The sequence below is a fragment of the Coffea arabica genome, chromosome 1c (assembly GCF_036785885.1).
Source record: "Coffea arabica cultivar ET-39 chromosome 1c, Coffea Arabica ET-39 HiFi, whole genome shotgun sequence".
NCBI classification, from domain to species: domain Eukaryota; kingdom Viridiplantae; phylum Streptophyta; class Magnoliopsida; order Gentianales; family Rubiaceae; genus Coffea; species Coffea arabica.
The window spans coordinates 25,264,983-25,337,071 of NC_092310.1; the positions used below are offsets into that span (position 1 = coordinate 25,264,983).

Genomic DNA, 72,089 nt, shown 5'->3' on the forward strand with positions numbered 1-72,089 from the left:
GGAGGGCTGAAGAAAGAAATCTGGAAGAGAAAAGGGAGAACGGCTGGACAAAAAGAATGGGTGACGGCTGAAACAGAGGGCAAAGGGGGAGCGAGTGTATGACGGCTGAGGGTGAAAAGAAAAAGAAACTAGAGAGCTGGGTTTTAACAAAGGAAAGGGAAAGAGCTTGTGATGACTGAAAATCTGGAGAGAAGTAAAAGCTAGAGGGAAAAAGGGATGACGGAGATAGAGTGAGGAAGAGAGGGTGACGGCTGAACAAACCAGAGGAGAGGAAGAGCTTCAGGTGAAGGAAACGAGAGAGGAATCTAGTGTCATCTGGGACTGTTGTCGCTTACCGGATTCAACCACCGTTGTTGCTGCCGAATCTTCACCAGAAATAGCACTACCTTTGGACTAAAAGTTTGGCTGCAATCAGATTGAACCTTTCGGCCCGTTGCAATCTTTTGTAGTTTCTTTCCCTTCGGTTGCTGAGGATAAATAAGTGAATTCACTTCATTAGGGTATCAATTCAAGGGAGGTACACTCTATCCTTTGTTTTTGTTTTTGTTTTATTTGACTCTATGTGCATTATGTGTCTTATGTGTGTAATTGCATGATTTCGAATGTTTTATTTTCATTTATTTATTTATTTATTTCTTTGGTTATTGCATTTATTTTAATTTTTGTGGGATTATTCTAATGTAATTTTTTGAAAGGCAATGAAATTCCACAATTGTAATAGTTAGGTATTTATTTTAATTATTTTCATTTCCCCCTCTTAGGTTGTAGTAGGGCTCCCCGAATGTAATAGTTAGGGCTCTATTTGTTTTATTTGCCTTGTGTGTTTTTGCATGCCTATGTGTTATGTGTTACTCGCTTTCCTAGGATCTTGCATCTAGATACCATACTTATGTGTTATGTGCTATATGTGATTTACGTGTTTACATGCTTTTATTAGGTCTTACATGATTTATTTGATTGTAACCAATGTGTGACGTCACCACACTAGTCCAATGTTAGTTGTGGTCAATTTCTCGAATCCACACTAGTCCAACGCTAGTTGTGGCCCTTTGTTCCGACTTTTCTCACTGGTCCAATGCTAGTGGGAAATTGTAGACATGGGTTAGTCCAACGCTAGACCCTTAGGAACCATCCGCACGTTAGATCATGATTGTGTGATAAAATAACTTCATCTCATGCATATTTTCACTTTTAAGGGTCTTTTATCATGTTTTGCATGACATCCCTCCTTATACGTATATCCCTTCCCCTATATTTTCCCTTATATGTATATTACTTACCCCTTTGTATGAAACATGACATTAGACTTGCATTTCATTTAAGCATTAGAATTAGGTTAGATCATTTGCTTGATTAGATTAGGGGAAACCCCTTGAGTATGGGATATGGACGAGTTTGGCTTCTCTAGCCTTAGCACGCTCGTATTCCCTCTATTAAAGGGAACATTGAAAGTCACGAGTATAAGTCCCCCGCACCCATTATGATGCATTCCGTTAGGTCATACACATTTGTATATTTTTAGTTTCTTTACTTTTTCTTTCTTTCGAGTCTCATGACTTGCATTATTCGTGACTTCTTCGAAGAGTCTTTATTGGGCATCACAATTAATGTGATTGGTACCAAGTAAGTTTTGAAGATACATTTCGACCCCCCGACACCCTCCTAGGTCTAGGGTATGCATTCATATAGTACATCCAAATGTGATAAATATTAAGGTTAAAATAAGAAAATTTTTGACTAAATCGCGCAACTAGCCTTGGCTAGGTTGAAAGGATACCTTGGATTCTTATCCTAGCCTTCCCTTTCTTCAAATGTGACTCCCGAATCTTTTTCTCTGATTTTCGTAGATTTGGAGTCGTTTAAAAAGGGTTTTCTACTTTTTTTTCTTTAAAAAATTCATTTTTAGGTGACTTGGTACACCTTAACTCTATACCAAGTGGCGACTCCATTTTTCATTCAAAACTGTTATTCTTGGTTTTGATGATCACAAAGTACTTTGAAATGTTTATCTAACTTTCTTCAAATATAAGTGTTGTTTGCCTATCAAAGAATCAGGTACTAATATGTCATAAATTGCAAATCAACCAAAAGAAGAAGCAAAAACAGGTCACTCATGTCGGACGTCCGAAAGGAGAAAGAACATCAAGAAGGGAGCTCTGTCGGACGCTCATAAGGAAGCATCGGACGTCCGGAAGGATCGGACGCACACCTCGGACGCACATCAACCGCATCGGACGTCCGAAAAATTCCAAGATGACTTGCCAACTCTTTGCCTACGATCGGACGCTGTGCTGTAGGACGATATAAACGCATCGGACGTCCGAACTTCAACTTGGCTGTTTTCGGACGATTGGTTCGGACGATGATTTGGTCGTCGAATGTCCGACAGCTCCAACGGCTAGCTGACTCTTCATCTACCTTCTATCCGTTGGAAGCATTGATGAAGCCCAGTTTTGGTCCCCTTTAAAAACAAACTGTTCAGAACCAAAAAGGGACTTTTGCACACTTAGTTTACAAGATCTCAAGAGATATTTTAGTTAGAAAATAGTCTCCAAAGCTAGATTTGTTCTCTAAGTGGTGTGAATTTCTTGTGAGCATTTCTCTTGTGGTTGAAAGTTTCATTAGTGTAGCTTTGTTGAGGGTTATCTGAGTGATTGTAAAACTTTTTGGCTTGACTAAGTGAGGCTTAGGGCAAGGAGGAAGTGCTCCCTCCATTGTACATCTAGTTGATTGTCTTTCATCAAAAAGAAGTTGCTCAACCTAGTGATTGGACTTCAAGTTTGAGGAAAGCTTGGTAGACAATCGGTTTGATATTCTATCTTACTTTTTGTTTAATAAAATTCTCATTGCTTATCTATACTTGTTTTTTTTCTGATCAATATTGCTCTATTCTTCTAATCTACTTGATTGATCTTTTACTAGAAAAGAAGGTAAATTTATATTAAAGAAAAAGTGCACAAATTTGATTAAGATTTTAATCAACCTAATTCACCCCCCTCTTAGGTTGTCTTTGGGCCTTACAATTGGTATCGGAGCTTGGTCTCCTAGAGATTAAGCTCAAGCGGCTTGGAGTTAAGATGACAACCTGTCATGCTATGTTTGTTGAGGGGCAATCTGTTACTAGACCTCCCATGTTTAGTGGCTCTAATTATGTTAGCTGGAAAGAAAGGATGATTATCTTTTTGCAATCTATTGATATTGAGCTATGGTTTATTGTGAGTGAAGGACCGCATGAACCTAACTTTCTTGATGCAGATACAGGTTTGCTTCGGCCAAAAACGAGAGCTGAAATGAATGCTCAAGATAGGACTAACCTCACATTGAATGCCAAGGCCATGAATGTTCTTTATAGTGCCTTAGATTCAAATGAATCAATTAGAGTAAAAGGCTGTAAAACGGCCAAAGAATTGTGGGATAAGCTAAGAGAAATCCATGAGGGTGGTGACAATGTGAGAGAACAGAAAAAGGCTATCTTGGTCACAAAGTATGAATCATTTAAAATTGAACCTCTTGAGGACATTGACAAAATGTATTGCAGGTTCAACGACTTGATCAAAGATCTCGAGGTGTTGGGCAAAGAGTACACCTTGGGAGAGAAGAACAGGAAAATTCTCAATGCCTTGGGGAAAGAATGGGAAAATAAAGTGACTGCAATAGAGAAGGCGAAGGATTTAAATTCTGTGCCTATTGAATCTCTCATTAACTCACTAACCTCTTATGAGCTGAAATTGAAATCTAAAGTGCAGGAGGAAGAGGATGCTAGAGCAAAGAGAAATATTGTTCTAAAGACTACTCAAGGTGAAGATGATCCAGCTCACTTGGATGATGAAGACTCGGATGGTGATGATAATGATCTTGCTCTCATCACAAGAGGTTTCAAGAGAATCTTGAATAAAAGGAAGTTTAGAAAGGGAGGACCTAGCAATCAATTTCAAAATTATTCATCAAATGCAAGGAACAAAGGAAAACAGGAATTCAACAAGAAGCAAGTGGACGAATGCTATGAATGTGGACAGCCTGGACACTATGCAAACGAATGCCCCATGAAGAAGATGAAAGATGGGAAAGCCGATCGAAAGCCAAGATTCAACAACTTCCGGATTACTTGGAATAAATGCAACTCCGAAGGGGAAGTTGAAGAAGAGGAAGAATCAGCTCAAATGGCCTTCATGGCTATTGGAAATAATGAGGTAACTTCCACACACTCTCAATCTGAAAGTGATGATGATGAAGATGATGATCTTGAATCCTTTGTTGAAAAACTGCATAATGGCTTGAAGGAATCTTATGATAAAACAAGCAGTTAAAACTGAAAATTGCTTTTCTCATTCAAGAAAATACAAGTCTTTTTCAACAAAATAAACAACTAAAGACTGACAATGAATGTCTTGTAAGAGCCGGATGTGATGTTCAAAATGAGTTGGATAGAAAAACAAATATTTGTGAAATGCTGAAGGAAAGACATGGTGATTTGAAGAAAAGAATGGACAATTTGGATGAAACTTTAAGATCAAGAAAGCAGGTTTTTCTCAAGAGGAACATGTCATCTACCCATCTTACTGCTCATCAAAGAACATTTACACACTACAAAAATGCACATGGTTTCACAACATATAGAAGAGGTGGATTGAGATATGTCAAACTAGTACATGTTAAGGACTCTTCCATTATATGTGGTTTTTGTTGTCAAAAAGGGCATTTGAAAGGAGATTGCTATGTGAAAAGAAATCTGAACAAAGGGATGAAATGCATGTGGTTAGTTAGATACAATGCTAACTATTGTGGACCCAAAAATTAAAAAGGGTACCAAACACTTTCTCTTTTCAGGAAAAAGGCTCAAACAAGTCCAAATGGTTTATTGATAGCGGCTGCTCAAGGCATATGACCGGTGATCCCTCTTTGTTCATAAAGCTGAAATCAAAATCAAGTGGAAAGGTGACATTTGGTGATGATGTAAAAGCTAAGACAATTGGAATAGGTGATGTTGGTAAGGATGGTGAAACGTTTGTTCATAATGTGCTCTTAGTTGATAACTTAGGTTATAACTTGCTTAGTGTTAGTCAATTGTGTGATAAAGACTTGAATGTGTTGTTTAAAAAGCATGAATGCATTGTGCTTGATTCCCAATATAATGTTGTGTTCAAAGGTAAGAGCTTCAACGACATATATATTGTGGTTCTTGATAAAATTGATTCTTCTAGCTTCAAATGTCTTAAAGCTTCAAATGAAGACCCTTGGTTGTGGCATAGGAGACTTTGTCATTTTAACATGGAATTGCTAAAGGAAATTTCGAAAAAGGAGCTGGTTAGAGGCTTGCCAAAAATCAGTTTTGAAAAGGATAAAATTTGTGATGCATGTCAATTTGGAAAGCAAACAAAAGTTTCTTTTAAACCAAAGAAGTGTGTATCTACTTCCAAACCTTTAGAACTCTTGCATCTTGACTTATTTGGTCCTACTCAAATCACTAGCTTGGGAGGTAAGAAATACTGCTTTGTGATTGTGGATGATTACTCTAGATATACTTGGGTAATATTTCTTGCTCATAAGGATGATGCGTTCAAGAATTTCACTTCATTGTTTGCTAAAGTGCAAAATCTGCTTGGTTTAAAAATTGTTAGAATTAGAAGTGATAATGGAACGGAATTCAAGTATTGTGGTTTTCCAGAATTTTGTGATCATAATGGTATAACACGTGAGTTTTCTATTGCAAGAACTCCACAGCAAAATGGTGTTGTAGAAAGAAAAAATAGGACTCTACAAGAGACTGCTAGAACCATGTTAAGTGAATGTAGTTTGCCAAAATACCTTTGGGCTGAAGCGGTAAACACTGCATGTTATGTGATGAATCGAATCCTTTTGAGACCCATTTTGAATAAAACATCTTATGAACTGATTTTTGATAAGAAACCCACAGTTGGATATTTCAAGGTCTTTGGTTGTAAATGTTATATTTTAAATTTAAAGGAACATCTTGGTAAGTTTGAGAAAAAATCTGATGAAGGAATATTTTTAGGATATTGCGAGAACAAAAGAGGATATAGAGTCTTTAATAGAAGGACTCTTGTGATAGAAGAAGCCATACACAACATTTGATGAAACCAATGATGATAATTCCAAACGTTCGTGTGAGGATGATGATGTAGGTGTTCGCGAAGGAATGGAAAAGATAAAAATTGGAGATGGAGGAAACTCTGAACCGAAAGCAAAGGAAATGGAGAATGAAGCTCATGAAGATCAAGAAAGGGAAGATGAGGACAGAAATGATGATCCATTCAAAGATCTTCCCAAGGTTTGGAGATTTAGCCAAAATCATCCGAAAGAACTTATAATTGGTGATCCATCCGAGAAGGTAAAGACTCGTTCCTCTTCTAGAAAATTGATAGACAATTTTGCTTTAGTTTCTCTTTTTGAACCCAAAAATATCAATGATGCTTTAAAGGATGAAAACTGGATTTTGACAATGCAAGAGGAACTTAATCAATTTGAGAGAAATAAGGTTTGGACACTTGTTGATAGACCTCAAAATCAACCTATCATTGGCACAAAGTGGATATTTAGAAATAAGTTGGATGATAAAGGTGTTGTTGTAAGAAATAAAGCCAGATTAGTTGCTAAAGGATATGCACAAGAAGAAGGAATTGATTTTGATGAAACATTTGCTCCCGTAGCTAGATTAGAATCTATTAGAATGCTTCTTGCTTTTGCTTGCTTCAAAGGGTTCAAATTGTTTCAAATGGATGTTAAAAGTGCCTTTTTAAATGGTTTTATTGATCAAGAAATATATGTGGATCAACCCCCCGGTTTTGAAAATACAAAATTTCCATGTCATGTGTTTAAACTATCTAAAGCATTATATGGTTTAAAACAGGCTCCAAGAGCTTGGTATGAAAGACTAAGTGGTTTCTTGATTGAAAATGGTTTCAAAAGAGGTATTGTGGACACCACACTTTTTACTAAGCAAGTGTTAAATGATCTTCTTATTGTGCAAAATATATGTAGATGATATTATTTTTGGTGCTACTAATGAGTATCTATGCAAGGATTTTTCCACCACTATGCAGAGTGAATTTGAAATGAGTATGATGGGAGAATTAAATTTCTTCCTTGGACTTCAAATACATCAAACTCTTGAGGGAATTTTTGTAAATCAAGCAAAATATACCAAGGAATTGCTGAAAAGGTTTGGCATGGAGGACTCAAAGCAAGTTGGAACTCCAATGTGCACTTCTACAAAACTTGACAAAGATGAAAAAGGTAATAATGTGGATGAAAAACACTATAGAGATATGATCGGAAGTGTGACGACCCCACCTCCCCCTAAGGCGTACCAAAGGGTTCGGCGGATCGCCTGCCCAGCTCTCGCCAGGACTCACTCACTATGGAACTCGAATCATGTATATACATCCATAGACAATAGATGCTCAAGTAAAAGATAAGAAACTTCTACACACCAGAAGTCTTCAAAGTTTTTACCATTCAAGTACAACCCTGTAACGACCCCACCTCCTCCTAGGGCGTACCCCAGGGTTCAGCGGGTCGCCTGCCCAGCTCTCGCCAGGACTCACTCACTATGGAACTCGAATCATGTATATACATCCATAGACAATAGATGCTCAAGTAAAAGATAAGAAACTTCTACACACCAGAAGTCTTCAAAGTTTTTACCATTCAAGTACAAACATCGAATATACAAGGGTTCTCATTCCTCATACAACCAGCCCGTGCCAAGCACTAGGGCGAGAACCATTACAAGGCCAAAGAACTAGATCAACTAGACTATACAGAACGCTCGTCCTTGCTCGCCTCCCCTGCTAAGGAAAACAATTGACGTGGTATGAGCTAAAAAGCCCAGTGAGGTTCTATATATATAAACAAGTAATTAAACAAGGAACTTTAGTCATGTAGTAACATTTAATCCAGAAAACATGTCCAATATAAAGCAATGATAATACATTCATTAAAAGGATACAGGCTCACGAGGAGCTATTTGTTTGTTCGTTCGTTCCCTTGACATTTCCCCTTATTCCTCCAATGATTTAAAAATTTCCTTTTTGAGAAGTAAAACCCTCGTGCCTGCGTTTGTTCATTCATCCCTTTCCGGACGTTGGCCGGACTCCACCCATCCGGACGTTGGCCGGACTCCACCCATCCGGACGTTGCCGGACTACAAGGTAATACTCGAGTATACCAAATTCACCCAGGTCACCATATCGCCCGACCAAGTCCGCTTCTGGCTCGAGTCGATCGGTAACAAGGGCAAGGGCCCAGTTCAGCCAAAGAGGCTTACATTCATGCGCAACTAGTATTTCAACATTTAATCACCGAAAATTTCATATTTATTTAGGTCGAGTGCGATAAAGTACACTGAATGTTATAGGTTGTAAAACCTTTATCTTGATAATTGGAGGAAATTAGATATGTATGTTGGGGAGGAATCTCGAATGTGGTGATTTACTCTTGGGACCGGCCGGCTCGAGTTGTGAATTATCCTACTTTGGATTCTCGTGCCCGAGTACTTCAGAGTTGAGGCGATGCTAGCTACTAGGTACTTGAGACTTGTATTTTGGAACATGAACAGGCTTTGTCCGACTAAAATGAATATAAGAAATCTACGGACATCTAGTGACTAGGAAGTGACGTGAGAGACCGGACGGGGTCATCTTAGTTGAGTCTGGAAAATATTGTAACCCAAAAGATCTTTGTGGTGAGATTGAAATGATTCTTAGTACGTGATCAACTTTTGAGAACTACTTTTGATCTGATTAATGCAAGTTGGAATTTCGAGGTCGAAATTCTTTTAAGGGGGAGAGAGTGTGAGGACTCGCAAATTCCTTGCATATTTCTCAAAAATTCCCTTTTATTTAAAAATTATTTGGAAATTATTATTTCATGTTATCCATGGTTCAATCACCCTAGAAAAGTGCCAATGACCATAGGAAATTAGGGTTTTCCTATTCGTTTTCAATTCAAGGTGAAATCGGATTTTTCGTGTAACCGCAGTATAATTATCCGGTACCGAGTAAGGATCAAATTTGGTGCTTAAGAGTGACTTTTAAGTGAGAAATAATATGTGGTTAGAAGCAATGATAAAAAGTTAGTGAATTGGAAATAAAAACCCTAGTACGTGCGATTTAAGAGAAAACGCGTCACACCGACGTGTACCGCGCACTACCGATTGAACCACCACTTGATCACCACTTTCTTGCCATACAAGTTTATCATTAATGGAGCAAAATATCTTCCCCCTCTTAGCCCTCCTATTGGCCGAAAATTAGAGGTTAGAAATGCAACAAGAGAGAGAAAAATTTGTGGTCAAGATTAGTCCAAGTGTTAGCCAAACTTGTGGCTAGAATTAATCCTTAGCTTTCCAACCTTCTTATAACACAAGCTTAGCTTAATTTCCTTCATTAATTCTGCATCTTGGCCGAAATAAGAGAGAGAGAGAGACAAAGAGAGTTCATCTCATTCTCCTTCATTTCTTCTCCAAATCTTGAAAAGTTTCTTCTATTCGCGCAAATCTACTCCGATTAAGTTGTTATCTAGCACAAAGGCTACCTACCGGTGTAATTTTCTTGAGGAACAAAGGCCTTGAACACTTGTTTCTAGTCTCCTTGGAAAGGTATACATGCTGGAACCTTGACTCTCCGATTAAATTCACGATTAGTTGCTAAATATGTCACATATGGTTGAATTATTGATGTATGTGGTGAAATAGAGGCTTGGATCATGATTTTTCCATCTTAAAAACATGATCCTTCTTCAATTGGAAACTCCAAATGTTTACTTACTCTTACCAAATAAAGAGGAGTAGTTTAGGATTTTCTTGAGTATTTTGTCTACGGGTCTAAATGTCCTCGTTTCGCTTTAAAGTCTTTTATACATTCTACTCTATAATTGTCAAGTTTCTTGGATTGCACCTAATTGTTTGTGCTAGGTGAGCTGTAATATTCTTTTCGTTTAATCTTAGGTTTTCTCGGTGATTAAAGATAATATCCGGAAAGATATTTTGCCGTTATTTTTCATACATAGGTGAGTGTTCTATATACGTTTTGTTTCTATGACTATGAGGATTGTTGTGACTATGGGATTATTTGTGAATATTTGATTAAATGTTAATTGTTTTCTATGATTTCTAAAATGAACTTTTTCTAGGTGAGTGTGTACTTTATCGCACTCGACCTAAATAAATATGAAATTTTCGGTGATTAAATGTTGAAATACTAGTTGCGCATGAATGTAAGCCTCTTTGGCTGAACTGGGCCCTTGCCCTTGTTACCGATCGACTCGAGCCAGAAGCGGACTCGGTCGGGCGATATGGTGACCTGGGTGAATTTGGTATACTCGAGTATTACCTTGTAGTCCGGCAACGTCCGGATGGGTGGAGTCCGGCCAACGTCCTGATGGGTGGAGTCCGGCCAACGTCCGGAAAGGGATGAATGAACAAACGCAGGCACGAGGGTTTTACTTCTCAAAAAGGAAATTTTTAAATCATTGGAGGAATAAGGGGAAATGTCAAGGGAACGAACGAACAAACAAATAGCTCCTCGTGAGCCTGTATCCTTTTAATGAATGTATTATCATTGCTTTATATTGGACATGTTTTCTGGATTAAATGTTACTACATGACTAAAGTTCCTTGTTTAATTACTTGTTTATATATATAGAACCTCACTGGGCTTTTTAGCTCATACCACGTCAATTGTTTTCCTTAGCAGGGGAGGCGAGCAAGGACGAGCGTTCTGTATAGTCTAGTTGATCTAGTTCTTTGGCCTTGTAATGGTTCTCGCCCTAGTGCTTGGCACGGGCTGGTTGTATGAGAAATGAGAACCCTTGTATATTCGATGTTTGTACTTGAATGGTAAAAACTTTGAAGACTTCTGGTGTGTAGAAGTTTCTTATCTTTTACTTGAGCATCTATTGTCTATGGATGTATATACATGATTCGAGTTCCATAGTGAGTGAGTCCTGGCGAGAGCTGGGCAGGCGACCCGCTGAACCCTGGGGTACGCCCTAGGAGGAGGTGGGGTCGTTACAGGAAGTCTACTCTATTTAACCGCAAGTAGACCTGATATTATGTTTGCTGTTTGCTTGTGTGCTAGATTTCAATCTTGTCCAAAAGAATCACATTTGAATGCTGTAAAAAGGATCTTTAGGTATTTGAAAGGTACATTAGACTATGGTCTTTGGTATGCTAGATCTAGTGAGTTTGCACTATACGGGTATTCGGATGCTGATTTTGGAGGTTGTCGTGTGGATAGAAAGAGTACTAGTGGAACTTGTCACTTTCTTGGAAACTGTTTAGTCTCTTGGTTTAGCAAGAAACAAAATGCAATCTTTTTGTCTACAACCGAAGCGGAATATATTGCCGCCAGTGCATGTTGTGCTCAACTTTTATGGATGAAGCATACCTTGAATGATTTTGGATTGTTGTATGACTGCATGCCTGTATTCTGTGATAATACTAGTGCTATAAATTTGATCAAAAATCCTATTCAGCATTCTAGGACAAAGCATATAGATATAAAGCATCACTTTATTCGTGATCTTGTTCAAAAAGGTGAAATTTGTGTAAATTATGTTTGTTCTAAAGATCAATTTGCTGATATCTTTACAAAAGCTCTGCCATTGGATCAATTCATTCATCTAAGATCAAAATTAGGGATAATCGAAAAATCATCTTAAATTTTTCATAGCCTTCGGACGTCCGAAAGAGAATGAACGGACGTCCGATGATGTTCTTCAGCTATTTTCCAGAATGCACCTGTTTGGATGCAACTGTCGGACGTACAACTTCCTTCGGCCGTCCGACAGTGCAACGGCTCATTTTTTAAAACAACTTTCTTCCTCATTTGCTTCAGACTCTTCCTATTCTATTTCCTCTCGGACGAAAACTCTCTTGTCTCTCACTCTCAAATTCATATCATTCTGAAGCCCCCATTCCCAAATTGACTCAACCAAAACTTTTCCTGATCAATTGCGATTCATTTCTCCTGATCATTTCACAGAATCGCCTATCATTTCGCACATTCCCAAATTTTCCTCAAAACCCTACTTTCTCATAACCGCTCTGTCAAATCTTGTACAAGGCCTTTTTGTCCCAAAATTTCTGTGCGATTCACTTCCCTACTACTGTGTGCATCATTTGCATCCTTCATTCCACACATTTCGCACAATGGTGAATCTAAGAGGAGGAAAGGTTACTGCCGGACGCAAGCATCCACTCAGGGATGAGGATGAGGATCTTCCTACGGTCAAACGTTCATCCAAACGCTTCAAGAGAGGAGCCATAAAGGGTCAAATGTCACGGCCTACTCCACAACCCACCTCTCAGCCTGAATCTGGATAGGGAACCTCTTCTCAACCGCCTCCAAAATCAGCCACTCTCCCTACTTTCTTTGATGATGCTGCAAAAGACAAACACTCCTGGATATCCCAGAAAGGTGTCATCCCTCAACGAACTGTAAACTCTTCTGAATTTCGCCACATAGGTTTAGAATCCATTCTGAGTCTATTTACTTTCCAGAAATGGTAACATCTCATTTCTATGCCCAATGTCTATTATCCTGAAATGCTGCATCAATTTTTTGCCAATCTTAGGAAAGGCACTGACTAAACTGAGATCATGTCCAGGGTTAATGGGGTAGACTTAGTCTTTGATTCTGAAACTGTGAATTCCATTTTAAATACTACCATTGAACGTGGATGCAAGGATAAAATTGCAAATTTCTTTTCCTATGAAGAGCACCCTACTGCTGATAATCATTTTGATAGGGCTAAAATGTTGACTTATTTTAAAAGAAGTTTTTCCTCCCCTGCTGATGCTAAACTGAATGATCTTGCTCCTATGAATCTAATTGCCTTTTCAATCATTTCAAACCTGCTTGCACCCACTGATGGCCATAGAACTGATGCAAACAAAATGGAGTTGTATCTCTTTTACTGTTTTCGAGAAAAAATTCGTATTGATTTTGGTTTTGTCATGTACAAGTTTTTACTTCGCTATGCCACTGATTCTCGCAGAAAATTATCTTATGGAAAGTTTCTTCAAAAGATATTTGAATTTTACAAAGTTCCAATTCTAGGTGTTTGTCCCAAAGAAGCATCTTCTTATGCCTTTACCAAAGGATATTTTGAAAGGAAAAATCTTGTTTTTAAAGATAATCTGTGGGCTTATAAGGGGGCATCATCTAGTGAACAGAGGTTTAAGACTGCACATGATCCTTCATCTATTTCACTCACTCCCATTCATCCCAGGAAGTCTGCCACTAAAGCATCTTCCTCCTCCAATGATGAAGTGATTGAGCTCCTTCGTGAACTCAAACAGCATGTTCTTCTTCTAGAACATGGTCTAATGCTCACCATGTCCTCTGAGCAACAAACAGCCTTCCTAGACAAAAAGAACCTTCTTTTTCCCCCACCTGTGGTTGAGGAAGTTTCCCATGACAAAGAGCCACACCCCATTGATCCAAGTTCATCAATTCCAGACCCTGGTTCATCAACTCCTGTGACTCCTCATGGCACTTCCACATCAGATAAAAGCAAGGCACCAGTTGAAGAGGCTGCTGAAGATGATAAAGAAACTGACGAGGAGGACCTCTCCCAATATCAGCTCTCTCGAAGAACACCTGGATCCACATAGTTCACCATTTAGGACATTTGCATTTTGTTTGTCTATTTTATGTGTTTGTGGTATTCAACAATGGATATGTAATGTAATGGATATTTTATGTTTCTTTTGGTACTTTTTGATAGATGTTTAAGTATTTTGAATGATGATTGTGTGGATGGAATGAATTTCTTTTTGGTTTGCATTGATGAATGTGTTTGTGGATGAGATGGATGTGATTGATTGCCCTTTTGTGATGACAAAAAGGGGGAGAGGACTGGATTGATTTGATTGATGATTGATGATGTTGGATTGATTGATTGATTGATGATTTGATTAAATTTGTATTGGCTGATTGATTGAGTTGGTAAAATGTTGGATGTTGGCTGCTTAATTATCATATTTTGGATAATTGTTTGATTCGGTTGGGCAGCCAAGTGAGGGGGAGTTTTTCAAGTGTTTTATGATTCACTAAGTAAAGGGGAGTTCTTGTCTATTGAGAAAGGGGGAGTTTTTATTGTAATCATCAAATCTCATTTCAAACCTTTGTTTTGTCATCATCAAAAAGGGGGAGAATGTTATTCTTGGTTTTGATGATCACAAAGTACTTTGAAATGTTTATCTAACTTTCTTCAAATATAAGTGTTGTTTGCCTATCAAAGAATCAGGTACTAATATGTCATGAATTGCAAATCAACCAAAAGAAGAAGCAAAAACAGGTCACTCATGTCGGACGTCCGAAAGGAATCTGTCGGACGTCCGAAAGGAGAAAGAACATCAAGAAGGGAGCTCTGTCGGACGCTCATAAGGAAGCATCGGACGTCCGGAAGGATCGGACGCACACCTCGGACGCACATCAACCGCATCGGACGTCCGAAAAATTCCAAGATGACTTGCCAACTCTCTGCCTACGATCGGACGCTGTGCTGTCGGATGATATAAACGCATCGGGCGTTCGAACTTCAACTTGGCTGTTTTCGGACGATTGGTTCGGACGATGATTTGGTCGTCGGACGTCCGACAGCTCCAACGGCTAACTGACTCTTCATCTACCTTCTATCCGTTGGAAGCATTGATGAAGCCCATTTTTGGTCCCCTTTAAAAACAAACTGTTCAGAACCAAAAAGGGACTTTTGCACACTTAGTTTACAAGATCTCAAGAGATATTTTAGCTAGAAAATAGTCTCCAAAGCTAGATTTGTTCTCTAAGTGGTGTGAATTTCTTGTGAGCATTTCTCTTGTGGTTGAAAGTTTCATTAGTGTAGCTTTGTTGAGGGTTATCTGAGTGATTGTAAAACTTCTTGGCTTGACTAAGTGAGGCTTAGGGCAAGGAGGAAGTGCTCCCTCCATTGTACATCTAGTTGATTGTCTTTCATCAAAAAGAAGTTGCTCAACCTAGTGATTGGTCTTCAAGTTTGAGGAAAGCTTGGTAGACAATCGGTTTGATATTCTATCTTACTTTTTGTTTAATAAAATTCTCATTGCTTATCTATACTTGTTTTTTTTCTGATCAATATTGCTCTATTCTTCTAATCTACTTGATTGATCTTTACTAGAAAAGAAGGTAAATTTATATTAAAGAAAAAGTGCACAAATTTGATTAAGATTTTAATCAACCTAATTCACCCCCCTCTTAGGTTGTCTTTGGGCCTTACAAAAACCCCTTTTTAAACTATATTTTGGGTCAAATCGTCGCATTTTCAAGTCCCATTTAGACCCATGTTTTTCATTTTCTTTTTATGTCAAAAATTCATTTTGCAATAAAAAATTGAATCAAAAGCCATTTTTCTAAACTTGTCTTTTATTTTTCTTTATAAAAAAATGGGGCGCGACAGACTTTATATGAGAGATTAAAGGTGTTAAATAGGTAGTGGTACATTTGAAAGGGTGGTAACATCATTAGTCAAAGAATTAAGAGAAGTTGTGGACAAGAAGTGGGTTATGTGGCAAAACCCTAGGCAAGTATTTTGTTTGACCAAAGGTTAGAAGAAAATTTAAACTAGTTTTGGCCTTTTCTTTTCTTTTTGTGGCCGAAACCCTTAAGGCTTGTCAAGGAAGAGAGAACTCCATTTTCTTGCATTCTAACCCTAGTTGATCAAGAGCAAAAAACCAAAAGAGAAAGATCTTGAGTTAGTTGAGAAACTTTCCTCCAACCCTAGAGTTTGCTTCTAGCTTGAAGCTTTCATTTTGGTGGATTGTTTTGGTGGTTCAAGCTTCTTACAAGATAGGTAAATGATCTTTAAATTATAGTTTTATGGTGTTATATCATGTACTTTAAGTTTTAAAGGCAAACTACAAGTTGTTTTGGATGAGATTTGGGGTTAAACTCTTGAATTAAACAAGTAGTGGTTGAGTTAGTTAGTATGCCTACTGTGTGTTTGATGAAATGTTTAAATTTTGTTCATGGTTGTTTATGAAGTATTAACATGTTTTAGACCCCTTTTGAGTTAGATTTAACACTTGACATGTTGTTTAAGTGAAAATCATGAGAGGATGAAGGTTACATAAATATGTGAACTTGTGGACTGTTTTCTTTTTCCTTGGCTGACCGGTATTAGAAGGAAGGGTTTCTCCTTGATTTTTGTGGTTCAAATGTATCCTAATCAAGCCTAATAAACTTGGCTATACATTGGTTAAGCTCATGTGTGAGTTGGAATGAAATTTGAGCAAGTAAAGTGGTGGTTTGGACCATTAGTGGTCTGTTTTGGTTTTTCTTGATGGCTAGACTGCTATGGTCATTCTTAATCATGTTTATGTGTTACATTTTGAAATCCAATGGTCCTAGTGCCTTGACCCCCTGTATATGAACATTTGAGGACTGATTTGGGTGAATTTGAGCCCTAACAAATGAAGATAGCACCAAGAACTAATGTAGTTTTGCTTGAGGTTAGGGCTGATCCAGAGTTGGAAAATTAGCCAATTTGTATGAGCTACTGGTACTGATAGGAGACGATCCAGATTGATATTGTTGGTCCTTCGAGTCTAGTTTCCAACGCTGCTGACAGCACCTGATTCTGATTTTCCTACAGTGAGATATAGCCGTTTTCCCAAAACTGTGCGGGCACAACTGTTTTACCCGTGAAGAACATTTCAAGCTTGAATGAAACTTTTCTTGTGCCAAACTTTCATGCACTTATCAAACTTGTTTTCTCATGAACTTTTACTGCATTTTGTGTGATACACCGAATGTTAGGAGATTATTGGCTCCGTTTGGATTAGCTGTTTTTTGGGTTGTTTTTCAAAAACAGCACTGTAGCATTTCGTTTTTGAAATACAAGTCCGTTTGGATTAGTTGTTTTTGGGGTTGTTTTTCGAAAACTATATGAAAAACTTTTACTGTAAATGTTTTTTGGATTATTTTCAGAGGTATTTTTAAAACATATTTTTGGGTATTTTTATAATTTATAATTTTTATATTTTTATTTTTATATACATTTATGCATTTATAAATATTAATAAATAAATATATTTATATATTCGCTAAAAAATATATTATGTATTATATTTTTATGCATTTATAAATATTAATAAATAAATATATTTATATATTCGCTAAAAATTATATTATGTATTATATTATATATAATACATAATATAAATGTATACTATAAATATACATTAATATATATATTATGCATAAATGCACATTTATATAAATATATAATATATAAAATATATATTACATATTATATTATATATACTTTATATAAATATAATATTCATATAAATATATAAAAATATTTTTTAAATAAAATAAAATATTTATAATATGTATAAATAAATATATAAATATTTAATATATAATATACATTAATATTAATTATAAATATTATAATATTATAAATATGGTGTTTATATAGTATTTCATTTTGTAATATTTATTGTAGATTTCATTATATAAATATTTATATAATATATAATATATAATTTTCAATTTGTATAATATACATAATATAATATATTATACATAATATGTGAGAACCCGTAAATTCCCTAATAATTTTCCTGGGATTTTTTCCTTTAATGGCATGTTTTCTGCATTTTCTGGCTTAGGAAAATTTTCCTGGTTAATTTTAGGAGTAAATATAATTTTTAGATGATTTTTCTAGTATTAGATAGTTTTTGAAAAATTACGGATATATAACGGACGTGGGACCTACTAGTGCGAAAAGTTCGGAAAAATTCGGCCAATTAGGTTAAGTTTTGGATACTGGTTGAAATTTATCGGGTGTTAAGAGATAAGTAGAGGTTGAGATGTGATTGATGTGAGAGGGACTTAAAGGATAGAGATGCTTTAAATGAAGTGACAAGTGTCACCTTAAGAGTGGTTGTAACTTATGACAACTATTCACCTTTTTGACTTATTTGACCAATTGATTAAATATTTCAAAAATTACCACAAAAATCACCATTTCTTACCTCCATTGTGGCCGGCCACCTTGAGCAAGGAAGAAAGAAAAACTCTTCAAAGTTTGGCATCCATCTAGTGCAAATCATCCAAAGGAATCACTTAGACTTGTTTCTACTCCCTAAAATCTCTTCTTTAGGTGTTAGTAAGTGGTTTGGTGAAGTGTTTTGGGAAGCTAAGAGGACAAGCAACTCTTCCTCTCTTGTTTACTAGGTGAGTGATGATTGAACTTTCTCCTTCACTTAATGAAGCTTATTTAGTGCCTAGTGGTAGTTAAAGTGATGAATTTTGTGGTTTACTTCTTGGCTTTGGATGAATTGATGAAGTTTTCAATTTATTGATGAATTTTCTGGTTTAATATGAATGTGATGTTGTGGCTATCCTTGATGATGGGAACTGATGTTTAATGACTCTAGTAGGTGTATATGATAGATAATTGTAACCAATTTCTGGTTTGGAAGGAATTTGAGAAAGTTAGGGTTTTATATCCTCAATTCTGTCTGGTTTTGTATCTCATGGTTAGAGGCAGAATTGGCCTTGGCTTAAAACATGAAAGTTGTAGATATTGATGTTTTAAAGGTGCCTGTAAAATTTCAGGTCAATTGGAGTAGTGTGGAATGAGAAAAGTCGAAATTACTATTGCTGTTCTGGTTTGATCCGAATGTGAGAACTGCGCCTGTAATTGGCTGTTTTGGCTGGAATTGTTTTGGAATTTGTTGTTGAGGTCTTCTGATGAAATGTAGCTTGATGTCCTAGCTACCATATGCCTTTGGAATTTCTGAATTTGGACATGTATAGACTGAATTGTACTGATTACAGCATAATGTAGTTTGTGAACCTGTTATTAAGGTTCTGGTTTAGTAATTCACATATTTGACCTAGTTATGCTAGGAATTGGACTGAGTGACCTTCTATATTGTTGTAGCCCTGTTTCTTAGCTTCGAAACGGTGGGTCTTACACCCTAATCCGATAATCGTAGTGACTTTAGTGCCATTCCTGCAAAATGTGGTCAAAGACTGTTTTATTCAGGGCTCAAGTTAGTTCCATTTCCGGATTTTCTGGTTTCTTATAATGCTTATATATGCTTATGAAACCCTATTGGGGTGGTGATTGACATTGCTTTATGACTCGTTATCGAGTCTCATTGTACTAATTTACGTGTTCTAGGGCGTGACGGTGGTTCACGACGTACTTTTGACGACGGTGCATGAAACATCATTTACTTGATTAGTGAGTATACTACTCACTTGAATGTTTATAATGTGGCTTTGCTATATGTGATTGTGATGCCTTGAAGGCTTATTTGGCTATTGGAAATGATTAAGGTGAGGGTGTACTTGACCGCCCTCATCCCTTTTTATCCTGTTAATGACTGTTTACCGTTTCACTGTAATACTGCACTTGCTATATGAGATATTGAATTCCATTCATGGGAAACTGTTTGGGTGTCGGTTGGACGAGTATCCAACGGCCCTACTGTATTACTGAGCTCGACCCCGTTAGTAATCAATTGAATCGAACCAGCGCGGGCTTGGTCGTGAAAATTGACTAGCCACGGGGACTGAAATGGGAATCTTGTGGTAATGAGACCCTTGGTTCCGGTGTACTCGAGTATCACCAAAAGCTACTGTTTGGAGTGCGGGCCCGGTTGGGGGTATGTTGGGTGGAAGGAATGGAAGTGAAGTGAGGTCTACGGTCGGGTATTCTTAAACATTGACGGAGGGTCAATGAGGTTGGATCAAGAATGTAAGCGTGGAAATGGGCTCTTGAGAGCCGCCCGTATCCTTTTACCGATTTGTTTTATTCCTTAATTGTGTACTTGAAATGAAAGGTTATGCTATATGCTTTTCGTTGCTTATGTGGTAGTAACTCATTGAGCTTTAGCTCACTCCGTTCCATTTGTTTTCCTTACAGGAAAATGACTAATTTGGGGAAAGGTTGTGCTAGTTGGTTGTCAAGTTGAGCTCATGTAAATGTATATTTTGAATAGCTCCTTGAGGGTGAAAACCCTAAGTGTTTTGTTTCAACCAATGGTTGGTTTGTAATTGGCTAATTGCACATGTATGAACTTGTTGGATATTTTAGTATGCCGCTTTGGCTTGTAAATGTTAGATTTCGATGTATATATGTTGGATTGATGTTTGGTTGAACTCCGGATTCTGACGTGGCCGGTACTGTTCATCATCGGCTTCGATTTTCGTTTTTTTTATTTTGTGATTTTGACTTGTTTGCGCGCGTTGGTGTGTTCCGGAACGTAGTAGATCGACGTAAACTGACCCGTTAGTCCTGGCGAGAGCTGGGCAGGCAGTCCGCTAACCCCTTTGGTTCGCCCTAGGGGAAGGTGGGGCTGTCACATAATATGCATATTACATTATTACATATTATGTATATTATATATTATACATAACAGTATTATACACAATAATGTACATAATAATATTATACATTAATAATGTATATATTATAATATAATGTACATAATATATAATGTATAAATATTTACACATTTATGTATACAATATTACATGTTATGTATATTATATTATGTATATTATATTATATTATATTATGTATAATATACAATATTAATGTATATAAATATTTATATAATATAATATATATATAATTTTCAATTTGTATATTTGAATTTATATTAATATAATATATATATGTATAATATACATAATTAAAATATACAAATTGAAATATACATATGTAGTTGTTTTTGATATAATGTTTGGATATGGTGTTTTTGGAGTTGTTTTGAAAATACACATTTACTGTAGCATTTGGAATGTGAAAAACAGTTTTTCAAAAACAGCTGTAGACACCAAATTTTTAATTTATTCTTATTCTTATTTTTAGTGATAATTATTTTCTATTTTTATTTACTAATCTCATGATTTTTGTTTCAGGCATTTTTTTAGCATTTTATAGTATTTTAGATTATTATTATTATTTATTATTTTATTCTAGTTTTTCTATATTTATCGTTGCTCATTTAGTTGTTTAATTTTATTTTAAGACTTTTTAGTATTAAGATTTGGCGGAAAAAGAAAATTGTTCAAAAAATATGCTTTATATTTGATTTAACTAATAAAAAAAAGAAAAGAATAAAAGGAAAAAAAGAAAACCAAGCTCATGCACCAAGAGCCACACAGGATCCGAGCCCATTCCTTCATATTATATTTCTAGGCGGAGAGTGCTGCAATTTCTTCGGCTTTGTAATATTTTGTTAAGCTCCTTTGTTTTCATTTTTTCTCCTCCGTCTGATGATCTCAATAGAAAACACCTAGCTTGATCCAAAGTTTACCAGAAAATAGGAAGATCTAAGGTTGTAAAAAAATACAAAAAAAATGGAGTTCTTTCGGGCCTTAGATGCTAGGTTTTAGGAGTGAGTTTCTCATATAAAAAGCTGAGCAAAGGAAGAAAAAAGAGGGCGGCGGAGATGGGAAAAGACCGAGAGAAAAGAACGAGAAAGAGCTGAGAAAAGGAAGAAATGGTTTCGGCTGTGAAAAAGGCAAGGAAAGTTACGGGCTGGGGATGGAAAGAGTTCTTTGGCTGAACAAAGAGAGGGAGTAAGAGGCAGCTAGGGTTAGGGAGCTAGAAGGAGAGATGGAGTGAAACCGAGAGAGAGCGGGGGGGGGGGTAGTGGACGACGGTTGGAGCAAGAGAGTTGGACGGCTAGAAAAAATCTGGAACAAAGAAATAGAGCGGCGGCGGAGACAGAGAGGAAGGAAGAAAAGAAAAACCAGGGTGAGGGAAGGTATCGAGAAGAAAGCAAGAAAGTTTCGGAGTGTTGGAGAGGATGAGCTGAAGCAGGAAAGAAAAGGAAGCAGAGGAGAAACTAAGAGGAGAGAGGAACTTTGCAACAGGGGACAGCTACGGGGAGGTTCCTTCATCAAAGCCTGGGGTTGATTTCTTCATCAAACTCAAGCGAGGCTTCCGATCCAAAGGAGGTCAAATAGAAAATAGACCCCGTTACCCTTTTGCAGCGATTTCCTCGCATGTTAGTTGCATTGTACTGTCTAAAGCTGCTTTCTTTAGTTGTTTATTGGCGCCTCTTTTGCCGTTTGATGGTTCTGTGTTTGCCTCCATGTTGACTGATGATTATTTGCTGATGATGTTACCTAGAATTTCCTTGCCTTGCCTAGGAGTGAAGAAACTAATTGATGCCTTACTTCGCTATAAAAATGAATAATGCTTGCATGGGCCTGATTCGAGTGATGATTCGATTCCCTTTTGTTTCGTGGTAAGGCAATGGCGATTCATATAGAAACCCATTCTGTTTTGATGATTTGTTATGCCTAAGGAAGGCCCAACGAAAGTTGCAGCAAAAGCTGCGACTAGGCTGCATTTTTATTGTTGTTGTTGTTGTTAACTGTCTTGGCTATGTTTTTTTAGTCTAGAACTGTCCAATCAAAGCCCTTCTAGAAAAATGGAGTCTTGCTTGAATCTGTTCTTTGAGGTTGTAGATTTCTCGTGAAAGTGGACAGCAAACCACTCGTTGGTTCTTATGCGCTGTCTCCTCTTGTTCGTTTCTTTCGCTTCATGGGTTCCCTTGTTTCATGCCTTTCTTTGATTTACCTGTTGGATGTTGAGATTCTTTTGATGGATGTGAGTCATGCCCAGAACGCGTACAAAAAAAAAAAAAAAGTTTGCTGGTCGGCACTTGCATTCGTTGATGTATTTTTCCATTTCTTTGTTGGTTATTTACATGTCCACATTGTAGACACCAAATATTTGATTTTTTAACTTTATTTGTTTAATTAATTTAATCTTAGCTTTATTTGTTTCAATTTTAGGGTTTTCATTTATTATTATTATTTTTTTATTATTATTATTATTTTATTTTTTATTTTTTATTTTTATTTTTGTTCTAGTTTATTTTTGGCTTCACATTAAATTTCAGGAAAAACAAAAAGAAAAGAGAAAAGGAAAAAGAAAAAAAGAGTGAAAATGACAAGTGGGACTGCATGCACTTGGACAAGTGTCTTTTCTATGTTTTAGACAACTAAGCACCTAAGAGTTGAGGTGTTAGGGACACTTGGGAAGTTAAGGAATTTTTGGGGGTCAAGGTAGAATTTTGTGAGGGCTAAAAAATAAAAACAAGGGGAAACGGAAGGAAAAGGGAGACAGCTAGGGTTTTGGAAGAAAGGGGGTTACGGAGCTAAAGAGGGATTGGAAGAGCTGGTGTGACGGCCACGAAAAAAGAAAAAGCTCACGGGGGGACATGCTAGTGACGGCGGCAAATCTAGAACAGAGGGCCGAGAGAGGGAGATGGAAAGGCAATAAAGGGGCGGCTGAGTATTGAGGAGGGTTTTAGGATGGTTTTGACGGCTGATTGAGAGGGGCCGCGAATGAGATCGGGCAAGGAAAAATCAGAGAAGAAAGGCTTCAGGGGACAAAAACCAAAAACAAAAAAGAAAAAACAGAGAGAGCCGAGAGAATAGAGAGCCGATAAAGGATACTGTGGAGGCTCGTGGCTGGAAAAAGCAGAGGAAAAGGAAAAACCAGAACAGTGGCGGCGGAGCTGGAGAAAAACAGAAGGAAAAACGAGAGAGCGACGGAAAAAAAAGGGAAAAACGGGGAGCTGCCGTCAGGGGGCTGGGTCGGAGAGCAAAATAAGAACAAGGAAAAGGAGAGTTTCGGCCGTGGGCTTGAGAAGCAAATCAGGAAAAAAGAACAAGAAAAGAGGGGAAAAGAGGGCTTTCTGGGGGAAGGAAAAATCCGGAAAAGGAAGAAGAATGGAAAAGGGCTCATGGCGGAGGAACCAGGTGCCAGCGGATTGAAAACGGGGAAAAGAAAGAGAAGAGGGGAAAGTGGGCGCAACAACTCCAGTGAAGCTGGTCAAGCTCAACGAAGCGGCTCCAAGCACAGCAGTTTCATGGCCAGAGCCTCTCATCAACTTCTTCTTCACCTGCTCCTTTCCCGTGGATGACTTGAGCAGCGCCAGCAGCGGGGACTTCCAACTTACCAAACCGTCACGACCTCACCGATTTCACCATCATTGCTTGCAGAATCTTCCAAGCAAGAGTTCGGTAAGTTTGTTCTTTTTTTTTTAATTTCAGTTCTTCCCAAGCTTCCAAAATGCGTCCGTCGTGGCATTATTTAGTGCAAATTGCCTGTTAATTAGCTTAAGTTTCTGAATACATGTGCTTATTTGCTAATTGGACTGAAATCTTGGGTTGCTGGTAAAATTTTGGGGCGGGTTATAGATTCGTTTGAGCAGAAATTAGCTACAATTTTGTGTGCCCATTTGGTGTTCGATGAAATGCCCAATTGAAATTTCTACTTGAAAAATGACCTGTCTGCATTTTTACGTGTGAAGAAATGAATATCCGGCAAGTCTAATGCTTGTCAAGGCAGAATGGACAATTTTTGAGGGATTTTCGTTATGCTTGTGTTTGTGCCTTTTCTGTTTTCTTTTTCTTCTTTCTCTGTTTCCTATCCCTTCCCGGGCATGAATCTGGCTTCCATCCTGGATCGGTGTGAGAGGGAGTGTTATGGGTTTCATTGTATGATTACGAATGGTTAAAATTGTTACCAAATTTGGCATGTCTCTGTTTGCGAAGAAAGCTGAAATGGCCGCTGATGTGTTTTGATCTTCAATGGTTTAATGTTCTTGATTTGGTTGTATTAGTCAAAAGGGGGTTGTGATAATAAAAGGGGATTGTATTAATCCGAATCTCAGGTTTTAATTTGGGGTTGTGCATGATTTATGCACTGAATCAGCTAACGATTGTAAAACAAAAATGATAAGAAGCTTCGAATGAATCTGCGTTATGATGTTTCATTGGGGGTCACTCTCTTCTTGTGCTGCTTGTATAATCTTGATGTTAGAGTTCAATGGTAAAAGGAGTAAGTGGGGGATTTTGTTTTTTACTAATTTGAAAGTTGATTGAGAACAAACCCAGAGGAAAGCTCGCGGATGTAAACTTGCAGAAGGTAGCATAAGAAGAGGAAAGTTTCTGTGAAGCATGAATCAATAAGTTTCTGAATTTGTGCAATCGACCCCAGACCTTTGGTGAAATCACATTCAAGCCCACATAACTTCCAGATCTTGTTCAATTAAGTCATGATTTAATCGTAAATTGACCTCTGGATGTTGCCTTTCTTTAATTTCGACCCCAACGTCTTCATGATTCTTCCAATCAAGTCCCTATTTTGTTGTGATTGAACCCCAAGTTCCCTCCTTATTCTGCTGTGGCCCAAAATCTGGAAATTGAACTAATTTTGCCCTTTTAAGTTTAACCTTATGTTTGCACATTTTATGTGACTTTTTGGATAGATTAATTCTTGATTTTAGATAATAATTGTGGCTTAATATTTTTTGTTAATTTGTTTATGTCATTGGGTTTAGTATTATGGTTTAGGCTTTTTTTTTGGGTAATTATATTTGATTGTGTGACAGCCCCACTTTCCCCTAAGGCGAACCAAAGAGGTTAGCGAATTGCCTGCCCAGCTCTCGCCAGGACTAACGAATCAGTTTACGTCGATCTAATACGTTCCGGAACATACCAATGCGCGCAAACAAGCCAAAATCACAAAATAACAAAAAAAGAAGAAAAACGAAGCCGATGATGAACAGTACCGGCCCCGTCAAAATCCGGAGTTCAACCAAACATCAATCCAACATATATACATTGAAATTTAACATTTACAACCAAATGGCATGCCACAAAAACCATTCATCATGAATATACATGTTTGGTTTGCCAATCAAAAGAAAATGAACCCAATACACATTAGGGTTTCAGTCAAAGAGCTATTCAAAAGATACATATACAAGAGCTCAATTTGGCAACCATCTAACACAATCTTTTCCAAAAGTGGTCATTTTCCTGTAAGGAAAACAAATGGAACGGAATGAGCTTAAGCCCAGTGAGTTACTACCACATAAGCATCTAAAATCACATAAGCGTAACCGTTCAGTTCAAGTATGCAAATAAGAAGTAAATCAAATCAGTGAAAGGATACGGATGGCTCTCAAGAGCCCATTTCCTCGCTTATATTCTTGATCCAACCTCATTGACCCTCCGTCAATGTTAAAAGTACCAAACCGTAGACCTCACTTTACTTCCATTCCTTCCACCCAACATACCCCAACCGGGCCCGCACTCCAAGCAGTAACTTTAGGTGATACTCGAGTACACCGGAACCAAGGGTCTCATTACCACAAGATTCCCATTTCAGTCCCCGTGGCTAGTCAATTTTCACGACCAAGCCCTCGCTGGCTCGATTCAAGTGACTACCAACGGGGTCGAGTTCAGTAATACAGTAGGGCCGTTGGATACTCGTCCAACCGACACCCAAACAGTATCCCATGAATGGAATCCAATAACTCATATAGTAAGTACAGTAATACAGTGAAACGGTAAACAGTCATTCACAGGAATAAAAGGAATGAGGGCGGTCAAGTACACCCTCACCCTAATCATTTCCAATAGCCAAACAAGCCTTCAAGGCATCACAATCACATATAGCAAAGCCACATTATAAGCATCCAAGTGAGTAGTATACTCACCACTCACGTAGGTGAGGTTTCATGCACCGCCGTCCAAAATACGTCGTGCACTAACGTCACGCCCTAGAACACGTAAACAAATACCATGAGACTCGATAACGAGTCATAAAGCCATGCCAATCACAACCCCAATAGGGTTTCATATGCATATATAAGCATGATAGCAAACCAGAAAATCAGGAAATGTAACTATATTAGCCCTAACAACAAAACAGTTTTGGCCTCCTTATGCGGTAATGGCACAAAATGCGCTACGCTTATCGGATGAGGGTGTAAGACTCACCATCTCGAAGCTAAAAGACAGGGCTACAACAATGTAGAAGGCCACTCAGTCCAAATCCTAGCACAACTAGGTCAAAAAATGCAGAATACCAAACCAGAACCGTAATTGCAGGTTTACAAATCACACTAGGCTGTAATTAGTCCAACTCAGTCTATACAGGTCCAAATGCATTGATTCGAAAGGCATGCGGTAGCCAAGACATCCAGCTACATTTCATCAGAAGACACCAACATCCAAATCCAAAGCAATTCCAGTCAAAACAGACGATTACAAGCGCAGTTCGCACATTCTGATCAACCCAGAACAGCAACAGTAAAATCGACATATCTCACTCTACACTACTCCAAATGATCTGAAATTTTACAGGAACCTCAAACACATCAATACCTACAACTTTCATGTTTTAAGCAAAGGCCAATTCGTCCTCTAACCATATGATACAAAACCGGACAGAAAAGGGGGTTATGAAACCCTAACTTCCTCAAATTCCTTCCAAACCCAAAATTGGTTGCAATTACCAATCATTTACACCTACTAGAGTCATTACCCCTCATTACCAACCATCATAAATAACCACAACATCATGATCACATTAAACCAGAAAATTCATCAATAAAATAAAAATTTCACCAATTCATCTCAAACCAAGAAATAAACCACAAATTTCAGCACTTTAGCCACCACTAGGCACAAATTAAGCATCATTAGGTGTAAGAGGAAGTTCAAGCACCACTTACCTAGTAAACAAGAGAAAAGGAGTTGTAGAACACCTTAGCTTCCTTGAACACTTCCACAAAAACACTTACTAGCACCAAAGGAAGGGATTTTATGGAGTAGAAACTAATTTATGTGATTGGTTTTAGAAGATTGAGCTAAATGGAAGCTAAAATGTTGAAGAGTTTCTTTCTTCTTTGCTCAAGAGAGGGCCGGCCATGGAGGAGAAGAAAAGAATGAATTTTAGTGATTTTTTTGGAGATATTTAACTCAATTAGTCAAAAGGTCAAAAAGGTGAATAGTTGTCACCAAGTCCAACCAATGGAAGAGTGACACTTGTCACTTCATTCAATGCATTCCTATCCCTTTCTTTTCCTCTCACATCAATTACTTCACATCCTCTACTTATCTCTTAACACCCGATAAATTTCACACAGTATCCGAAACTTAACCTAATTGGCCGAATTTTTCCGAATTTTTCGCACTAGTGGGTCCCACGTCCATTATATAACCTTAATTTTTCAAAAACTCTCCAATACTAGAAAAATCATCTAAAAACTATAATTACTCATAAAATTTACCAGGAGAATTTTCCTAAGCCAGAAAATGCAAAAATTATGCCTTTAAATGGGAAAAACCCTAAGAAAATTATTAGGGATTTACGGGTTCTCACAGATTGGGCTTGTAATAAGTGGATTTAGTTTATTTTTCTTTTGGGTTTTGGTTTGGGCCAGAGAGCTAAGTCCCATCTGTTTGGTTGGCTGTTTTTGGGCCAAAACCATACACTAGCCCGCTCTTTTGCCTTGGACTTTTGTTTGGTTTTTGGGGGGGCTTTAGCCCAAGAAAATGGAAATAGCCCAATGGCCTATTTTGCCAAGAAGCCTGATAACGAAATTTCATTCCAGTCCCCTGACTTTCGAGTGTTTCACTATGGCCCTAACAACTTGTAACTTCCTTCAATTGAGTCCCTAATTTAATTGCAAATGGGTCCCCAAACTTTATTTTCCTTTAATTTTGACCCCAAAACTTGGTTAATTTTGGCAATCAAGTCTTTTTTTTTCTTTTGACTTCTTATAATGTGAGTTGTTTATATGATTTAAGTGATTCAATTTCACAATTCATTTTTATCTTTTATGATTATTTGTTAATTAAAGTGATGCCTTGACCTTTTCTTTGTATTTTGGAGGGTAAATAAGTGACTTTACTTCGTTAGAGCCCCAACTCAAGGGAGGTACACTCTATCCCCTTATTCTTTACATTATTTGACCATATGTGCCCTATATGATCCAACGTGCTAAGTGAGAATTGCATGTCTACTTTGCTTTCCTTGCCTTTCCTTAATTCCTTTCATTTATTCATTTGCTTTTGCTTTTATTAAGTTATTCTTTATGGGGTATGTATACACCTCTTGGCTTGTAATAGATAGGGCTTGGAAAGTATTTTTGTCCATTTTTCCCTTCCCCTTTTGTTTTTAGTTAGCAAATGTAGTAGGTTCATTAGCTTGATTGCTTGCTTTTGTTGCAACGTGTTAATTCGCTTTATTAGGCTCTTGCATTTAGTCGAGCATGCTAAGTGTTATGTGCTACGTGTTTATAGGTGATTGGCATGTCTACTTGCTTTCTATAGTCATGGATGGATGTGATGGATGAATACACGTCACCACACTAGTCCAACGCTAGTTGTGGCTCATTGTCCCGTTTTTCACTAGTCCAACGCTAGTAGGAATTCATAGAAAAGGCTAGTCCAATGCTAGACCCAATAGGCCGTCCCCTCTCGTTAGTACATACTTGCATGTTTCACTACATTTCATGCATTTTCCTTAGTTTTTCTAGCATTTGGTATGCCCCTCTAACCTTTTCCCCTTCATCTTAGGTTTTTGCATCTTCATGCTAGTTATAGGGTACATTTGCTTGAGAGTCCCCTTTCGGTAAGGGAAACGAGCGAGTGTGGCTACAAAATAGCCTTAGCACGCTAGTTCTTCTTTCTAATCAAAGGGAAAATTAAAGTCGTGAAGTTAGGAGTCATTCCCGTACCCGACTTGATGCATTCCTATAGGTTCATACACTCTCATTTTTATCATATCACTTCCTCACTTTCTTTATCCACATTTTCTCACTACTTATATCTTTCTCAATACAAATGCCATGCATCTTTTTCCATATCCATTAGTTACATCCAACATGCAACGCATATTTTGGGTAGAAGAATTAGGAAAAGTGGGGTTAAGTCACGCAACTAGCTTTGGCTAGGGTAAGAGAGTGCCTTAGGCCTTACCTTTGCCTTCTTCCTTATCAAATGTGACCCCCGATCCCTTTCTTTGGTTAGGTAGACCTAAAAGTTCTTTAAAAGGGTTTGTTTACTTTTTCGTTCAAAAACTAAAAATCATTTTTAGGTGACTTGGTACACCCTAACTCTATACCAAGTGGCGACTCCATTTTTTCATCCAAAAAAACCCTTTTTGAACTTTATTTGGCCAAACTGTCGCATTTCACAATCCCACGGCCTTCTATTTTCACTTTCACACATGTTCACATACATATCTCACACACTACTTCCACACCACTTCAAAAAGTGGGGCGTGACACACATTTCTGTCCATATTGTTCTTTTTGTTAGCATTCTGCTTGTGATGTTATAAGTCTGTCTCTCGTGCCTCAAGGTATCCTCATTTGCATTTGTTAGCATTGAAGTTTATCATTTGGTTTGTGATTGTGTCATCATATTAGCTTCCATTTCTCCAAGTGTGTGAAGAAAAATTACTGTTTTGCTTTCATTTTTGCTCATCTCCTGTTTTCTTATGCTGGTTCCATGAGTTGCTAAGAGGATTGCATTCCCGTGATTGCCTTTCGTTACTTGTTTGGATGTTAAGATGCCGCATTTTGTTACTTGGATTAAAAGCCTTGGTGTTCGGTTGGGATGTTGGCTATGCTTGGATGGAAAAACAGTATTTGATTGAACACAATAATTGCAGACAAGTTTGGCTGGAAAATAGCAGCAAGTTGCTTCGTAACATGCATGAAATGGCTTTCCAAAATTGCACTTTGGCCTCTCAAGTTTCCTCTATTTCACTATGGCCCAAACAATTGGAAAAATCAATCAAATTGACCCTTCAAATTTCTTTAGTTTTTACAATCAAGTCACTACTTGTTTTAATCTTTACATGGGTTGTTCACCTTCCTTTAAATGCCTTGGATTTCAGGCTTATTCTCATTTCTTGTGATTACTTGTTAATTGAAGCGATACCTTGACCTTTTCTTTGATTTTGGAGGATAACTAAATAATTTCATTCCGTTAGAGCCCCACTTCAAGGGAGGTACACCCTATCCCTTATTTCTTACTTTATGTGACCCTACGTGCCCTATGTGACTTTACATGTTTGACCGTATGCCTCTTGAATGTTTTTTTTTATTCATTTCATTAATTTGCTTTATTGCCTTTGTATATTTATTTTTAGTTCAATTTGATCATCCGAAAGGCACTTGAATGCCAAATTTGTAATAGTTAGGTATTTATTTTAATTATTTATTTTTATTCTTCCCCTTTAGATTGTAGTAGGGCTCCCCGAATGTAATAGTTAGGATTTTATTCGCTTTATTTATTTTGTTTGATTTACATGCTTACGTGCTACGTGTTACTGCTTTCTTAGGGCGTTGCATCTAGATATCATGCTTATTTGCTACGTGCTATGTGAAATTATGTGCCTTGCATGTCTATTCGCTTTTATTATTATATCTGCTTATGTGGATGAATGCACGTCACCGTGGCTAGTCCAATGCTAGTCATGGCCTTTCCCCTCGACTGTTTGGTTGTTTTATCGCTCTGTGTTTAATTGTGCTTGCATAGGGGAGTCTCCCCAGCATTTAACGGTTCAGATTCAGTCCCAGATGTTTCCTTCTCCTGTGACTTTCTCTGGTATTCATGCTAAGTGCACAGCGCAGGAAAGGCAAGTTCTATGGGCGGACCTTTTAAGAGATAAGCCGGCCTCGGCACCATGGTTTCTGGTGGGGGATTTCAATGTGATTATTAGTGAGAGGGAGAAAAGGGGCGGTTTACCTTTCAGAACTCGGGAGGGAGTGGATTTCTTGCAGTTCATGGCGGAGGCGGGGGTAAGTGATGTTAGTTTCTCGGGCTCGCGTTTTACTTGGTGTAACAATCGCCCGGGCACAGCACGAATTTGGAAACGGTTGGATAGGTTGTTGGTGAATGGGGCAGCTCTGCATCTGCAGCACCAGGTTGCTGTACAACATTTGGGACGTGATCCGTCGGATCATTCGCCATTGCTATTGTCGGTGGTTACACGATTGGATGACAAGCCCAGGCCTTTTCGATTCCTGAATTTCTGGACTATGCACAAGGGTTTCTTGGATATAATTAGAGATTGCTAGACGCTGCCGGTTAGTGGGCCTCCCATGCAGATTTTGGCACTGAAGTTACGGGGAGCTAAACAGGCTCTGAGGCAGTGGTCGCGGTAGGCGTTTGGAGACATCTTTGCGACGGTACGGGGCGCCGAGCGAGAGGTAATGGAGGCGGAGCGGAGGTATGACCTGGACCCGACGGGTATGCTAAGGAGTGAGTTACATCATGCACAGGCACGGTTGAGGTATGCTCTGAATGTAGAGGAAGGTTATTGGCAGCAGAAGGCACGGGTGAAGTGGCTTCGGGAGGGTGACAAGAATACCAAGTTCTTCCACTCAGTGGTCGCTGAGAAAAAGCGGCGGGCTATGATCCATCGGGTGAGAGGGGTAGATGGGGAGTGGGTTGAGGAGGAGGCACAAATAGGAGAGGCGGCTGTGAATTTTTTCCAGGGTTTATTCTCAGCAGACGGTAGTCAGTCTCCCCACCAGATCATGGACCTCATTCCGGGGTTAGTTACTACCCAAGACAACGAAATACTCTCTAGGATACCTACTTTGGAGGAAGTGAAGGGTATAGTGTTTAGCATGGATGCGGAGAGTGCAGCGGGCCCGGACGGTTTCACAGCGAAGTTTTTCATGGTCGCCTGGGAAGTGATTCCGGAGGATGTGTATCGGGCAGTGGTGAGTTTTTTCTGTGGGGCGGACATACCTAGGGGTATCACGGCTACGTCGGTTGTTTTGCTACCGAAGGTGGATAGCCCACAGGATTTTTCGCAGTTTCGGCCCATCAGCCTATGTAACTTTGCCAATAAGATCATCTCGAAGTTATTAGCAGAGCGATTGGCGCAGGTCCTACCACGACTCATTTCCCCGCAGCAGAGCGGGTTTGTAAAGGGCAGACAGATTGCAGATAACTTTTTGCTAGCCCAGGAACTATTGACTGGTATCAGGAAACCGAATCGAGGTGGGAACGTAGTTATCAAGTTGGACATGATGAAGGCCTATGATAGGGTCTCGTGGCCTTTCCTGTTGCAGGTGCTCCGTCGCTTTGGTTTTTCCGAAACTTGGATCGACATGATGTGGCGGTTAATCTCTAATGTATGGTTCTCCATTCTTGTAAATGGGACTCCGTACGGGTTTTTTAAGTCGACGCTGGGCCTTCGGCAGGGGGATCCCATTTCGCCGGCTCTCTTTGTTATTGGTGCTGAAGTATTAGTATTATCGCGTGCCCTAAATGCGTTGGTTACTCAGGGTCATTTCATTCCGTTCAAAGTTCCTCCCAGGTGCCCGGCTATCACGCACTTGGCGTATGCCGATGACGTAATCATTTTCTCCAGTGGAGGGAGATCCTCGCTAGCTAGGCTTAAGCAGGTGTTAGATGAATACAGTAGGGCCTCGGGGCAGCGGATCAACTCCCACAAAAGCTGTTTTTTGACCCATTCGGGTTTTCCGCCAAGGCAGGCAGCAGCGGCATGTCAGATTCTGGGTTTCCAGAGACGGGCATTTCCAGTACGGTATCTTGGCTGCCCGTTATATGTGGGCAGGAGGAAAAAGATCTATTTTGCAGATATGTACAATGCGGTGGCAGCGCGTATTCTATCGTGGAAAAACTAGCTATTATCTGTAGGAGGCCGTATTGTGTTGGTCCAAAGTGTTTTAGCATCAATGCCGATACATGTACTTGCGGTTGCGTCCCCTCCTCAAGGGGTGATGGGAGCCTTGGAGAGATTGTTCGCTGATTTCTTGTGGGGGGCATCGAACGGTGGTTCAAAGTTCCATTGGATTGGGTGGAAGGACATTTGTCGCCCTCGGGAGGAGGGAGGGGTGGGGTTGCGGACCCTGAAGGGTGTGCATGATTCGCTATCGGTTAAACTTTGGTGGAAGTTCAGGCAGCAGCAATCGCTCTGGGCGGAGTTCATGATTGGGAAGTACTGCGTGGGTCTGCATCCGTGTTTAGCGGATGATGGTCCGCTGTGTTCTTCTACGTGGAAACGGATGGTAGCAATTCAGCAGGTCGCGGAGGATAACATCGGATGGGTAGTACGCCAGGGTTCGATGGACTTTTGGCATGACAATTGGCTGGGGACTGGAGCGCTTTGTGGTAAGGTTGAGGTTTTCTTAGCTCATTCGGTTGCGGATTTTGTGGACGGGGGGGCTTGGAATGTCAATATGCTTCGTCAGTACTTAGATGCCGGGCTGGTGGGCCAGATTCTGCAGGTGGCCCCACCTTCCTTCCGGGGACCGGATCCTATGATTTGGAGACCCACAGCGGCTGGTGTTTTTTCCACATCCTCAGCCTATTCCCTCGTCCGCCATGTTGATCATCGTTCGTGGATCTATACCTCGGTCTGGCAGCGAGGTCTCCCGGTTAAAGTTTCTTTCTTTATGCTGAGGCTAATGCAAGGCAGGGTTCCTACCATGGATAAGCTAGCTAGGTTTGGCCTTTGTGGACCGTCCCGATGCTGGTGTTGTCAGGAGCCACAGGAGGAGAGTCTGGAACATGTGTTTTTTTCTAGAGAAGGGGCGCGAACACTTTGGCGGGTACTTTGAGATCCATCCGAGGGAAATGGCAGGGGTGCATACACTTCGACACATGGCTGGACTATGGTGGCTAAGGAAAGGGAGCAATGAGTTTTTGCGGTTCGTGTTTCGCATAGTACCGTCGATAATTTGCTGGGAGTTGTGGAAGGCGAGGAATCGGGGAATGTTTGAAGGACAGCGGATGCGGGGTCGGGATATGGTGGACCGTGTCGTCCAGGTGTTAGTAGAGGTCTGTCAGGCACGCTTTCCTACGCTAAGGTGTGCGGACGCTTCGTGGGAAGGATTAGTGCGGGAGATGACTTGTCGGCAAGAAAGATGGATTGTCCGGACGGTGCATTGGGTAATGCCGCAAGGTGGGTGGAAGTTGAATGTGGATAGATGTTCTCGGGGGAATCCGGGTTTGAGTGGAGGGGGTGGATTGGTGAGGGACTGCAATGGGGGCTTTGTTTTCGGTTTCTCGGAGTGTTTTGGTCTTTTAACTAGCCTTCGGGCTGAAATGCGTGCTCTACTTGTGGGGATTAAGCATTGTATTGCCCGGGGTTTCCTGGAGATACACTTGGAATCAGACTCACTTTTATTGATTCGGATGGTTAGAGGGGAGAGTGGTTGCCCTTGGGAGATGCAGAGGGAATTGGATGACTTGCTTCAGTTCAAGCAGCACTTTCTGACAGTAGTTCACTGCTACAGAGAGGCGAATGTTCCCACGGATCGGTTGGCTAATTTAGGGGCAGGTCTAAATGGCAAACAACTGTTTCAGTCGATGCTAGATTTACCTCAATGGATTCGGGGGGCGATTAGATTGGATCAGTTGGGAATTCCCTCGATCCGTAAACGGATGGTGGGCTATGTATGATAGGGCACCTGGTGTACTCATGATTCCTTATTAATAAATATTGATTTAAAAAAAAAACCTTGATTGTTGAACAAAAAAAAAAAAAAAAAGAGGTTACTTAGATGGTTAATCTTGGAGAGATAAAGGGATAAGAATAAACTTAAGAAGGGCCAAGTGTCGCGATCCGATTGGAAGTTGGCTTGCCTAACTTTTATTTAACTTTCCTAAACTCCAATTTTGACCAACATTTTCTCATTTCTTTAGCCCTCTTGGCTGAGACATGTAGAGAGAAAAGAGAGGAAAATCTTCATCTTGTTACTTCAATTACCATACAAGCGATCATTAGGGAAGGTTAAAGGTATTGGTGGAGTTGTTTTGGAGGAGGAAAGATTAAGCTCTTACCTTTCTTGTGGTTTTAAGGTATTTTGCCAAGAACATCCTCTTTACTTCAATTCATTGCTTATTAGTGGTTTTTAGTTGTTTTAGATATTGTTTTGTGGAGGATTAGCACTTGAATACATGAATTCTAGCTTGGATGATAACCTGCCCTGCTTCTACCTGGTTCTATTTCACCTTATTAAAGGCCGAACTAGCCTTAGCACAAAACATAAAAGTTGTAGATAATGATGTTTTATAGTTTCCTGCAAAATTTCAGCTCAATCGGAGCAATGTAGCCTATGAAAAGGCCAAAATACCGCTGCTGCCCTGTTTCTGTCCAAAAATGAAAATCAGCCTCTGTAAGTGGTTAGTTTGACTAGGAATATTACCGAATTGGTTGATGATGTCTTCTTAAGAATTATAGCCTTGTATCTTAGCTTTCAAATGGCTTTGGAATTACCTGAATTGGAGTTATGTGTGCTGAGATATGAGCGAATAAAGTAGGACTGCTAGTTGATTTCTACAGTGAATTTCGAACTGGAAAATATAGAGATGTTTTGATAAATTTGATGTAGTTAGGGTGAGAACTGGGCTGAGTGGTCTTCATAAAAGTTGTAGGTCCTTGTCTTAGCTTCGAAATGGTATAAATTTCATTCCAATCCAATAAGGGTAGCTTCACTTATGGATATTGTGCTGAAAGGTGTTAAATGGAACTTTTATACATTAACTGCGATCGTTGCGGAAAATCTACGCTTGAGGGAATGAATTCCGGTTTCTAGGGTTTCATTGGAGATTTTTCTAATGGTGGCTCTTAAGCTTCTAATTAGCTTTGATTGAGGGATATTGTGGCCTAATTAGATATATTTTATTGCTTATTAACCGTATGTGTGATTGGTAATATATTGTAGGTTGGAAATGAAATATTTATGGGGAAATGCTGTCCAAACTTTGAGGATGTATGAATGCTTTGAGTTTGTGATTTAGAGCTTGGATTCGGGCAAGGTAATGATATATGATGGATGGTTTCTGAGCCGTAGAGGTGAGTGACCCTAAATTGTTTCCAAAGTTACTTTTGAACGTTTTCTTGCATTATTTACTCGATTTCATATCATGAGTGTTTGCATGTGGTCCACATGTTTTGGCTCAAATGAGTGCTTGGAATTCGTGTGCTGGACACCAACGTCTCCACCACTTCAATGAGTTCATGACATTATCTGGAGCACCAACGTTGCTCCCTCTTACTGTTAAACGTTAAAGGATCTATTTAAGCGTTGGGTGTTTAAGTGCAATGATTTCACTGGCTCACGAGAGTAATAAACAGATATTTGATTACTGAATCATGACATCATCGAAATGCATTATTGGGAAATATATTTGAGTACTGATTTTTCTGGTTACTCACTGAGCTTCTAGCTCACCCCAAAACTATTTTATTCCCCTTCACAGGGCTCGTGGCGAAGGAAGGCTTGTAGTACTTATTCACGTGACTGGATGGCATATATCTTGTACAGTTTGGATTTGGAATCATTTTATGTATGGTCGGGAATTGTTTCCGCTTCGCTTATGACATGTAATTATTGGAGAATTTGATGTGTATTTGAGATTTATATTGTAATCTATTTGAGGACTGTAGTGAATGAATGAGTCCCGCCGAGAGTTGGGCAGGCGGTCTGCCGAACCCTCTGGTTCGCCTAAGGGGGGGTAGGGCCGTCACAGTTGGTATCAAAGCTTAGGCTTCCGATCTCTGTATTGTATCCTAGACTAAAGTTTAGGATGCCGGACTGTGGGATTCGATTTGATTTGAAAGTCAAGTGATTAAGGGATAAAACCTATAGCTGCGACGTGTGGTCTCTGTACGGAGTGAACTTGAGCCAAGCGGTGTAATGGTTCTAATGTGAAATGTGTAAAGGACTAAGTGCTCTTCGGGAGCGTAAGTTGTGAATTATGAAGTGGTAAGTGCAAGATATGACTTGATTAGTATAAGTTGGAATGTCGAGGACGACATTCTTTTACAGTGGGGAGTTTGTGACGCCCCGAAAGAATGAGTGTGAGAACCCGAAAATTTTTATATATTTTCGAGACATTATTTTGTTTCCTTGTCTATAATTTTATGCCTTTCTTCAATATATTAATTTCTTACACATTTTTATAAGGGAATATAGTTTTCAAATCATTTCCTTGATACAAGTTAGTCCATGTTAAGTTTAGAGTGTAATATCAACGTGGGACCCGCTAGTGCGGTAAATACGATAAATTTTTGACAACTTGTTGGAGTTTCGTATTAAGTGATATTATTTTACAATGTACTAAGAGATAATTAGAGGCTACTTAGATGGTTAATCTTGGAGAGATAAAGGGATAAGAATAAACTTAAGAAGGGCCAAGTGTCGCGATCCGATTGGAAGTTGGCTTGCCTAACTTTTATTTAACTTTCCTAAACTCCAATTTTGACCAACATTTTCTCATTTCTTTAGCCCTCTTGGCTGAGACATGTAGAGAGAAAAGAGAGGAAAATCTTCATCTTGTTACTTCAATTCTTGTCCAAATCTTGAGTTTCAACCAACCAAATCACAAACTACACCATACAAGTGATCATTAGGGAAGGTTAAAGGAGTTGGTGGAGTTGTTTTGGAGGAGGAAAGATTAAGCTCCTACCTTTCTTGTGATTTTAAGGTATTTTGCCAAGAACATCCTCTTTACTTCAATTCATTGCTTATTAGTGGTTTTTAGTTGTTTTAGATGTTGTTTTGTGGAGGATTAGCACTTCAATTCCAGCTTGGATGATAACCTGCCCTGCTTCTGCCCGGTTCTATTTCACCTTGTTAGAGACCGAACTAGCCTTAGCACAAAACATAAAAGTTGTATAGAATGATGTTTTATAGTTTCCTGCAAAATTTCTGCTCAATCGGAGCAACGTAACCTGTAAAAAGACCAAAATACCCCTGCTGCCCTGTTTCTGTCCGAAAATGAAAATCAGTGTGCAGAGATATGAGCGAATAAAGCAGGACTGCTAGTTGATTTCCGCAGTGAATTTCAAACTAGAAAATTTGGAGTTGTTTTGATAAATCTGACCTAGCTAGGGTGAGAACTAGACTGAGTGGTCTTCATGAAAGTTGTAGGTCCTTGTCTTAGCTTCGAAATGGTATAAATTGTATTCCAATCCGATAAGAGTAGCTTCACTTATGGATATTGTGCCGAAAGGTGTTAAACGGAACTTTTATACGTTAACTGCGATCGTTGCAGAAAATCTACGCTTGAGGCAATGAATTCCGGTTTCTAGGGTTTCATTGGAGGTTTTTCTAATGGTGGCTCTTAAGTTTCTAATTAGCTTTGATTGAGGGATATTGTGGCCTAATTAGATATATTTTATTGTTTATTAACCGTATGTGTGATTGGTAATATATTGTAGGTTGGAAATGAAGTATTTATGGGGAAATCCTATCCGAACTTTAAGAATGTATGATTGCTTTGAATTTGTGATTTAGGGCTTGGACTCGGGCAAGGTAATGATATATGATGGATGGTTTCTGAGCCGCGGAGGTGAGTGACTCTAAACTGTTTCCAAAGTTACTTTTGAATGTTTTCTTGCATTATTTACTCGATTTCATATCATGAGTGTGTGCATGTGGTCCATGACATGTTTTGGCGCAAATGAGTGCTTGGAATTCGTGTGCTGGACACCAACGTCTCCACCACTTCAATGAGTTCATGACATTATCTGGAGCACCAACGTTGCTCCCTCTTACTGTTAAACGTTAAAGGATATATTTGAGCGTTGGGTGTTTAAGTGCAATGATTTCACTGGCTCATGAGAGCAATAAACGGATATTTGATTACTGAATCATGACATCATCGAAATACATTATTGGGAAATATATTTGAGTACTGATTTTTCTGGTTACTCACTGAGCTTCTAGCTCACCCCAAAACTATTTTATTCCTCTTCACAGGGCTCGTGGCGAAGGAAGGCTTGTAGTACTTATTCACGTGACTGGATGGCATATATATTGTACAGTTTGGATTTGGAATCATTTTATGTATAGTCGGGAATTGTTTCCGCTTCGCTTATGACATGTAATTATTGGAGAATTTGATGTATATTTGAGATTTATACTGTAATCTATTTGAGGACTGTAGTGAACGACTGAGTCCCGGCGAGAGCTAGGCAGGCGGTCCGGCGAACCCTCTGGTTCGCCTAAGGGAGAGATGGGGCCGTCACATGTAAGCTTGCCGCATTCGTGCAACTCCCACTGTCGATGATGAGGCTACATACCTTGTCACCTACTTTGCAACGGGTGTAGAATAGGTTCTCTCTTTGTAGTTGCTCATCCTCCTTCACTCGAGCGATTAGCACCCGTCGTGCCACCAAGCATCCTACTTCTCTTTGTGTAGGCGAGCAATCTTCCTCGACTGAATCTTCTTCCAGACAGTCGCCTGTGACCAACTCGGGCATCTCCTCACAATCGTCATCATCGGACACGATCTCGCCATTGTGAGTGATTAACATGACCCGTTGGTTTGGACATTGAGACTGAATATGTCCAAATCCTTGGCATTTGAAACACTTGATGTCCCTACTCCTAGTCTTAGAAGTCTCATGTAGTGCCTTAGTGGTTGACTTGGATACATCAAGAGCTTCGTTAGGGATAAAATTAGTATTACGGTTATGAACATTACCTTGAATTTGGCTAGAAGAAGTTGGTGTGGCTGAATTTCCAGCTTCGTAGGTCACTCTCCGTGGTTGGTTGCCCTTCTATGAGGTCGAGTTGGAAGACTGGGAGGTTCGGGCTCCTCGCCTCAATTTCTTTCCCCTCTCGGCCTTGATAGCGAGTTCAAGAAGGTCATGCATGTCCACATAGTGTTGGAGCTCCAAGGCTTCTTGAAGGTCAGGGTTGAATCCTCGAAGAAACCTAGCCATGGTTGCTTCACTATCTTCTTGAAGGTTCGCCCTCATTATGGCCATCTCGATCTCCTTGTAGTAATCTTCCACACTCATGTTACCTTGAGTGAGGGTTTGAAATTTGACGTGGAGATCTTGATTGTAGTAGCTCGGAACGAATCTCTTACGCATCAATGCCTTGAGTTCTCGCCAAGTTCGGACTCACGATTCTCCCATTCTCCTCCTATGGTTCCTCACTTGGTCCCACCAAACTAGGGCGTAGTCGGTGAACTCAACGGTGGCAACTTTAACTTTTTGTTCCTCGCTATAATCGTAGCAGTCGAAGACCATCTCAATGCGGCTTTCCCATTCCAGGTAAGCTTCAGGGTCACTTTTGCCTTTGAACGCGGGCACTTGAATTTTAAGCCCCTTTAGTTCGTTCTTAGACATGTCCCTTTTAGGCTTCTCGGGTCGCTCCTCATCCTCACTAGTGGAGTAGTCCTCGCTATTTGCCTCTTTGGTGCCATGGTTACTCTGGTTGTGGGATCTTGAACGAGAGCCTCGTGTGAGACTCTTAGATAGCTCGTCAAACCGAGTGTGCAACTCTTCCATTTGTTGCTCACTAATTCGCCTGAGCTCGTTCTTCATGGCGGTGAACATCAATGAGTAGTTTGTGGTTGGTTGATGTTGCTCCATCTCTCTCTTGATGCCCTGCAAAAGGTTAGTAACAAGAAGAAATAGTGCAAATGTACCTTACTTCACTCCCTTAGTATATCACTCTCTCTCGTGTTTATCATTCAAAACACTCTTTAAAGATCTTACCCAATGCCTTTACCTGTCGGTTTAGGTAGGTGAGAAATGTTGCTCGAGCCCAATAATCGTCACTGACTTTTTCCACAAGAGTAATCAAGAGTGTAAGACATATATGTGGGTGAAAAATGAGGTGGAATGGACGAATTTGGAAGGGATGTAGTGGCGGACAGCAAAGGGATGCGCCAATGTGAACACAGGGACAAGAAACTCTAGTTTCCTAAAAGATAGGAGTAGATTCCTAAAATGTAGGAGTGGTTCCTAAAATGTGGGAGAGAATATAGGGAAGTATCCAAGTGAAAGCAAAGAGTTATCCAAGTGTTTTACTTAGTTTCCTAAAGTGATTTGGAAAACAAGTTAGTTTTGAAAACTCTTTAGGAAACCTTTCTTCCTTCTTGAAACAATCTTAAGAAACTTCCAAATTCTAAACCGAGAAGGCTACAAATCAGATTTGGTATCTCCCACTCCAACCAAAAATTTCCAGATTTCTCTCCTTCAAAAACTCCTCCTAAAGTCGGTTGGATTTTCAATAAAAACACCTCAAGGCAGCCGTAGCCTCACACACCAAAAAAATCAGATTCGGCTACCACTTTCAAGACAAGAAAGTCGGTTTCTTTCCCCCTCTCCAACCGTAAATTTCCAGATTTGTCCCTTCTTAACCCCTTTCACCAAGGTCGGCTGGTTGTTCTATAAAATACCCCCAAGGCAGCCGCACCCTCTTCACCAAACACAAACCAGATTCGGCTTGCCTTTCTTCTTGCGCAACAACCAAAGACAGCTAAGGCAGATTTGACTATGGCTTCGCGGCAAGAAGATTCAAGTGACCTTACACAAGCTACACCCCCACGAGTTGCTCAAGATTCCTCCAAGAAGTTTACTCCTAGGCCAAGGAAGCCCTTCACTAGCGCAAGAGAGTATAGGAAGTTGTTTATTCGAAGAGAGGTTCAAGTTTTCAAGAAACAAGGTCAAGAAATTCAAGAACCTCGAAGGGTGGTTCAAGTGATCAAGGCACAAGGTGATCAAGAATTTCAAGAAGAGGTAGGTCAAAACTTTTGAGCACCTTTTCTTGGGTTTTAATTTCTGTTTTGGGTAGAAACAAGATGTAACGAATCTGTTTTGGTAACAAAGAGCCGAGTTCTTCCTTTTCTTTCTTGTTCAGCCTCCTTGCCCTAGCCGAATGGGTTTCTTTCTTTCCTTTTTCGTTTCTATTTTTTTTTTTACTTAAGGACAACACAATTACTTGGCCGTATGGCTCTCCAATGCAATCTTTCAATCTTCCAAGAACTATCAAGATACGTATCAAGGTTTTCAAGAACTTCAAGGTGGTAACCAAGAACTTCAAGAACCTTAAAATCTTGTAGGTTCTCTTCAAGATTCACAACCCAACAGGTTCTTAATCCAAAATTAGTTTAGAAAAGTTAAGCAAACAACTTGGAAAAAGTAAATAACACTCGGACAGATTTGACACAAGAACCCTAGCGCAAACAAGAAACCCTAGCCTCCAAGGAGAAAACCCTAGCCGTCACCTTCTTGTTTGCTTGTTGCTCCGGCTATGACTAACGACTTGGACAGATTTTGGACAAAATGATGAGAAAGACTATGGCAGATTTGATGATAACAATGACTCAAAACCACGAACAACTTGCGAACAGAACAAGCCGCAACAATAACAACCGTGGCAGATTTTTTTTTTTTTGAATAAAGCACAACAAGGGCGGACAGATTAGAGAAAGACTCAACGACAAGAACACAAACGACACAAAGAAAAATTTTTTTTTGTAAGACAAGGCAGCGGAAACAAGGAAAACTAAGACAACATAAGACAAAACAACATATATAACGGAAGATACCTCCACCAGAGCTCTGAAACCAACTGATATGGTCCTCGATCAACACGTTTCGAGACACGTAGCACGTTTGCCCAAGGATCTAGCGAGGTTGTCCAACGTTTGGATTGTGGAACCTAGAATCAAACGGACGATACGATTTGATTAAAGGCGGTAGAACGACGACACCAATGGAAGGTGAATACTCCAGTGGATAGGTCGATAGAACAATCAAGGACAAGATGCAAGATTGCTCAACACCCTTGCCAAGGGCAAGTAAGGCTCGAATTTTTCTTACTAAGAAGAATCGAAATTGATCAACTTTATTCATAAAACGTCTACCTTAAACCTTACAAAGCTATCTTTTTTTATAGGCTAAAGATTACTAAAAACCCTAACAACCCTAAGGAGAGCAGTCAGCCATTTTGGTGTCAAGATGGGCCAGCCCATGCTTCTACTAAAGCAGCTAATCTAACCTTGAGCGAACATTAAGGCCTAAAGCCCTATTCAACCCATTCAATTGGAGGCCCACTTGACTCTTCATGGGCTTGGATCATGGTGTAGATAACTTGCTTGCCTCCTTCTAGGCCTTCAATATCTCTATGGACTCCATGTTGGTCTTGGACCATTCGAACAAGGCCTTAGAGGGATTTCTTGAAGAGCTTTGCCCGTGCACGTGTGACTGGGCCCAATGGAACTCGGACCGGGTCATTGCGTGGGCCCTGATCCATCACTCATCAGCCTAGGAGCAGGGACATTAAGTGCTTCAAATATCAAGGATTCGGCCATATACAATCTTACAAATCAACGGGTAATGCTTATCTCTCACAACGGCGATATAGTGTCAGATAACGATGATTGTGAGGAGATGCTCGAATTGACCAAGGAGGAGAGCTTGGAAATTGCTTCGGCCGAGAAAGAATGTTCACCAACCCAAGGTGAAATTGGTTGCTTGGTCGCAAGGAGAGTGCTAACCGCCCGTGTTAAGGAGGATGAGCAATTACAGCATGAAAATTTGTTTTACTCTAGGTGTAAAATAAATGACAAGATGTGTAGTCTCATCATCGATGGTGGAAGTTGCACTAATGTTGCAAGTTTGGTCATGGTGGAGAGCTTAGGGCTGCCTACAACTAGACACCCGTATCCCTATCGACTTCAAGGGTTAAGTGAAAATGGCGAAGTCCGAGTCTATAAACAAGTACGCCTTCCTTTCTTGATTGGTCAGTACTGTGATGAAGTCATGTGCGATATTGTACCTATGCATGCTACTCATGTGATACTAGGAAGGCCATGGCAATTTGATAAGCATGTTACTTTCGATGGTAGGTCTAACAAATATACTCTTTTGCACAATAGTAAACGAATGGCCTTAACTCCTCTCACACCTTCACAAGTGTACAAGGACCAACTTAAATTGCAAAGAGAATGTGATTTAAACCGTCAAAGGAGAAAACAACAAGGGGCCGAATCTAGAAATTGTTCGATCTCTGTATTTGAGCAACCGACCCAAAGGGAGAATGACGTTACTAGTGTTACAAATGAACAAGCATTAGTTAAGACAAACACTAGGAAACAAAACATGATAATAAAGGCTAAGGACAATAGGAAAGTTGTGCAATCTAATCAGCCTTTGTTACTTGTGCTCCGTAAACATGTGCTCTTGCATTCTGATGAAATGCCCCATGACATGACATGCCCCATCCCTAAATCCATTGGAGACTATCAGAGTTTTCATGAAGTTTGGCTCTTAAGTGTTGTATCCCTTTACGATCCACTAGTATTTCACCTTACCCACGAGCCTACTTTGCTTGTTGGGAGGGTAATGAAGTGTCACAGGGGGTTCTTGCATTTGAATCTTGTCCTATGCCTTCTGACCATCAGGCAACAAGTGGTCTTCAGTCTATCAACCGCACTCTGGAGGATTCAAGGAGATGTTACCTTGCTGCCAATGAACCATACATTCTACATTCCATTATGGAACCAAAGCTCTATGCGTTATCAACGAGGAGTCCTTGGAGTAACGTTATGAGTTACTCTTGGCGGCTTGTGGGTATTTTCAAACTGACCAAGAGACATGTGACATCTGCGAATATCATTCAATCAAAGAGGGCCAATGTGTGGTGGCATTCGATTTAAGGATTCATATGACCAACTCTGGTTCATGTCATTCATTTTCATCTAGATTTAAGGACAAATCCTTCTCAAGTGGAGGGAACTGATGTGTGCATGGGTGGCGGGACCTTGAAAGCTTGAAGGATGTTAGTCAACTTGCCTACACATGGATCCAATCCCACGAGGAGCCAAGTGATGGTTATTAGTTTGGGTTTTAGCCGCTAGTTAGTCTTTGTAGTTTTTCCAATTAAAGAGAGTCAGCCAACTGTTGGGCCTTTTTAGTCTTGAGCCGTCAAGTTATTGTTTGGATTAGTTACTAGTTGTAGGGCTTGTTGAGTCATGGATTCGGCCCACCTTGTCTAAAGCCTGGCCGAACCTTTATTTCTTTTTTTACTAGCATTAGGGTTTCGTTAGTTTGCCTATATAAAGGTTTGCTTTGTAAGCACTAAAGGTAGACGTTTTATGAATAAAATTGCTTAGTTTTTCGACTTTCTTCCTTGTAAGAATTTCAAGCCTTTCCTTGCTCTTGGCAAGGGTGTTTGAGCAATCTTGCATCTTGTCTTAGATTGTTCTACCGACCTATCCATTAGAGTAATCACCTCTGTTGGAGTCGTCATTCTGCCGCCTTTTACCAATTCGTGTCGTCCGTATTGGTTTAGGTCCTGCAACCCAAGCGTTGGACAACCTCGCTAGATCCTTGGGCAAACGTGCTACGTGTCTTGAAACGAGTTGATCGAGGACCGTATCATCGACTCTTTGGTTGTAATTAATGTCGTTTTCTTTTGAGAGTTTGTTTGTAAATCTTCATGTTATTTGACTGAGTCCTGGCAAGAGTTGGGCAGGCGGTTCGCCAAACCCTTGGGTACGCCCTAGGGTTTGGTGGGGCTGTCACAGATAGTATCAGAGCTACTTCGCATGGTCTCTGCACGAGGTGAGTTTGGGGCCAAGTGGTGTTACGGTCCCGATTATGTGAATAAGTGGAAAGGAATAGGTGCTCTTCTTGGGCATAAGTTATGAATCATGACTGTTATAAGATATAACATTTATCATGATACTTAGGAAAGATAGATGTGATGCCCCTATTTCTCCCAAAGGCGAACCCGAGGGTATCAACGGGATGCCTGCCTAGTTCATGCCAGGACTCAATATTTAAAATGAGAAAATAGATTTCACGCTAAAAGAAAGTTCTATTTAGTCTATTACAGCTTCAAAAGTTGTACAAACTATTACATCAAGCCATACATATCACTAGTACTAGAAAGTAAACCCTAGAAAAACTGATAACTACAACCACCACGACAACTATATACATCTTACTAGTCAACTTATAACAAGTACAAATTCAACTATTCTATAGCCCAAAAGTCTATACACCTTCCTGAGCAATCTCCGCGTCGGCCCCCTGCTAAGGAAAATAAATGGAACGGGGTAAGCTATATGCTTAGTAAATAATTGGGGTAAAAATGTAAAAGCACATTCAGATAAACATATAAATCCAAATATTTCACATCAATATGGAAATGTAACATCACAATGGTAGGATACGAGTGGCTCCAAAGCCAGTTCAATTCCCGAGCTTAAACACCTGTTGACACTCCGTCAACCAAAGTACTCATGATCCGTAGACTCCACTTAACTTTCCCCATTCACCTTATCAACCCCCGCTGGCCAGTCAATATCACACAGCAGCTTGAGCGAAACAAAATAAGTTAGCTTTAATCAAAGTTTTAACAAAGAACGAAATCCCAAGGTTAGCATGGAACTAACTTCGACCAAGCCCCGGCTAGCTCGAATAGTTCGTCTACCCTTGGAACTGGGCTGGAACCAAGCCCTGAGATATCTGATCTCTCAATAGATGATATCTCTCAACAAAGTACACAACAAAGTACTTATCCCAAACGTACAACACAGCAAAAGGGGTTCAATTCATGTCATGTAATCATCCCCATCAGCACTCAGCAAAAGGGTGATACGCAACATAAGACATGTATTCTCACATATGAAATCAAACAAAGGATGGGCTTAGATCGAGTGAGATAAAGTACACCCTCGCCTAAGTACCCATTTAACATATACAAATCACTTTAACAATTTCACGTCAATAACCAACCCAATTACTCACTTGATAAAGTTTAGCACGGAAAACGATACAATTCACTGAGCTTGACCATCACCGTCAAAAGCCTCACAGTCTGTATTGACAGATTATATACACACATAAGTGAAACGGCCATACAATAGCAGTTTAGAATTTAAACGACCGAAAACGGTCAAAAATAATAAAAAACGGTAACAAATGACATTAAGGCCAAAAGAATGTCGAAATCAGCCGAAACAGCAGGAATGGTAACAAAATAACAAAAATAATCCTAAACGGTCCAAAACGGCAAAAACGGTTGAGAAATACACGTACACGAGCTCAAAAATGAAAACGGTCGCGCGTCCACACCCAAAGGCGCAAACGGACATTTCACAGTTTTGATACCTTTTATAGTTTTAATTATAACAGAAGCTGTGGTTATCCATTTAAGGTGTACGAGATGCCATTTCGAAGCTAAGACAAAGGCCTACAACTTTGATGAAGACCACTCAGTCCAGTTCATAGTGTATCTAGGTCAAAATTTCAAATTATAGAACCAGAATCTCACCTTCGGGCTAGTAAACTGCACTATACGTAACCGACAATAACTCAGGTTACCGAAGTCTGATTAAGGCATTTTTAGGGCCGTTGAAAAGCTAAGACATAGCACTACAACTTCTATGTTTTGGCCAAATGCTAATTCAGTACGGATCCAGGTGAACAAATCCGATTAGATTGGTGAAATGTCAAAACTGGCCACAAAGCTCTACCTATGGCAGTCAGGGGTATTTTTGTCTTTGCATGTGATACAGTGCTTAGATTGTGCTGAAATTTTATAGACAACTATAAAACATTATTTCCTACAACTTTCATGTTTTGTACTAAGCCTAATTCGACCTCCATCATGGTTATCTTCAAAGCCAAATACTGAAATTCATGCAATCCAATGCTAATTTTCTTATTTCTGGCTTGATTCACTACCTCAACTTCCTATACAAGATTATAACCATCATATACCATCTACCCAATAAGAAATACAGTTGAAAATCTCAACCCTAACTCAAGAACATACACCATATCCATCGAAACCATTGAAATAACTATCATTAACCAAAATTTAAGGTGCTATACCAACTTAAGCAAGATTAAAAGCAAGAAAATGGTAAACCAGCATTATTACCTTACTAAAGCTGCTTTCAAGAGTAACCCTAGCTTTCCCTTCCAAACTTTTACCAACACACAACTACCTAAGCACTCAAAGGAAGATTTAATCGGTTTAGTTTCTTGATTTTCACTCAAATGAAGCTAAGCTCTAAGATACAAATGGAGTTTCTTCTCTCTTTTTGCTCCTTCAAGTTTCGGCCACCATAGCTGAAAATGAAGAGGAAATGAAGACCAAGAAAGGTTAAAGGCTTAGTCTTCCTTTGGGTCAAAGATCCAAGGATTGTTGCCACTTGTCTCCACCAAATTACATCTCAAAATTTTTTCCTTTTCTCTTGTTTTTAAAGTCAAAATTTTTGGACCTCTTGATCAATTTTAGAGCTGATATTTAAGCTCTAATATCAATGAGATTAACTTGATAAAAATGGTGGTCAAATGGTGGGTTCAATCGGTAGTGAACGGTACCCGTTGGTTCGAGCCGATTTTCCTTAAATCGCGTATACTAGGGTTTTCACTTATAATTCACTAACTAATTATTATCACTTCTAATCACACACTTAATATCATCTAAAACTCACTCTTAATCACCAAATTTGATCCACTCTCTGTACCGGATAGTCACACTACGGATAGGTGAAAAATCTTAGTTTACCCTAACGATGAATGCAAAAGGAAAACTCTTAATTCTATTCTTTATTCTAAACATTAGGGATGTAAATGAGTAGTATAGCTATTATAAGGGAATAAATGCCAAATAAAAAGTAATTTTAAGAAAATATGAGGGATTTTACAATTCCAGTGATTACAATTAGGGTTTCGATTCAAAATGAGAGATTTAAGAAAATCGGTTAGTCACAAGTAAACTAGGATTTTTTATTAGACTTTAAGGTTTCTCATTTTTAAAACAAAACAATATCTTAAATAAAGAAATCATAATATCCTCTTTGAGACTAAACAACAATAGTATCTTAAAAGTTGGGGTATCACAATAGATATGTACGTCAGGTAGGAATCTCTAATATGGGTGATTTATTCTTGGGACCGGCCGGCTCGAGTTGTGAATTATCTTGTTATGGATTCTTGTACTTGAGTACCAAAAAGTGGAGAGCACTAGAATAAGAGTCTGTATCTTGATTGCACTTGAGGTAAGTTTTATTGGCAAAGGACAAGGCATGGAAGATTCTAACATTTGACCTAGTAATTGGACTGGTCGAGGGGATTGGATCTAGGAGTGTTATCGTGGACTAATCTAGTAATAGTCTGGCTAGGGTTTCTATAGACGGTGACCAGATTGTTGTGTACGTCGAGAAATTTGCACTGAAAACCTATTTCCTTCTCCTATAATTGTGAGGATTTGATAAGTGTTTATTGGATTTTGAGGCGGTTTAACTGTAACTATATATGTATTTCTACCTCTCTTGTAATATCTGATACCTGTAGCTTGGTCCTCAATGAACTACCCTTACCTATACTTCCTTGACACCTATCCACTAATGCCAAAGTATGGATTTGGCTTAATTATTACCGTGTTGAGATTGAGAGTTTCGGAATTATGTATGGGGATTTGAGAAAAAGAATTGGGTTCTATACTTGTATGCAAAAGCTTGAGATAGGGTGTGGAACTCTTGAGATACGAAGTACACTTTAGGATTTCATTATATATATAAGTGATAAGTATACTTCTTGTGTTAAAATCCCGGAATAAGAGTAAGTGGCATAGTATTTTGAGATATTGCCCTACCTGTATTCTACTTCCTTGTCTACCTTATCTGAGAATAGCTAGGTTAATTTCTCGTGGTTGGATTGGAAGTGAATGAACTTAAAAGTTATATGACTAGAGTTTCCACTTGTAATTAGTTATTTATTCTACTCCTTTGATTTGCCTGGCAAGCTATCATCGAGTTAAGTGAATCGGCGAGATGATAAATGTGACTGATCTGCACAAGAAATTAGAGATTATTCAAATGAAAGTAGAGTTCCAAAAGAGATTAGCTGAGCACTGGGAAGGATGATGGGAACAAGAATACTTGGAGAAAAATTGAACTACTGCACCAGAACATAGAATTGAAAAAGAAATACGAAGGGATTTCAGAAGAGGTGCGGAATATGTTTGAATTAGTGCATTTGCCTAGTCGAATAGCATCTCAAGACAGTCCTAGTCAAAGTTAGCCATTAGTGAGGTTTTGCCTGAAATAGTTGTAATCTTTGGATTATGCATAGTGAAATTTTTATGTAGTAAGCTGTATTCCCATTAGGAACAATGGACTTGGTACCTGTTGTTTTAATAAGTGCTATTAAATATTGGTGGTTGGGCAGTATTGGATCCTTATCCATGAGTCTATTACTATAATTTAGTCTTTAAGTTAAGTGAAAACTTTCATTGGTGGTTCGGAATGAAGAATTATTCAATGTACAGTGTATGGATTTAAGAGCTAGCAAGAATAGTGATCAAGTTTTAACTCTTTTTTTTCATCGCGATTAAAGTTGTGTCACTTCTCACCTTTTGATATCTTCACTGATTTTTATTAGCATGATGTTTTAGGCATTGCCTTATTCCGACTTTCTCCCTAGATAGATGGTGGTAGTGGCATGAGTGGAGAGATTTTGGAGGAAAAGCACTAAGCTTCCATCTTTTGAAGGTATAAGGTAACTTTGGCAATAAACTTTCCTCTACTTCAAATATATGCAAACTAGTGGTTTAAGGTTTCAATTTTGGTAGTTTCATGAGAAAATTTCATGGTTTGAAGTTGTGCTGTGAATATCCAGCTTTTATAGTTTGACTTGCCTAAAGAAAATTTCAGCTTGTGATTAGGAATTTTAGCTTAGGGTTTCATTTTCTAACTTGAGTAGGTACCGGTTATATGCTTGATTTAGTAAGTTGTTGACTTGATATGTATATGCTTGAGTTTGAAGCTATTTTGTGGGAAGAATGAAGCCTTGAATTGGCAGGAAAAAATTAGTAAACAAAGGAAGTGCCACTGAAAATTTGTCCGCAGGGAACCTTGGGCAGTTTTAGGAAATCTATTATATCTTGATGTAGAAAAGTTGGAATTGAATTCTGTTTGTTGTGTTTAAAACTAGATTTGGAGTAATATTAACTATAAAAATTTCAGTATTTTTCTCAATTCCCATGAATATCTGTGATTTTTCAAAGTTGACTGAAATTGCATACCTGTTCTATCTCTTACTGGGTGAAGCAGCAACTTTAGGTTGGAATTTGACTGAATTGCAGATAGAATCTTACAATGATATCATTCAAGAAGTTGTAACCCTTTGAGTCTATTTTCTGACGGTATAAAGTTTATAAATTTTGGATTTAAGAAGCTTGAGATATGATTTTTCAAATGGTATCGAGCAAAACTGGAAAATTTCTGTTTTCCTAGAACTGTTCTTACTTTCATTCCAATTTTAGGATTGGAGTTGGTAAACTATTTTGAGATTGGTTTATGAGTGGAATTGAGGTTTAAATGAAAGGAAATGAGTTTCTTCAAATCATTTTAGGTCGGACAATTTTCAACTTTGTATTTTGAACGTCTTTTCTAATTTCTCCAAATGTTTGACTATAAGTGATACTCTTGTGCTCTAAAAGACTTTTGGCAATGTTGATTTGTAAGTACATGAGAATTACTCCTTGATTGGAACAAGCGAATATTATATTTTGATAAGTTATACGGGTATAAAACTTGTAAATTGATGCATATTCCAAATAAAGTTTTGGAACCTCAATTTCTTCTTATATTTTGGCTTTGTATTGCTAGTCTTTTACTATAGTATGTGATCACAAGACTCGAGAGAGTTCAAGAGGACATTTGTGCAAAATATCCTGAGTTATTCAATGATCAAAGTGAGAATTTCGAGGATGAAATTTTTTAAGGGGGAGAGAGTGTGAGAACCCTCACTTTAAACTATAATTTTCCTTAATTACATGCCTTATTCTAAGATCTAGACCACGTATTATATGCCCTTGCATTAGATTCCCTATGTGTTACAACATTTCCTATGCATTACATGATACGGTTCTCGATCAACTCGTTTCGAGACACGTAGCACGTTTGCCCAAGGATCTAGCGAGGTTGTCCAATGCTTGGATTGCGGGACCTAAAACCAATATGGATGACACGAATTGGTAGAAGGCAGTAGAACAACGACTCCAACAGAGATAATTACTCTAATGGATAGGTCGGTAGAATAATCAAGGACAACGCAAGATTACTCAAACACCATTGCCAAGAGCAGATAAAGGCTCGAAATTCTCATAAGGAAGAAAGTCGAAAAACTAAGCAATTTTATTCATAAAACGTCTATCTAAAACCTTACAAAGCAAGCTTTTATGTAGGCAAAACTAATGAAACCCTAATATCGAAAAGCTAGATGGTCGGCCACTCCTTGGACAAGATGGGCCGACCCATGAACTCAATAAAAAGGGCCTAGTGGTTCGGCCATCCTTAGACAAAGGTGGGCCGAATCCATGACTAACGAAAGGACTAATCTAAACTTAAGACTCCTAACACTAATGCCTAATTGGCCATGGCCCACTTGGCTCTTCACGGGCTCTCTTCACGGGCTTGAATCATCGTGTAGACCACTGGGTTATCACCTTCCAAGCCTTCAATGTCTCGATGAACTCCTTGTTGGTCTTGCACATTCCGCACAAGGCTTGGAGTGATTCCTTGAATTGCTTGGCCCGTGCACGTGTGACTGGGCCCAATAGTACTCGAACTGGGTCATTACGTAGGCCAAGGTCCGTGCACACATCAGTCCCCTCCACTTGAGAAGGATTTGTCCTCAAATCTGGATGGAGATGAATGATACTAATGAGAGTGGGTAGTGTGACACCCAAGTCTCCACATATTGGCCCTCTTAGATTGAATGATACTTGCATATGTTATGATTAAGATAATTCGGTGCACATGTCTCTTGGTCAGCTTCAAGGGGTTCTCAAACAAAGACATTCGCCAAGGTAGGAAGGAACGTGTATAAGGCTTGTGAACGTTCCAGGTTGCAACCCAAAGCTCGCTAATTAGCCTTCGAACACGGACATTCACATGCACTTCATAACAATGTTCATAGGTAAAGAATAAGAAGTAGAATCTGGAATTTTCCTTTTTAGAGGAGTTCGAATTAATTCTCCAATGGCGGACAAGTTTGAATGGTCATTGTTCCATGGATTGATACCAGAGAGATTTAGCTCCTAGGGGACAAACTCCATGGAAACTCGCAAAATGTCCAAGTGACTTCGGAATGGAACATGCCATGACCAGCTCTACTTGACTTTGTGTAATCTGCACAAAAGAAGAGATACTAAACAAAGCAAAGGTAAGTTCGTTAGAAAAATAATAGACCCTCACATTTTTGCTCAAAATCAGCCCACTTTCTCTCTTCTCTTCCTTTTTATCACCCATCTCATCAGCTTTGTCCGTCTTTTTTTTTCTAGTTCAACAGCTGACCCTTTTATCTCATTGCTTTCATCTCCCTTGGATTTTACCTCTTCAGGCTCAATTTCCTCATCTACCTTTTTCTCCATCCTATAACGCTCAAGCTCCCTTTTCATGGATGCTAGATCAATACAAAGCTGGTCATAAGTAAGTGCTACAAGTACTAAACGACGACCATTAAATACGAAGGAATACTTATTAGTATGTCCGTCATATTTAACTTCTCGCCTCGACATCCATGCTTTGCCCAACAACACATGTGTTACTTGAATTGGGACTACATCACACAACACCTCGTCCACATATTTGCCAATTTGAATAGGTACAAGTGTGTGCTTAGTAACCGAAACATCACCATGAGTACTCATCAACTTGTACGGTTGAAGATGATCAATGGTTGGAAGATTTAATTTCTCAACCATGATAGTGCTTGCAAGGTTGACTTCACAACTCCCGTCAATGGCCAAGCTGCAGATTTTATCTTTGACACCACAACGAGTATAAAACCAATCAAGTAACTGAGATTTGACGATGTCCAATTGCTCATCTACGCCACGTAAGGCCACTTCTTTGACTCCCTTAAGATCAGGAAGACAATGTTGTGAGTTAGCTTTTATGTGTCTTGTACCTTCAAAGAGCAAATTATGGTCCTGATATGGTATCTAAGCAGGAACTCTGGTATTTGGTATCAGAGCCACACCCTGGTGAATCTCTTTAAAACAGAAATTCCTACTCTTTTCATATTAATCATATGAATAATTTTCCTGACTTTGCTCAACATGTTTTTCAACAGCATAATCTTTTAGACTCATGGATCTTACGTAATTATGATAGTCATGATGCATGGTATGAACATATCCGTGAAATAATTGGTGGTCCTCATATTTATGATAAATATATAGAGTTAACCAAAGCTCAGTGTTTTCAAAGAATTGAACGTTACCAAGCTGAGATTGTTCAATATTCCGAATATCTTCATCAATGGTCTTATAGTATTGTAAGTAGACAAGTTAAGATAGATTTGTTGTACCATCGTATTTGTGTAATCTCTTTAGATGAGCGTATGCAAGAAGATCTCAAAAAATCCAAAAAGAAAGTTGTTATTAATAAAGATTTGAGTATTGATCGTGTTTAATCTATGGCTTCTTCTTCTAAGACTTCTTCTATTACTACTACTAATGGACTAGAAATTAAGACAGTACATAGTAACAAGTTAGATTATTTGTATGAAGTTTCTATTGAACCAGAGGTGGTTAATCCTACCTCTATTCCTACTATTAATCCTTATAGTGCTTATGGCAAACAATCTTTTTCTCCTACTCATGTCATTAAATCATTAATCAGGGCACATCCAAAAGGAGTTAAAGAATACATTCAAGCATCAAAGGTGGATCAACATCCTATTCCTGCCACCAGAAAAGAACAGTTTATAACTTTACATTTCGAATGATTTTCCTATGCAATGGAAACAGCAAGGCTATACCCACATACACTTTGGAGCTATCAGAATTTCCCTATCATTTCATGGAAGGAAAGGACTTCCAATAGTTGCTCGGATAGCACTATTGGACACCAGATTCAAATAATACCAGCATGCTTGTATTGCAACAACTGAAACTACACTTAATGCTGGAACTGTTTTTGTCACTCTCTTTCCTAATTTTAATATGTCTCTAGCAGATCCACATCTGCTCGAAGCTCTTAAAGTGCAGGTACAGATAATTGGTGCTGAACAGGTATCAGATGCTATTGCTGCAACCCTTCATTACCAAATGGTCTATCGTGTGCAGAATCATGCTCTAGATCTAGCCATTCCAGGAGGAGAAAATGCTCTTTTAATAAGAGTAGACGAGAAGAATGGTGCATCCTGCACCCATGTTCCCCGGCAGATTTCCAAGCAAGAGCTAATCCAATTATTACCAAATGATTGGATTACAGATTATGAAGATCTACACACTCAGGCCAATGAACCCCTTGAATCATCTAATTCAAGGATCACTCATACAAAAGAAGGGAGAACATCAATTTCATTTGATCATTCTCATTTTAAAGGGCTAATTGCAAAATCTCATCCTCCTTCTATCATGTGTGCACAGGTCCCTATGTATTATCCCTCAGAGTTTTAAATACAATGGGAGATACATGATGACTATCCTCAGAATCTTCAACAAGTGCACAAAAGTCAAGATATTATCAAATATTTTGATAAAGAAGGACTTCCAGTTTCATGGTTCCAGGATCCCATCTTAGGTCATGTTTATTTTGATGTATGCACTCACTGTAAAGAATGCCAACTGGCAGAACTCCTTGGTTGTGATGCAACAGATCTTCAGAATTGGCCAAAAGATAAGAAAAATTCAAAATTGGTAGAACCAAGACCTTGCAAGCCAGACCTAGATCCTCAAGATCCAGACATAGACAATTTTATATCTGAGCGAAGCAAGTTCAATGGATACCAAATTTCTTCTAACTGGGTCGTCAAGCCGCTTCCTCCTTCAAAGGATCTTCATCCTTATTACCAAAAGTGTCTTGATATTTTGAAAGAAGAAAAATGGAGTCCAAAACCATTTTGTAAAACTGAACCATTAGTTCCAATCCACACTCCACAGATCCAAGAATGCTTTATGTTCAATGAAGCAGATTTTCCGAAATTGGAAACTTTCAACAAAAATGGTTCGAGACATACCCCAAAAATCCAAAATATTTCCTCAACAGTCTTGCCAAGTGGAGAAACTGTCCGACCAAATCCCACAGAAGATGTTCTTAATTGGCAAACTGAAAACTCTCTTGTTCAAAATACTGCCCTTATATCCATCCATAAGAACATCTCAGAGGCCAAAGACAAGATTGAGCAAATTGATACCACTGTCTCAACTCAACAATCCCAGGTATCTCATATGATTGAAGTCTTTGAAAAAAGGCTTCAAGAGCTCAAATACATCATGCCATCAGATCCATCCACTTTAGCTGATTTTATTCTTAATAAAGAAAAAGAAACAAAATTTATTCAAGATCAGCTGCATGTTTTGAAAACAACAGGCCAAGTTCCTACATATGATGTAGGACCATCTACACCCCTTTCTAAGGTAAGTTCAATGTATGGAGCAGTACCCCTTAGAAATTGGCCGACACCTTTCTACTTTGGTGGAATTTCTACCCCATCACCATCTCTTTATTTCCCAGAGCCACAGCCACAGGCTACAAAACCTTTTGATATTGCAGCAACTCGACAAGAATACCGTAGAAATAAACAAATTCAAATGGATGCTGAAATAGCAAAAAGAATGGCTGACAGGGAACAGAAGAAAAGTGAAGCTGAAAGAGAAAGAAAGGCAAAGCAAGTTGCGATAGAACAGCCGTCATCCTCTCAACAGGAACCTCCATCCTCATTAATGTTTAGTACTTATACTAACCCTACTTTTTCTGTTGAACAGGAAAGAAAAGTGAATGAAGCTACAAGAGTTTATGACAATCCTTTGTCATCAACATTAGAAGAATTTCATGATACTTCAGTTCCGTACATTTCTACTTATACTGAATTTCATGATGACTCCCCTAAGGATACTAGCTCAGAGGAGAGTATTTCTTCAGAATCCTCAGATGATGAATCAATACCCACAGATAATTCTTCAGAAGAATCATCAGATGAAGAAACTATTCCTCAGATCCACATGGCAGAACCAGAACCTGAAATAGTTGAGCCTGATGAAAATGAAGAGGAGGGAGAAACATCATTTGATCGACCCCAGCGAGCCACTTTTCCAAAATCAAAGCGAGTACCTCTGTTCACAATTGATAATATTCCACCTAAAAAATGGGAAGCAAGATTCCAAGAATTTCATGCTTGGATGCTTGCTCAAAATTTGACAGAAGAATCTCACTTTGAAATTTTATCAATTTTTACAGCTCATCTGGCTGGAATTCTCAAAGATTGGTGGACAACCATTGGAGATGCAGATAAAATGACATTCTTAACTAGACAAGATTTCATGGAGAACATTCATATTTTGCATCTAACATTTCTTGGAAATGTCAGGGAATCCCAAGAAACCAAGAGAAAAGAATTTTTCCAAATGAGATGTTTATCTTATGATCGACGCGATCTAAATAAACATTTCAAAAAGATGATTAAATTATTTTATTCTCTTGGTGCAGATATCAATCTCAAGCAACCTTTTATCAGTTCTCTTCCAAAGCCACTTGCAGATGGTGCAGAAATGTATATCCATAATAAATATGGATCAGTCTTAAGTCTCACTATTGGACAAATTAAACAAGCAGTTTTCCTATCTCTTGATGACCTTTGTCACAAAAGAAAGGTTATTCGAGAATATCTAAAAGGAGATGTTTGTTTAGACCAAGCCTGCAAGAAACCAGAATTGATAACAAAGGGTAAGTGTTAAGCCTGTACTCCATCTCAGAAAAGAAAAGGATCCAGAAGGTTCAAAAGATTCAAAAGCTTCACCAAGACATACAAGAACTTTCCAAGAAAATCCTTCAGAAAGAAATGGAGATATTTTAGACGAAAGTCTAAAAGATTCAGAGGCACAAAAGGCAATAAATGTTTCATCTGTGGAAAGTCTGGACATTTTGCAAAAAATTGTCCCCAGAATCAAAAGGGAGTAAAATTAATATCAGAAATTCAGAATGAACTTCATTTTTCTATATCTGATTTAGAGTCTGAATTCTCTGAACAAGAAGAACCCACTGACACTACTCTCTTGGCTCTACAGGTCCCTGAAGAAATTCTAAGTATTGGTCCTATTGCTCTAGCAAACACAGAGGGAAATGAGAAAGAAGTTTATCCACAAACTCTTATTCATATTTTATTGGATAAATATTCTAAACCTATACCTCTTATTGCGTTCTTTGATACAGGAGCTCATACTTCCATTATGAGGAAAGACATCTTACCAAACTCATATTGGATTCCAGAAGTGAATAAGTTTCGAGGAGCTGATGGAAATCTTTTTGAAACAAGATTCATCACAAAAAATCCCATCACTCTCAAACTTCTCCCCGATTGCTGTGTTAGTTCAAAATTCTTGGGAGCAAATTTTACTGGTAAGGACTTGTTGTTAGGATTTGATCTTTACAAACAAAACAAGTATCTTATTACAGGACATGGGATAAAATCAAAAAAGTTTTTCAAACCTTTTATTGAAATCCCTAAGCTGTATTTGATACAAGAAGAAAGTTTTCAAAAGGATCAACTCCAGCAGATTCAGAATCAGATCATTCAAGAGTCATGCTCAACAAATCATCAAGAGTTTTTACAAAAATGTGATCATCCTTTGTGGGAAAATCCTGAGTTTTATATCCGACTTCATTTCAAAAAGAATGAGGATATAAATCCCACAAAAGCTAGTCATTCTGGAATGAATCCAAATGACACAAAACTTGCAGAACAAGAATGCCAGGAACTCTTGAAGTTTGGACTAATTGAGATTTCCCATTCTCAATGGGCATGCCAAGCATTCTATGTCAACAAAAGATCTGAACAGGTAAGAGGGAAAATGAGACTGGTAATCAATTACCAACCTCTCAATATTTTCCTACTTGATGATAAATTTCCAATCCCCAACAGATTTACCATCTTTACCCAGATATCCAAAGCCAACTGGTTTTCTAAATTTGATTTAAAATCTGGATTCTGGCAGTTGGGAATTCATCCTGAGGATAGGCATAAAACTGGATTTTGTATTCCAAATCATCATTTCCAATGGAAGGTGATGCCTTTTCAAATACCAGAGTTCCTGCTTAGATACCATATCAGGACCATAATTTGCTCTTTGAAGGTATTCCCGAACACAACAGCCTCTCTCCTTTGGGCTTTCAAAAGTTCAAGGGACTTTTATCACAAGAACAAAATATAGTAAAGCTATGGGTATTTAAGCAATCACACAACTATAAGGATCTCTCAGCCTCCCCTGGTGAAATATAGAGGCTTAGAACTCCATAAGAGATATAAGCAAACTTGGAATTTTATTTGATAATTCTACGATGATTTCCTGATGATTTCCTGATGATCCTCCCTACTGAAGGATGTCATCTATTTATACAAGTAGACTTGGCCTTTCAGAACAAACGGCCTTTTGGAAAAGTAAACAACACTTGACTCTTCGGAAAAGTAAACAACACTTGACTCTTTGGAAAAGTAAACAACACTTGACTCTTCGGAAAAGTAAACAACACTTTTTAGGGGGACCCTTCCATATCAACATCATTCCAGGCCCACTGGAGATCATCATCTGGTGTATCCGATGGAGTAGTATCTGGATCTGTAATGTTAAGCATCTCAATGTGATGTTGATGTGCCGGTTTATTCTTTCTTCTATTTTCTATGCTTTTCCATTCTGGTCTGTTTTTGAAAACATAGGAAGAAACTGCTGAGGTTGCTGTGGAACCTTGTGATGTTCCTGTTCCATCATATGGATCTTGGGAATCCTGCATTACAGTGTCATTCATTTTGTCCTGGTATTCTCTTTTTGCTTGTTTGACTCTAGTCCAATGGGGGTGACTAGAATGATAGTTCCATGAACCATAATGACCAGGCCAAATTTCAGGAGGAATGCATCTACTTTGCTGGAAAATATATCTCTGTGCTTCCTCATATTCATCATCCAGGTCTAAAATAGTATGACTCATTTCTTTATAAATAACTGCACTTGGACAGGATTGGATTTGGTTGTTTATCAAGTGGCAGGGTTTATGGAAATGAAAAATAACATATTTAGACTGAGTTGAGAATAATCCAGACTAATATGTTAATGGTCGAAACCATTGCAGAAAAGTTTGAAGGTTCGGATTTAATGGCTGGTTAAAGAAAGGTGATTGAAATTCCATAAGAATATGATACTGATGGCAAAGGCACCAAAAATACCATAATAGTGGTTTCGGAAAATCATCATGTCTGGCAATGAAAATTTGACAAAAAGGGTATTCAGGATTTGTTCCAAAGGGGTTTAGGATTGATCCGCCATATGAACCGAATATTTCAAGTTCATAATTGTTTCGGATTCTTTCAATATCTTCTTTTTCCAATGGATAAGGAATTTGATGGATATCTGGGGGTTCAGAAGAAATGGGTGAGAACATGAAACATGGTGAAGCAGAGGTTGTCAAGGTTTGTTGAGACAAAGGTTCTTTCCTTGAGAAAAAATCAGCAACAATGTTCTTTTTCCCTTTAATATTTTTGACATCAAAAGAATATTGGGAAAACCATGCTGACCATCTGAGTAATTGGGGATTAGGGACAAGGTTTTGTTTGAAGTGCAGCATTTTAGGAAATGACCCCATATCCATTTCGACCAAAAAATGATGAGATATAAGGAAAAAAGAGAATTTCTTTATACCATTCTTGACTGCAAGGATCTCTTTGAAAGTGGAATGATAATGTTGTTCAGAAACTTTGAATTTTCCACTGGCAAATCCACAACAATGCTTTGTTCCCTGTTCATCTTCTTCAAGTAGTACAGCTCCCCAATATTTATCACTGGCATCGGTCTGTAAGATCTTTTTTCCATCAGATGGAATATGAAGTGTAGGAAGATGTTGAAGTTCTTTCTTGAGGATTTGGATTGCTCGGGTTTGTGAAACACCCCATGGTGGAGGTTTCTTTTTGAGCATTTTAGTCAAAGGACTAATATGCTTTGAAGCCTTGGGAAGAAATTCCCGGACATAGTTAACAACACCAAGGAATTGTTGGACTTGTGTTTTTGAAAGATTTTCTTCAGGGAAATCTTTGAGAGATTGTCCAACATGCTGTTCAGGAGTGCATTTTCCTTTAGCAATTTTCATGCCAAGGAATGAAATTTCTTGCTGAGCCAAAAACATTTTCTTTTCAGAAAGCATTATCCCATATTGCTTAACAAGATGATGAAAATCATTAAGCAACTCAAGATGTTCCTCAAACGTATTACTGAAAAGAAGAATGTCATCAATGTAGATAAGTGCTGAATGTAAGATAGGCTGAATGCAAACAGGGAAAGGAGGTTCGGCCATCTTGATGGGCCGGCCCATGCTCTACTAAATAACTAATCCAACTCTATTAGACACTAAGGCCTAAGGCCCTACTCGGCCAACTCTCTTGGGGGTCCACTTGTCTCTTCATGGGTTTGGATCATGGTGTAGATGACTTGATTGTCTCTTTCCAAGCCCTTAATATCTTTATGGACTCCATGTTGGTCTTGGACAATTCGAACAAGGGATTGGAGGGATTCTTTGAAGAGCTTGGCTCATGCACGTATGACTGGCCCAATGGAACTCGGACTGGGTCACTACGTGGGCTGAGATCTGTGCACACATCAGTCCCCTCCTCTTGAGAAGGATTTGCCGTCAAATCTGGATCCTCCTCGTCAAGAAATGGGCTCAAGTCCGCGACATTGAAGGTCGCATTCACATTGTACTCCCCAGGTAGCTCCAATTTGTAGGCATTGTCATTGACTCTTTGGAGTACGCGAAAAGGTCCGTCACCCTGTGGGGACAACTTTCTTTGACGCTGCTCAAGAAACCTCTCTTTCCTCAGATGTAGCCAAACCCAATCTCCAGGCTCAAAGATCATCTTATGACGGTGCTTGTTGGCTTGCTGGATGTATTGCTGAGTACGATTCTCAATGTTCGCCCGAACGGCTTCATGTAACCTATGCACAAAATTAGCTTTCTTTTTCCCATCTAAGCTTGTGTGCTCAGAGGAAGGTAAGGGTACCAAATCAAGAGGGGTCAAGGGATTAAGGCCATAAATAAACAATCTCGAAAGGTGAGTAGTGTGTTGCACTGTGAACAGTTCAATTGTAAGCAAATTCAACATGAGGTAAACACTCTTCCCAAGATTTAAGATTCTTTTTAATCAAGGCCCGAAGTAGAGTACCAAGTGTACGATTGACAACTTCTGTTTGTCCATCGCTTTGTGGATGACTGGTGGTGGAGAATAATAACCTAGTGCCAAGTTTAGACCACAAAGTCTTCCAAAAGTAACTCAGAAATTTTACATCTCTATCACTAACAATGGTCCTAGGCATACCGTGCAGACGGACAATTTCTTTGAAGAACAAATTAGCAATATGAGATGCATCGTCAGTTTTGTGATAGGGGATAAAATGAGCTATCTTAAAGAATCTATCAACCACTACAAAGATGGAGTCATTACCCCTAGGTGACCTAGAGAGTCCTAAGACAAAGTCCATAGACAAGTCTACCCAAGGATAGTGGGGAATAGGCAATGGGGTATAAGCCGTACGGATTTGTTTTAGACTTCGCCTTATGACAAGTGACATATCTACCAACCAACCATGTTCAATATCTCGACGCATGTGAGGTCAGTAAAAATGCTCTTGTAACATGGCTAGAGTTTTAACCATGCCAAAGTGTCCTATGAGACCACCACTATGTGCCTCCCTAACCAAAAGATCACGGACGGAAGAATTAGGCATACACAGTTTATCCACATGAAATAGAAATCCATCATGCAAAAAGTACTTTTCATGTGGGTTCTTAACACACGCAACATATATGTCACCAAAATCATGATCATGTGTGTAGAGCTCCTTAATCATCTCGAACCCTAATAACTTAGTATCAAGGAAGACAAGCAAGGAATGTCTACGTGATAAGGCATCAGCTACGACATTCGTTTTGCCAGTCTTGTACTTAATCACATAGGAGAAGGTGTCAATGAAACTTACCTATTTGGCATGTTTCTTGCTCAACTTAGGTTGCCCCTTGAGAAACTTCAGTGACTTGTGATCAGTGTGTATCACCAACTCCCGAGGGCGTAGTATTGCCAGGTCTCCAAGGTCCTCACCAGTGCATACAACTGCTTGTCATACGTGGGGTAGTTTAAGGTAGCTCCTCCCAATTTTTTGCTAAAGAGGGCACAAGGCCTTTTGTCTTGTATGAGGATAGCGCCAATACCTACACCAGAAGCATCACATTCGATTTCAAAAGTCTTGTTAAAGTTTGATAATGCTAAAACAGGTGCATGTGTGAGTTTGTTTTTGAGGGTAAGAAATGCTTGTTCTTGGGCTTCCCTCCAATGGAACTTGCCATTCTATCTTGGTCACAGCGGTCATTGGGGCGGCAATGGTGCTGAAGTCCTTGACAAAGCGCCGGTAGAAACCCGCCAATCCAAGAAAGCTGCGCACCTCAGGGACGGATGTAGGAGTTGGCCATTGCTTGATGGCCTCAATCTTGGACTCGTCTACTTTGATACCCTGCGAACTTACTACATAGCCCAGAAACACAAGTTTATTAGTACAAAAGGTGCACTTCTTAAGGTTAGCGTATAGACGCGCCTTTCGAAGTGTTTCAAGAACTAGTCTCACATGCTCCAAGTGCTCATGTTCACTGCGACTATATATCAGAATATTATCAAAGTAAACAATGACAAATTTGCCAATAAAATGTATCAAAACATGGTTCATTAGCCGCATGAAGGTGCTAGGGGCATTAGTCAATCCAAAAGGTATGAACAGCCACTCATAGAGTCCATGTTTGGTTTTGAAGGCCGTTTTCCATTCATCGCCTTCTTTCATCCTAATTTGATGATAGTCACTTCTTAGGTCAATTTTAGTGAATATAACAGCACCATCGAGTTCATCAAGTATATCATCTAATTTAGGGATGGGATGACGATATTTAACAGTAATAGCATTGACGGCCCTATAGTCAGTGCACATGCGCCAAGTACCATCCTTTTTGGGGACAAGTACCACAGGTACAGCACAAGGACTGTGACTCTCTTGTACCCAACCCTTACCTAATAGGCCATCAACTTGCCTTTGAAGCTTCTTTGTCTCCTCAGAGCCCATGCGGTAAGCAGGTTTGTTGGGTAGGGCTGCTCCAGGAATCAGGTCAATTTGGTGCTCAATCCCTCGAATGGGTGGTAAGACATCAGGGATCTCGCCAGGGAAAACATCCTCAAATTCTTGCAAAAGAGCAACCATGCTCGAAGGCAATGCCTTGTCGAGCTCAGCAACATCTAAGAGCACATGTTTGCAAATCATGAGAAGTACAGGCTGATCAGAATTCACAACTTTTCTAACGTCCTTAGCCTTAATAATCATGTTTTGCTTCCTAGTGGTAGGTGTAGTGGGTGATTTGTCATGTGTAACACTAGGTGTGCTCACTTGACCCTTGATCGATTGCTCACTTGTAGAAACGGAGCTTTTGCCAGGGTCAACTGCCTTTAGTGTCCTCCTTTGACGGTCTTGTTCACACTCTTTTTGCAACTTTAGTTGGTCCTCATACACTTGTGCAGGTGTGAGGGGTGTGAAGACCTTACGTTTGCCATCGTGCAAAAGTGTGTACTTATTTGCGCTTCCATCGAATGTGACGTGTTTATCAAATTGCCAGGATCTTCCCAGGATGACATGCGTAGCATGCATTGGCACTGCATCACACACGACTTCATCAGTGTAAGTACCAATTGAGAAGGGAACGCATACCTGTTTGAAAACACGTATCTCTTTATCCTCACTTAGCCATTGGAGGCGTTAAGGATATGGATGTCTAGTAGTTGGGAGCCCTAGACTCTCAACCATGAGCAAGCTGGCCACATTCGTGCAACTCCCACCGTCGATGATGAGGCTACACACTTTGTCACCTACTTTACAATGGGTGTAAAATAGGTTTTCTCTTTGTAGTTGCTCATCCTCCTTAACTCAGGCGATTAGCACTCGTCGTGCCATCAAGCAACCTACATCTCCTTGTGTAGGCGAGCAATCTTCCCCAGCTGAATCCTCTTCCAGGCAGTCATTTTGGACTAATTCGAGTATCTCCTCACAATCGTCATCATTGGACACGATCTCGGCATTGTAAGTGATCAACATGACCCGCTGGTTCGAACATTGAGACTGAATGTGTCCAAACTCTTGGCATTTAAAACACTTGATGTCCCTACTCCTAGTCTTAGGAGTCTCATGTGGTGCCTTAGAGGTAGACCTGGATGCATCAAGAGCTTTGTTAGGGGTAAAATTGGTATCACGAGTAGAGGCATTACCTTGAATTCGACTAGAAATGGGTGGTGTGGCCGAGTTTTCGACTTCGTGGAGCGCTCTCCGTGGTTGGCTACCTCTCCATGAAGTTGAGTTGGAAGATTGGAAGGCACGGGTTCCTCGCCTCAGTTTCTTCCCCCTCTCGGCCTTGATAGCGAGTTCAAGAAGGTCATGCATATCCAAATAAGATTGGAGCTCTAAGGCTTCTTGAAGGTTCGGGTTGAGGCCTCTAAGAAACCTAGCCATGGTTGCTTCACTATCTTCCTAAAGGTTCGCCCTCATCATGGCCATCTCGATCTCCTTGTAGTAATCCTGCACACTCATGCTACTTTGAGTGAGGGTTTGAAGTTTGGCGTGGTGATCTCGGTTGTAGTAGCTTGGAACGAATCTCTTACGCATCAGTGCCTTGAGTTCTCGCCAAGTTCGAACGCATGGTTCTCCGATTCTCCTTCTATGGGTCCTTACTTGGTCCCACCAAACTAGGGCGTAGCCGGTGAATTCAACGGTGGCAACTTTTACCTTTTGTTCCTCACTATAATCGTAGCAATTGAAGACCATCTCGATACGGCCTTCCCACTCCAAATAAGCTTCAGGGTCACTTTTGCCTTTGAACGCGGGTGCTTGGATCTTAAGTCCCTTGAGTTCGTTTTTGGATGTGTCCCTTCTAGGCTTCTTGGGTCGTTCCTCATCCTCACTAGCGGAGTAGTATTCGCTATTTGCCCCTTTGGTGCCTCGGTTTCTCCGAGTGTGTGATCTAGAACGAGAGCCTCGTGTGAGACTCTTGGAGAGTTCATCAAACCGAGTGTGCAACTCCTCCATTTGCTGCTCACTAATCCGCTTGAGCTCATGCTTCATGGCGGTGAACATCAACAAGTAGTCAGTGGTTGTTTGTTGTTGTTCCATGTTTCTTGTGATGCCCTACAAAAGGTTAGTAACACGACAATAATACAAGTATAACCTTACTTCGCTCCCTTAGTGTATCACTCGCCCTCGTGTTATCACTCAATTACACTCTTAATGAACTTACCAACACCTTAACCTGTTGGATTAGGTAGTTGAGAAATGTCGCTCAAGTCCAACAACTGGTCACCAACTTTTCCCACAAGAGTAATCATGAAATAAGACACGAGATGGAGGGAGAATGGCGTAGAAAAATGGTAGTTTGGAGGAAGTATGGTGGCAGACAGCAAGGGGAAAAAACGCAAAATGTGAACACAAACGAAAGAAACCCTCATTTTCCTAAAGTGTAGGAGTGGTTCCTAAATTGTAGGAGTGAAAGTAGGACTGGTTTCCTAAAACAAAGGAGTGAAAGTAGGAGTGGCTTCCTAATACAAGGGAGTTATCCAAGTGTCCTACTTAGTTTCCTAAAGTGATTTGGAAAACAAGTTGGTTTTGGAAACTTCTTAGAAAACCTTTCTTGTACAACCTTTAGAAACTTCCAAACTCCTCTCCAAAACAGATTTGGTTTCCTTTCCTCCCTTTAGCCAAAATTTCCAGAATTTTTTTCTTCTTAATCCCTTTCCCAAAGCCAGCTAACTCCCTATAAAATCCCTCTCTTCACAGCCGCACCTTACTCCCAAGAAATTCGGCCCTTTTACACTTCAAGGACAAAGCAATTCGGCCCTCCCCTTTTCTTCACAAGGCAAGGTAGCGTTGGTTCTTGTTTCAATACAATGGCTTCCCAAGATAACGTGAGCAATGTCACTCAAGGATCCCCCAAACGGGCTGCTCAAGAAGCTCCCAAGAAATTTATTCCTAAACCAAGAAAGCCCTTTATGGATGCGAGAGCGTACAAGAAACTTTTTATTCGAAGGGAGGTGCAAGTTTTCAAGGCTCAAGATGATCAAGAACCCCAAGAATCTCAAAGGGTGGTACAAGTGATCAAGGCTCAAGGTGATTAAGATTTTCAAGAAGAGGTGGGTCAAAACTTTTGAGTCTCCTTTCCTTGTGCAATTTCTGTTTTGGGTTTAGAAACAAGATGTAATGATAGTCGTTTTTGGCAATAAAGAACTGAAGTCTTCTTCTTCCTTGTTCAGCCCCTTATCCAACCGAATGGCCTCCTTTCTTTTCTTTTTCGTTTCTTTTTTTTTTGACTTAAGGAACTACACAAATACGTGGCTGTTTTGAGTAAAAATTCCTAGAAATTGGTCGGCTATTCAATCCTCCAAGAACTAGCAAGATACGTATCAAAGTTTCAAGAACTTCAAGGTAGTAACCAAAAACTTCAAGAACCTTAAAATCTTGTAGGTTCTCTTCAAGATACACATCCCCAACAAGTTATAACCCCAAAATCAGTTTAGAAAATTAACTAAAACAACTTGGATAACACCAAAGAAACTTGGACAGACTTGACAACAAAAGAAAACCCTAGCCGCCCTTTGAACTTCTTGTTTTTTTTTTCTTTTGTTCAAGAACAGGTTGGGCCTCTCACTACACGCACTATTCGGCCAAAATTTTGGCGCAACACGCGACACAAGGTAAGGTCAGATTTGTCTAGGTAATAATCAAACATGCATGGATAGATTTGACACAAACGATGCTTGAACTAGACAACAAAGCCGAGACAAAGAATTTTGGGCAGATTCGTTGCTCTTCTTTTTTTTTTTTGAAATAAGGCAGCGGATAAAAACAAGGAATTCTACGACACTACTATGAAAAATATGGATATAACGAAAGATACCTCCACCTGGCTCTGAAGCCAACTGATACGGTCCTCGATCAACTCGTTTCGAGACACGTAGCACGATTGCCCAAGGATCTAGTAAGGTAGTCCAATGCTTGGATTGCAGAACCTAGAATCAAACGGACGACACGACTTGATTGTAGGCGGTAGAACGATGACTCCAATGAAAGTGATTACTCTAATGGATAGGTCAGTAGAACAATCAAGGACAAGACGCAAGATTGCTCAACAACCCTTGCCTAAGCAAGTAAAAAGGCTCAAAACTCTCTTTTAGAGGAAGAATAAAAAATAAAAGAAAACTTTATTCATCAAACTTGTATCAAAACCCTTACAAAGCAAGCCTTTTTATAGGTTAGAGGTTCCTAAAACCCTAAGGGGAATAGGAAAAGGTAATTCGGCCATCTTGGTGGACAAGATGGGCCGGCCCATGTTCTTCTAAAAACAACTAACCCAATCTAATAAGTATTAAGGACTAAGGCCCTACTCGGCCAACTCACGTGGAGGCCCACTTGGTTCTTCATGGGTTTGGATCAAGGTGTAGATTACTTGATTGTCTCTTTCCCCTCAATATCTCTATGGACTCCATGTTGGTCTTGGACAATTCGAACAAGGGCTTGGAGGGATTCTTTGAAGAGCTTGGCTCGTGCACGTGTGATTGGGCCCAATGGAACTCGGACTGGGTCACTACGTGGGTTGAGATCTGTGCACACATCACTTGTATTTGCCTTGCAAGTGCTGAGTGGCCGTATGTACCACACTCCATCCGAGTGGGAGGTACCTCTCACCCCGTCTCAGTACTTTTATCTCAATTAAGTCGATTGGAGAGTTATCTCATCGACACTGGGGCTGAGTGGCCATATGGCACACTCCATCCGAATGGGAGGTCCCTCTCATCCCATCTCAGTACTTTTATCTCGATTAAATCGATTGGAGAGTTATCTCATCAACACTAGGGTTGAGCGGCCGTATGTACCACACTCCATCCCAGTTGGCGGTGCCTCTCATCCCGTCTCAGTACCTCTATCCTGTTTTATCGAGTAGAGTGTTATTTCCTCGACTAATTGGTATGCTGGAATATTACCACCACTGTTAAGTGACAACTAATGTGACAGCCCCACCTCCCCCTAAAGCGAACCAGAGGGTTCGGCGGACCGCCTGCCCAGCTCTCGCCGGGACTCAGTCGTTCACTACAGTCCTCAAATCCAAGCCCTTCAACTCAAACTCAAAGCCATCAAATGCTTTCAAAGATCGGACAGCATTTCCCCTACATTTGCTTACTTCTCTAGCCGTCATGGCTTTATGATTTTTCTCATTCAAACCCAAAGGTACACACACAACAATAAGTTCATTGAATAGCCATTCAGTAAGCTCCCAGCATTACAAGTACAAGTCAAGCTAGGGAAAAGTCCGGAAATGAAAGTTAAGCTCAAAACCAGAAAAACAGGTTTTGACATCATTTTACGGTAACGGCACCAAAGGCACTATGATTATCGGATGAAGGTACAAGACCCACCGTTTCGAAGATAAGAGATAGGGCTACAATATTACAGAAGGTTACTCAACCCAGTTTCGAGTGTAACAAGGTCAAAAATGTAAGATACTGCACCAGAATCACAAAAACAGATTCACAGAACGCATTCTAGCGGAAACATCATAAATCAGTCTACCTAAGTCCAAATCCAGAAATTCCAAAACCAACTGAAAGCTAAGAAACAGGGCTACATTTCATCAGAAGACCTCAACAACCAATTCGGAAGCATTCCTGACCAAAACAACCAATTACAGAAACAATTCCCAAATTCGGGTAAAACCAGGACAGCAAGGGAAATTCCATTTTTTCACAAGCTACGCTGCTCCGATTGACCTGAAATTTTGTAGGAATCTCTAAAATATCATTCCCTACAACTTTCATGTTTTAACCCAAGGCCAAATCATGTATTTTCAGGATCCAAAATGGAAAAACTACACGAAAACAGAATTCTGGGCGCGAAACAGGTTTCATGGACAGTCAAGGGTATTTCGGTCATTTCACATGTTACAGTGGTCGGATCAAGCTGAAATTTTTCAGGAAACTAGTTTATACCCTTGGCTACAACTTTCATGTTTTGGCCAAAATCTAATTCGGTAAGGATCATGGTGAAAAGTCACGATCAGATTGGGTGAAAAGACAACCCTGTTCACTGAACTCCTACCTAAACCAGTCTGGGTATTTCCGTCTTATCTCAGGCTACTCAGCTCGGATTGGGCTGAAAATTTACAGACAACTAGAAAACATCATTCTCTACAACTTTCATGTTTTGTACTAAGGCCAATTCGGCCTCTAACTATGTGCTACAGTGCCGAGCAGAATTGGAAACAAAATGAAACCCTAATCTGAAATTCATGCATTCAAGTGTTAATCCTCCATAAAATCACATCTTTAACCAATACAAACCATTAATTTGACATCATCAAGACCAAAGAAGGAATCCATTAGCTACTCACCTTGGAACCTCAAGAAAGGAAGCAACTTAGCACCACTTTCTTCCAAACCACTTCACAACCAACCTCACAACCACTAAACTAAGGGTTTTTATGGAGAAATTGGAAGTTTAAACGGTTGATTTGCTAGATCCAAGCAAGAAATTGAAGAAACAAGTTGAGAGCTTTCTTTCCTTTGCTTGAAGGGAGAGAGAGTCGGCCAAGCAAGGTAAAATGAAGAAAATTAGGTCAAAATTAGCTTTAAGAAGATATAAATATCTTGGTCAAAAGTCCAAGGGTGAATTGGATGGTGACACTTGTCACCTTTTGGTTTAAATCTTATCTTTTGTCTCTCCAATGATAATCCATATAAGTAACATCTAATTATCTCTTAGCACCTTGTAAAATAATATCATTTAATACAAAACTCCAACAAGTTATCAAAAATATATTGCATTTACCGCACTAGCGGGTCCCACGTTCAAAACGCACTTCAAAATTAACTTGGACTAACTTGTACTAGAAAAATGGTTGGAAAACTATATTCCCTTACAATAAATGTATAAGAAATTAATATATTGAAGAAAGGTACAAAATTATAGACAAGGAAACAAAATAATGTCTTGAAAATATAGAAAATTTTTCGGGTTTTCACACTCAATCTTTCGGGACGTCACAACTAACGTCTCCAAGCTTTACTGTGTGAGCGTTGGATAACGGCCAACGACTCCAATCTTGATTTCTAAATACTGGGGCTATAAGCCATATCCTGAATTACTGTATATCTGGGACTATAAGTCCAACCTAGGGCTAGTTGGTCGAATCGAACCAATAAGAGTTTGGTCGAGGAGATTGACGAACCTTGGGTACTTTATGGAGTGCGGGCCCGATAGGGAGTGATCGGTGGACGGAAACTGGTGTAAAGTGGGGATCTACGAACGTTATACTTTCATGGTTGACGGAGAGTCAACGGATCTTGATCAAGCTACTATGGAAATTGCTCCT

The 72,089-nt window shown here is 39.4% G+C and overlaps 1 protein-coding gene across 1 annotated transcript; it reads left to right on the top strand.

Moving 5' to 3' along the window:
* The first annotated feature begins 6,157 nt into the window (after positions 1-6,157).
* On the top strand, positions 6,158-31,924 carry LOC113738578 (uncharacterized). Its single transcript, XM_072045210.1, has 2 exons — positions 6,158-6,289; positions 31,412-31,924. The coding sequence occupies exons 1-2, from the start codon at positions 6,158-6,160 to the stop codon at positions 31,922-31,924; spliced, it is 645 nt and encodes a 214-aa protein (XP_071901311.1).
* Positions 31,925-72,089: the final 40,165 nt, after the last annotated feature.

Excerpts from the sequence above, each read along its gene's own strand:
- LOC113738578 (XM_072045210.1), top strand. The coding sequence starts at position 6,158 with ATGGAAAAGATAAAAATTGGAGATGGAGGAAACTCTGAACCGAAAGCA. Across the intron at positions 6,290-31,411 it reads CATTCAAAGATCTTCCCAAG|ATTCAGTCCCAGATGTTTCC; the intron begins GTTTGGAGATTT and ends TTAACGGTTCAG.